This window comes from Oncorhynchus masou, chromosome 33 (genome assembly GCF_036934945.1).
Source record: "Oncorhynchus masou masou isolate Uvic2021 chromosome 33, UVic_Omas_1.1, whole genome shotgun sequence".
In the NCBI taxonomy this organism is placed as follows: Eukaryota; Metazoa; Chordata; class Actinopteri; order Salmoniformes; family Salmonidae; genus Oncorhynchus; species Oncorhynchus masou.
The window spans coordinates 40,284,423-40,356,511 of NC_088244.1; the positions used below are offsets into that span (position 1 = coordinate 40,284,423).

The 72,089-nt window shown below is 42.9% G+C and overlaps 2 protein-coding genes across 3 annotated transcripts in view; one reads left to right on the forward strand and one right to left on the reverse strand.

Moving 5' to 3' along the window:
- Positions 1-3,199, forward strand: part of LOC135528543 (carbohydrate sulfotransferase 11-like) — a 20,356-nt gene extending 17,157 nt beyond the window's left edge. The window contains exons 2-3 of the mRNA XM_064957698.1: positions 25-107; positions 1,195-3,199. Of these exons, the coding sequence (XP_064813770.1) occupies positions 25-107; positions 1,195-2,040 (929 nt within the window). The 3' untranslated portion in view covers positions 2,041-3,199. The remainder of the gene's footprint in view (positions 1-24; positions 108-1,194) is intronic.
- Positions 3,200-8,956: 5,757 nt separating this feature from the next.
- On the reverse strand, positions 8,957-41,107 carry LOC135528541 (solute carrier family 41 member 1-like). Of its 2 annotated transcripts, XM_064957696.1 has the most exons (11): positions 40,880-41,107; positions 37,856-38,175; positions 32,901-33,008; positions 29,770-29,841; positions 29,309-29,453; positions 28,988-29,134; positions 17,894-18,038; positions 17,551-17,630; positions 13,953-14,088; positions 13,517-13,664; positions 8,957-13,334 (listed from the first exon to the last, which is right to left on the reverse strand). In XM_064957696.1, exons 2-11 carry the CDS (start codon positions 38,147-38,149, stop codon positions 13,161-13,163), a joined length of 1,449 nt encoding a protein of 482 aa, XP_064813768.1. In that variant the 5' UTR covers positions 38,150-38,175; positions 40,880-41,107; the 3' UTR covers positions 8,957-13,160. The 2 variants fall into 2 exon arrangements, with proteins under 2 accessions (XP_064813768.1, XP_064813769.1); XM_064957697.1 differs by lacking the exon at positions 8,957-13,334 and having other exon boundaries at positions 13,619-14,088.
- Positions 41,108-72,089: the final 30,982 nt, after the last annotated feature.

The following is a 72,089-nucleotide window of genomic DNA, read 5'->3' on the forward strand; positions in this document are numbered from 1 at the left end:
CCCTCTCTGTCTTTGTGCCTGTAGCTGTGGAGCAGTCTGGGGGGAAGGGCATCGCCCCAGGGAAGACCAGGAGAAGTCCACTACAGACCCTCTACAACGGAGACCAGGTGACTATCTTTAGAATGGCCCCATTCTATCATGCCTTGAATGCGTGTGAACACTCACGGTTATGTACTGTTTATTCACCTGATGTTGATGTGTAATTGTTTCCAGATGTGTCACACACAGGAAATAAAATTTGACAAAGCAATGATCTTGGAGAACCACGTTGACACATTTGATTTCCCAACAAATGGGTAGCCTTTGGTCTCTGAACTGAACTATTGCTGCTATACATTAAATATTGTTACATCATACTACATACCAACCACCTTTTTCTTGAACTTTCCTCAGAGGTAATGGCTCAAGCGTTACTGCAAGACTGAGTTGAGTTCATTTGATTTGACTTAGAAGTTATGACTCAGGTCCTTAGTGGTTACTATAAAAACAGTACCCCCTCTTCCTCCGAGAGACAAAGCTCTCTTTTTCAGCTCCAATATCCAAAGTCTCAGGAATCCAGTGTATGCTGAGTGATACTGCATCTCTCTCTCTCTCTCTCTCTCTCTCTCTCTCTCTCTCTCTCTCTCTCTCTCTCTCTCTCTCTCTCTCTCTCTCTCTCACACTCTCTCCCTCTCTCTCTCTCTCTCTCTCTTTTTTGCTCTCTCTCACACAGAGAGCAGTTAGTTTGGTGCTGCTGATGCAACTAATCTTATCTGTTGTGTTATTTTTCTCTTGGACTCCGTCCACCTGGCAACCCCTCTATCTTCTGTTCATTATTCACAGTGGGTCGGCAACACAAAGCACCATGCCCATCCTTGATCCTTCTATTGCTTCCTCATTGCTCAGATCAAGCCACATCTTTTGCTTCTCTTTATTATAATGTTAAACACTTTGTCTATTGCATGTGACTAGTGCCACAGGCTGTTTACTGGGAAACAAAGGTGGATGGCCTTGATGTTGCAATGCCAATTCCAGTTCATTTTACTAATCCGACAAGATAGATTAAAACGTTGTTGTTTCTCTATTTTAGTCAGAGAATGTAACTACATGAAGATGTTATCACTTGGAGAGATGTAATATTTCATCACTTTTAAGTGTTTAATTCTAAATGTGAGTGTTGACCTTTTATGTCCCCTCCTCTTTCTGTGACCGTAGTTGGATTTGTCTGCAGTGCAGACGTCTCTGCGTGGTCGGCGGGAGCTGCTGGAGCAGGCGTGTCTCACCCACACCAAGAAGCGACGGGTGTTGACCCCAGACGACCTCCGCCACCTCATCGTGGACGATAAGCATGGCCTGCTGTACTGCTACGTCCCCAAGGTGGCCTGTACCAACTGGAAACGTGTCTTCATGGTCCTGACGGGGGACGGACGCTACCACGAGCCCCTAGCCATCCCTGCCAACGAGGCCCACGTGGCTGGCAACCTGCGCACACTGTCAGAGTACTCCACCTCTGAGATCAACCGCCGTCTGCGCAGCTACCTGAAATTCATCTTTGTGCGGGAGCCCTTCGAGAGGCTAGTGTCGGCCTACCGCAACAAGTTCACCCGCAGCTACAACACTGCCTTCCACAAGCGCTACGGCACCAAGATAATCCGCCGGCATCGGCCCCAACCCCAGCCGGATGCGCTGGAGCGGGGCAACGACGTCTCCTTCCAGGAGTTTGTGTACTACCTGGTGGATCCCCGCACACAGAGAGAGGAGCCCTTCAACGAGCACTGGGAGCGGATCCACTCACTGTGCCACCCCTGCCTCGTCCACTACGATGTGGTGGGGAAGTATGAGACTCTGGAGCAGGACTCACGCTCTGTGCTGCGGCTGGCTGGCACTGATGAGGAGGTCCGCTTCCCTACCTCAGGCAAGAGCACCAGGACCAACGGGGACATGGCAGCTCAGTTCTTCCGAAACATCAGCCCCTTTTACCAAAAGAAGCTGTACAACCTTTACCGCATGGACTTCCTGCTCTTCAATTACTCCAACCCAGAGTACTTGAAGACTAGATGAGGGCGACTCTCTACATGTCAGCTAGAGATTTAGTAATCAATCTGTTTGGCTCTGTAATTTGTAATTAATCTGGGTGTGTAGAGCTTGTAATTGATGTTCCAGATGTTATTTATACAGGCCTTGCCAGTAGGGGGAATCACTACATTGTCAGATGTAAGAAGTTTATGGGCATAGGTGGCTGACCTTGGAGTCGCTATATTTGCTTTAATCCTCGTCATGTGGCCGAGATAAGAGAGAAGCAGGTTCTTCTTTTACAATTGAATGTGTCGAGGGTTGTAAAGAACTTGTTGTGTGTATCACAGAATCCCTCGACTATGCCTTCTTTATTTATACAATTGTAAGAGTATTTATTGTGAATATAGACTGAGTCATGGACAGAGCGCATTGGGTGAGGGCATTCTAATTCATGCATTTCTTTCTGCTTGCACATACAGCATGTTTCTTTGGCTCTTGGACATCTTCTGCAGCCAAAAATGTTCCTCTGGGGGACAAGGGGTGTCATAAAACTTACATAAACCACCAAACAAAAGAAAGCATAGTCCACAAATAAAAAGAACAAAAACCCCCCAATAAAAATAAGCAATTTACTCTCTATTGACAGAAGTATGAGGCTTGCACAGACCCAATATGAATTGAACCAGTTGAAATGGTATATCTTACATGGTAGCATCTTTTTTTAAATAAACAGTGAAGTCCTCATTCATACTGTACCATGTCACAATTTTCCCACATTATAAAATGATTGACACCTGTTCATTGATGTTACATAAGCCACAGTTGATAGTAAATATGTTCTGATAAACAATGTATGCTGGTTATATAAAGCCTGGCAGGCAGATTACCTGCAGATAGGGAGTTATTTACAGAAATGGCACATGCTTTGCAGAGTCGCATCTTTATTTAGCTCACGTCAGACTGAGCAAACGGTGCATAGCTGTGGTTTGGGCCAAGGCAGCCCCTCATCAGAGCACTCCTTGTTGAACTGTGGAAAGCCACAGAGGGCTAACTACCTACCTACAGGGGCACTACATGTTAAAACCAGGTAGGCCATCTGGTAAAAAGCAAATATTAAATTACATTTATAGCATGCAGTATTTTTCTTGACTATGAGAGCAGTATAAATAAAATGAGTTTTCATGACTGTTTATGTTATGCCTCATTGCAGCCTTTTGGAACAAAGTTTGTCCATAACAACGGTATACTGTATGGTGCATTCGAAAAGTATTTAGAGCGCTTCACTTTCCCCACATTTTGTTACGTTACAGCCTTATTCTAAAATGGATTCAATTTTTCCTCAACAATCTACACACAATACCCCATAATGACAAAGCAAAAACAAGTTTTTAGAAAATTTAGCAAATGCATAAAACGTTATAACTGAAATATCACATTTATATAAGTATTCAGGCCCTTTACTCAGCACCTTTGGCAGTCTTGAGTCTTCTTGGGTATGAAGCCAACAAACTTGGCATACCTGTATTTGGGGAGTTTCTCCTATTAATCTCTGCAAATCCTCTTAAGCTCTGTCAGGTTGGATGGGGAGCATCGCTGTACAGCTATTTTCAGGTCTCTAGAGATATTAGATCGGGCTCATGTCTGGGCTCTGGCTGGGCCACTCAAGGACATTCAGATACTTGTCCGAAGCATCTCCTGCGTTGTCTTGATTGTGTTCTTAGGGGCATTGGCCTGTTGGAAGATGAGGTCCTGAGCCCTCTGGAGCAGGTTTTCATCAAGGATCTCTCTGTACTTGGCTCCGTTCATCTTTCCCTCGATCCTGACTAGTCTCCCAGTCCCTGCCAGTGAAAAACAGCCCCACAGCATGATGCTGCCACCACCATGTGTTCTTGGGGACCTTCAATGCTGCAGAAATGTGTTGGTAGCCATCCCCAGATCTGTGCTTCAGCACAATCCTGTGCAGATAATTCCTTCGGTCTCATGGCTTGGTTTTTTGCTCTGACATGCATTGTCAACTGTGGGACCTTATATAGACAGGGTGTGTGCATTTCCAAATCATGTCCAATCAATGGAATTTATGTGTATTAGGAAACACCGTTAAACTGAAGACCGAGGTCAGCCTGTAAGCGCCTGGCCCAGCACAAGGAGTCGCTAGAGAGCGACTCCTTGCCCCCCCCCAAACACACGGCCGGTTATGATACAGCTCGGGATCGAACCAGGGTCTGTAGTGACGCCTATAGCACTGCGATGCAGTGCCTTAGACTATTTTTAATACATTTGCACACACAAAAAAATACCTGTTTTTGCTTTGTCATTATCGGGTATTGTGTGTAGATTTGATGAGGTAACATTTTTGTTTTAATCCATTTTAGGGCTGTAACTTAATAACATTTGGAACAAGTCAAGGGGTCTGAATACTTGCACTGTATTTACCTTTATATTGCAAACAGCATTTATTTGCTGACTTGAAATAGAAATAGCCTTTCCTAAGAGTTTCAAGTTTTAAAGTGTATTTGTCACTTGCAATAGGAAAAGGCAGGTGTAAAACAGTACAGTTAAATGCTTACTTGTATGTAAGCTCTTTCCCAACAATGCAGTATTCAGTATGAAGGTGAGTGGAAATAATATAAAGGAATAATATACAGTATAAATATAAAGTAAGAAAACTCATGAGAAGTATGGAAAAACTACATAAAAAAAGAGAATGCAAGTCATATACAGGTTCAGTGCTAGTACCGTAATGACAATGTGCAGGAGTACTCGAGTAATTGAGGTACATGTAAACAGCGGTAAAAAGTGACTGATGGCAGGATAAATAATAATCAATATAGCAGCAGTGTAAGGGGTGAGTGGGTGTGTAAGTGGTGATATGTGTGGCGTCTGTGAGCGTGTGTATGCGTCATGGAGTGCATGTCTATGACTTATAGACAATGACACTGAAACAAAAGACTATTGGAGAAAGACTATTGTATCTTCAAGGTATAGCCAAGAACCCTGAAACAAAAGATAATATGTTGGGTAGAGTTGCGCATTCCGCAAGAGAGTTGTGCATTCCGTTTGACAAAAACTTTGACATAAGGCGCTAAAGTCGAGTGTTTGTTGTGTACGCCAGTTACTAAAACAATGTAACTTGTTAGCTATGTTTCTACTGTGTATAAAGCCCCCCATTTAAACGAACATGCTCTAGAACATGCTCTAGCAATATTTTTAGAATAGCGATCGAAGTGTTGGTAGAGAATAATCATATAATTTCATCTCATTTGTTTGTTTCCTTGTTGAAGTGCTGGTGTGCATTACACATTTCTCAAATTAGTCTACGAGTCTTCACTTTTTTTATTGGTTGACGGGAATAAGCAGTCATGGAACAAGTTATTGAAGTGTGTGTTTATGTAAAACTGTTGTTTACGCTTTTATGGTAGAAATGTGTTTTGGGGCTATCATGATGGAACATTCCTAGCAGGAGGGAGTTCCTGGAAGGAGTACTTAGGTGTTCAGTTGGCCTTTGCCTGGGGGAGAGCAGGCTGGGCAGGTAACAGGTTGGCTAGAGTAGAGCCATACTTGAGTTTGGTTACAAGCAAAGACTTGTTGCCAGAATAGTTTACACTGAGAATATCTTAGATTTATTCAAGTCTTTGTTAACCTCCTGTTTGTTATTTTCTGTACAAAGTTTATTGGCCAATTAGTCCTGCACCTGTTACTATTGTAAATAAAAGCCTCTAAGAGAGGGGAGCACCAGAACATCCTGTCTGTCTCCTCACTGTCCGATCTGGTTTCTGCTTCACATATGGTGGCAGCGGTGGGATCCCATGTCATGGACAGTGAAGAACTGACCACAACACTACCAAACTGGTGCGACAAGAAGGAGGCCAACTACCTGTGGGGGTGGCTACACAATCAACACTACTGGGACGACACCACTCTTCTGGTAGAGTAACTACAAGGCTGTTTCCCTGACGACTGGCAAAGGTGGGCGAAGCTGTATCTAGCAAAGACCCTGGAAGAAGGGTTCTTCAGAGCCCAACGGTTTTTGCTGCCGCTGTTGGAGTTTGACCTTCCAGTTGATGAGCCCTGCAGCTGTCATCTACAGTGCATCACTACTGAAATTACTGCCTGCAGACTGACCACAACTGGGCCAGCTGGCCGAAGGCATGACCTTTCTACATGTGTGTCCATCAGATGTGGGCTGAGACAAAGAGTCCATGATCCAGATGCAGGCCGAGCCCATCACAGAGCTACTGGAGACTGGGGCTGGAGCCCTGGGTGGTCCTGTTCCATCTGAGGGGATGCCGGCTACTGATATTGCTACTGCTGCCGTAGGTACAGAGGAGCTGCCCGTTGGTGAAGTGGCACTGGAGGAATCTGGCCTATCAGGATTGGAGCCTGAGTCACCAGAGCAGTTTTCCAAATCTGAGGTCACAAAGTTTCCTGATGCATATCCTGTGTGTTGGACACCTCTCCAGTGTTTTCTGGCCCTGAGATGGCCTACTACACCGCTGCCTGCTGAGAGCTGTGCTGCTGCAACACATCTGGCCGAACCTTCCATGCCCCATGCTACCCTTACCCCTGAGTACATACAGCAGACTGGGTACATTGTCGTGTATCACCTGCCACTGTGGGTGGTGCCATTTCCCTATGAAGATGGCCAACCTTTTCCCCTGTTCTTGATGCTGGTTCCCTAAGGTTGCTGGTCATTTAAAGGGGGTGGAACTGATTACTACTGTACTTACTGTACCTGCTTAAGACACTTGGTGATGTCCTTTACCCGAATGACGCACCTTGTGAAGATGGAAGGTACGTCATGGAGAGCATGTCTGTGACAATGACACTGAAATAAATGATTGGTTGGAGAAAGACTCTTTGTTGTATCTCTTCAAGGTATAGCCAATAATCCTCATGAGGGAACATTCCTAGTGGAAGGGAGTTCCTGGAAAGAGTGCTCAGTTGTGTGTATGTTTGTGTGTGTGTGCGCGCGCGCGGGCGGGAAAGGGAGGACAGCCGTTGTTTAGCTATTCAATCGTCTTATTGCTTGGGGAAAGAAGCTTTCTTGGACACTGTTGGTCAGAGACCTGATGCTCCGGTACCGCCTGCCGGTGGCAGAGAGATCCGTCCATGGCTGGTGTGACTGATGTCTTTGGCAATTTTTTGTGCCTTCCTCAGTACCACCTGGTTTGAATGTCCTGAATGGCTGGAAGCTCACCCCCAGTGATGTGCTGGGCCGTCTGCACCACCCTTTGTAGGGCCTTGCGGTTGAGGGCGGTGCAGTTGCAATACCAGGCGGTGATGCAACCAGTCAAGATGCGTTCCGATGGTGCACCTGTAAAAGTTCTTCAGGATCTGAAGGGCCATGCCAAATCTCTTCAGCCCACCCCCTTTCCTGTAGTCCATGATCAGCTTCTTAGTCTTGCTGACGTTGAGGGAAGAGATTATTGTGCAGGCACCACATTGCCAGGTCTCTGACGTCCTCTCTGTAGGCTGTCTCATCACCTTCGGGGGTCAGGCCCACCACTGTCGTGTCGTCAGCAAACCTGATGATGGCGTTGGAGTCGTGCGTGGCCATGCAGTCGTGGGTAAACGGAGTACAGGAGTGGGCTAAACACACACCCCTGGGGGGGCCCCATGTTGAGGGTCAGCGTGGCGGAGGTGTTGTTGTCTTCCCTAACCACCTGGGGTCGGCCTGTCAAGAAGTCCAGGATCCAATTACAGAGGAAGGTGTTCAGTCCAAGGGTCCCAATCTTAGGGACGAGCTTGGAGTGGACTATGGTGTTGCACACTGAGCTGTAGTCAATGAACAGCATTCTCACATAGGTATTCCTCTTGTCTAGGTGTGAGAGGGCTGTGTGGAGTGCAATTGAGATTGTGTCATCCGTGGATCTGTCGAGGTGGTATGCACATTTTAGTGGGTCCAGGGTGTCTGGAATGATGGAGTTGATGTGTGCCATGACCAGCCTTTCAAAGCACTTCATGATTACAGATGTGTGTGTGACAGTCATTGAGGCAGGTTACTTTAGAATGAATTTGCGAAGCTCCCTGAGTGTTGAGGAGCCACCATCAAGTTATGTACAGACAGCCTGTTTCAGACAAACACCCGTAGACTGTGAATAATGTCTGGAGAGAACAGAGGTCGCACTCAGTAGAGTTGCATCATTCATGAACTCCTCAGCTGGGAAATGACACAACATTTGACTGTTGTTGACAAGTGGTCTGTAAAACCACTCCACACAGCCTACAGAGAAACGAGCAGGTAGTTACACTATTTATTATACCAGTATTACACAGTTGTCTTGCTGTTTTACTGTACATGTTGTCTAATGTTAGAGCCCTCTATGTTCACTTTGCAAGTGGCAAATTGTATTTTATAGTAACAATATCAACCATTCAATATAAATTATACTTTCACACACTAATTTCTCAACATCCAAGCACACAGTAGTAGAAAGTGATGACATCTTGTAATGTCATTACTGGTTATCAACCATCATAGGATACCCTTTTCCATGTCCTTATTTTCCATTATGAAATACTGTTGTTCTGTTACAGAAATATATTTTGTGGCTATGAAACTATTGTGAAGGAATTGAAAGTTTTCTCCACTTTTGAAAAGTCCAAAAACCCAATCTGCAATTTCGGCATGACTCATTCATTGGAGAATATTTTGCACAGGCTTTAAAAACAACTTTATGTGCTCATTGTGTGTTACCAACAAACTGTGAATTTAATACCAATGTACACTAACTGATACAGACAAGTGGTCAGTTGTGTTACCAACAAACTGTAAATTTAATACCAATGTACACTAACTGATACAGACCAGTGGTTAGTTGTGTTACCAACAAACTGTGAATTTAATACCAATGTACACTAACTGATACAGACCAGTGGTCAGTTGTGTTAAACCAATGGGACTGACTGACTGGAGCACAGGGAGAGCTGAGAGAGAAAGATTACAGGTTTTGCGGTCACATACTGTTCAGTGTTTTTTATTACAATGCGACTGACCAGAGCCACAGACCACAGAAAACATATTGATGCTTGTTGTACATTTATGAAGTATTTGATACCATAATTTCAAATGTCTATGAAAGGTAATTTAAATAATATGATAGTTCTGCAATTGTGTAGAAAAAGGCATGTTAAGGCCAGGCACCACGCCCTATCACAATCAACTTTTTCCAGTTACATGTAGACACAAAATACAACTTTTTTTGTATTACAATATTTCTGAAATATTGTCTAAAACATGCACATTTTGTGTTCTCATTAAATTTACACATATTTTCATAAACCACACAATCAACATTTTTCTGGATGAAGTCAGCCCAAATATTTTGGTACCCATAAGAGCAAAGAATGAAGTAAAAGCAGGAAGTCCAACCATCAGTCTGTGCTGTGATTTGTTGATTCAATACAAATAAAATTTAAAAAGTGAATTCTATTCCATGAGTCAGTTAGCATCATCTGAATTAACATTATACATTACCATGGAAATGACTACATCACAAATGCCAGGGTTAGAGGTTCCAAGCCCGTTCTATTCATTCTCATTTCTATGTGGAAAATGCTGTCTCAAGTGCTGCTCCAGAATCGCCCATAAGTGTGCAAGTGGGTTGAGATCAGAGTGGTATACACTACAAAGTAAGCTAGATCTATTCAGGCATTTTTAAAGCTATCCAGCTTCAGTTAGCTTCACATTCCAGCTCAGGCTTCATCCGTACTATAACTGTGGATATTGCTCATCTGCCTGCCGCTAACTCAAGCAGGCTTGTAACTATGCATGGCTAGTCAAATTGTGTGACTATTCATTGAGCCAATGTTTAAACATCAATCCATGGGCGTGTCAGTGCCACATTTAAATTTTTGCCGAAATCAACACGAAAGAAAAGTTATCTTGCCAATTCAGCAGGCTCTGCTGTGAAATGGGCTATTACAAGTGCCATATTTATGTTATTACGTGCTTATCAATGCACAGGCACCTTTTCCCCCATCTATCGATAAAATCATTTTATAAAGTCCTACAAAAGTTTTACTGTGCATGAACTTTCAAATGCATCCTGTCTTTACTAAATGTGTAATGTGATGGGTATTTTAATATTACAACTTTTAAAACATTTGATTAATACAATATTATCAGGCATCTTCCTCAAATGAAGGGGATGATGATGCAATATTTGCAACAGGGAGGGAAGCAGATTTCGTTGGTTCTCAACTCGTGGCTCAGTCACTTCATTTAGGGTAAGTATGGACCCTGGGCTAAGCTAAGGACCCTGGGACTAAACACCTCTTTCTACAACTGGATCCTGGTAGCCAACAACACATCTGCCACACTGATCCTCAACACGGTGTCCCACAGGGGTGCGTGCTTAGTCTCCTCCTGTACTCCCTGTTCACCCACGACTGCGTGGCCAAGCGCTCCTCCAACACCATCATTAAGTTCGCTGACGACACAACGGTGGTAGGCCTGTTCACCGACAACGATGAGACAGCCTATGTGTGGCAGTGTGGTGCCAGGACAACAACCTCTCCCTCAACGTGAGCAAGACAAAGGAGATGATCGTGGACTACAGGAAAAGGAGGGCCAACATGCCCCCATTCACATCGACGTGGCTGTAGTGGAGTGGGTCAAGAGTTTCTAGTTCCTTGGTGTCCACATCACCAACAAACTATCAAACACACCAAGAAAGTCGTGAAGAGGGCACGACTTTCTCGACGAAAGACTTTCCCCCTCAGGAGACAGAAAAGATTTGGTATGGGTCCCCAGATCCTCATAATGTTCTACAGCTGCACTATTGAGAGCATCCTGACCGGTTGCATCACCGCCTGGTGTGGCAACTGCTCAGCATCCAACCGTAAGGCGCTACAGAGGGTAGTGCGTACAGCCCTGTACATCACTTAGGCAAAGCTTCCTGCCATCCAGGACCTATATACTAGGCGGTGTCAGAGGAAGGCCCAAAAAATTACTCCAGTCACCCAAGTCATAGACTGTTCTCTCTGCTACCACACAAGCGGTACCAAGTCTATGTCCGAAAGGCTCCTCAACAGCTTCTACCCCCAAGCAATAAGACTGCTGAACAATTAATCCAATGGCAACCTGGACTATTCGCTGCTACTCACTGTTTATTATCTATGCATAGTCACTTTACCCCAACCTACATGTACAAATGACCTCGACAAACCGTACCCCCGCACATTGACTCAGTACCGGTACACCCTGTATATAGCCTCATTATTGTTATTTTATTGTTACTTAATTTTTTTACTCTAGTATATTTATAAATATTGTCTTAACTTTAGTTTCTTAAAAATGTATTGTTGGTTAAGGGCTTGTAAGTAAGCATTTCACGGTAAGGTCTACCTACACGTGTTGTATTTGGCCATGGCATATGGTTTTACAGTGTTTTCATGCTCATCAAACCATTCAGGGACCAATCGTGCCCTGTGGATGGGGGCATTGTCATCCTATGGGGGGCATAGCCAAAATAAGGACCCTAAAGCATAAGGACCCACACCTGTGTGGAAGCATCTGCTTTCCATGTACTTTGCATCCCTCATTTACTCGTTTCCAATATTTTGGCAGATACTTTTACATAAAAAGCATTTTTAGAACATTTGTAATGTAGTCTATAATAAATATGTGACAAATCAACCATTTCCTCTGAGTAATTCCGGAGAATATATCTAAAGGATAACCACACACACTTTGGTGAATTTAGATGCTTCTAAAGCTGAGAAAAATGAGTTGGACAGGGAAATCTGTCCAGTCTGACATTCGGGAAATGGCAGTTAAAGACAAGAACACTGAATTTTGCAAATGCCTATTTTGACCCAACGACCATCTCTTCGAAGTAAGTTACTAGATACAGTATAGTCCAGATTGTAATATTCTCTATGAAATGAGCTTTAAAATGTAGTGAAATTATGGATGTATGTACATTTTAAAGTGATTCAAATTCATGAAATGTTGATGAAGGTAGGATAAACAAAATAAAGAATACATTTACATTAGTTTTTTGTTTCATTTTTATGTTCGAGCCCCTTAACCATGTGTGAGGGCACTACAGTTGTAACGTACAGAAGGCATGTGAATGGGGACATTGCAATGTTTTAAATAAAGCTACCTTCTCTTTAAATAGACATTTGTGATTATACAAAACACACCTGACATGTAACATTCATGATACACGGACTTGACAGATACTGTGTACTTTAAGGTTTTGTTTTTGCATTTAAGATTGCTGCTGAACATTAAGATGTGACAAACATTAGTAACACTTTATCAGGCACTTTGCTATGATACCGTTTCCCGTCCTGTCATATGTGATAAGACGCCGAACACCTTGAACCAGATTTGAGAACAGTTTCAATGTTTTGCCCTTACCCCATCTCACATTACTGATGACATGCCAACGGTAACTCTGGTTTAAGTGCCTTCCGTAAAAGTTTCATTTGCAGATATTTAACTTAACACTGTGACAGTAAGCTGCTCATAGGAAAATCACAAAATAATACTGATTGCCTTCAAATATGTTCGATCCTTGATACATTCACAGGTCCAGTTGTCTCCCACACCCTAGTTGCAATTTCAGTGGGTGCAGTAGTTTCAAGCTACGCATTGGTGGTGATGTATGAAGATGATTCTACTTCGATCTACAACAGAATGTTCCTGTAGTTACCAGTCAAGTAAGGTTTTTTGAGTTATGTCTATAATGAAAGGGATGTTGCCAAGCCCCACTCTGCATTCTACATCCAGAAATACTGTAAACAAGTTAAAATTCATTTTCATACACCAACATACAATGCACCCATTATCGATCAATAACCGTTCCCTAATTTCAGAAAAAGTTCAATTTAGTGTGTTGATTTTTCCATTGTCTCACATTCACAAGTGACATGTGGGGTGTGTGAAATAGGACCTGGATGAGTTTGCAGTTTGTCCCATCAACCCATACTTTCTGAGGTTTGAAATGACCCACACCTCCTGATGAACTGTAAGCTGAGTGAGTGAGTGTGCGTGCAGTCAGTCAGTCACACTGCCATCCCCACGCCCAGCAGAGTAACTCCCTCCAGTGGTGAAGGCAGAGGAGAGGCAGGGCAGGGAGATGATACAGACCCCTGGTCTGGGAAGGCACAGCACAGAGAGGCCTGTAGCAGACCGATGACCTCCATCCCTTTCAGAGTCCCAGCCCCTCCATGAGTGAGACTGAGCGGAAGACCAAAGCCAGGAAGCCGGTCCCCAGCAGGTCTCCCAGGGCTGTCAGGTAGGGGATGGAAAAGTTGTCTGGGTCCAGACTCCTCCTCCACATCAGACGGACTATCAGGTCAGCCACATAGAGGAGGATACCCACCTGGAGGAACATCCCATACAGACAGACAATCCATCACACAGCAGATCTGAATGAGAAGTCCATAAGTCCTTATACTTCAATAACTGTATAATGAAAAGTCCTTACAAGTCTGTATGAGACATTACCAAACTCCATCAGTGTACCAGTGACTGAGGGGTAGCAGGCGAGGGGATAGGGCGTACCTGGAGAAGGGCAGCACACAGGTAGCAGATGATGAAAGTGACAGTGAGGGCAGTGTGGCCGCCTTGGAGCAGAGAGATGGTATAGAGGAACACCAGGTGGCCCGGAACCACCAATAGGAACAACACCCTCGCTGACTTGGAGTTCACACCTGGAGAGACAAAGTTAACTAATGAATACTGTAGGTAGTTTTCATATCTTGTTTAGTTACTGTGGAAGCACTGTCTGAAATGTAAATCTGTACAAATACTATGACAAAGAGAGGATAAATATAACAGGAATGGCAAGAGAGGGGTTCCAAATAGTAAAGTTCATATTTGCTAAATCACAAACAGAGAGGAAGTAACTGGCATATATTCTCCTTTTTTGTTTTTTGTTACAGACATATCTACATGCAATCCAGGAACCTCTATAGAAAGACAGAGTGGAGGAGCCTTTCCTGAGGTGAAGAAGGTAGTAAAGGGGCTGGGCCAGTGCTGTCTCATCTTATAGGGCAAGACTCCAGGCATGCTCCAGAAGTGAAGGTAGGTTGAGATCCGACTGGCCTGGATGGCCACCAAGTTTCCTCCGACACCTGAGGGGAAGCACCGAGCATGGAAAGAATATCAACCACACAAGTCTCCTATTATATAGTCACCTGCTTTTCCATTGAAATATGAAATATGACTCTATATGTAAAACACATGTTGCCCACCACATGCTTTTGACTTCAAAATTTCCTGAGTACATGATTTATTTAATTTCTTATTTGATTCATCAATTCCACATTGACAGATCCCTGCTTGTAGGTCTGCACGGGACTGATTTCTTCATCCTGCAGCTTTTCATACCACACCTGCCCGCTCACGTTGGCTTTCTGTCGGACTCTCTTCTGCTCCATGGTCTTGAACCCAACCGCAGTCCTGCAATGTTATTTCAGGCAGCTCGCTTGACAGCCATGGTTCCAGCAAGTGTGCGCCCTATACTATAGGTAATATCAAAATGCTCTAAAATAACCTAAAAAATAGGTTAGGTTAAATGACCAGAGATTTTCACGTAGCTTCAAGTGCAGCAGCGATACCTCTCTTAGTTGGGCGTGCAATATCAGGCGTGCTTGTGGTCTCAATTGAATAGAGTATGAGGCTATAACCTATGCAGAAGCACGGGTAGATATCTTTCCAGGGAAATTAACTTCCTAAATAACGTAGTTTGAAGAGAGCAGAGTTGGAGAGAGAGAGCGGACACTTTCTCTTCAGCTACGTTTAGCATAGGCCTAATAGCCTACCTTTCAGGAGAGGACACATTTCAGACGGACACAAATACGGGTGATCAATCTTTATTTCTAGGCGATGTACTAAACTATAAACTATTATGATTAGGCTATAGTTTACTACATTGCCTAGAAATAAATATTGATTGTGTCCGTCTGAAATTCGCCCCTCTCCTGAAAGGTAGGCTAAACATAGCTGAAGAGAAAGTGCAAGTGTCCGCTCTCTCTCTCTCCAACTCTGCTCTCTTCAAACTACGTTATTTAGGAAGTTAATTTCCCTGGAAAGATATCTACCCGTGCTTCTGCATAGGTTATAGCCTCATACTCTATTCAATTGAGACCACAAGCACGCCTGATATTGCACGCCCAACTAAGAGAGGTATCGCTGCTGCACTTGAAGCTGCAAGAATAATGAGACCGGACACTTGCACTTTCTCACAAGCTATGTTTTGCATATAGGATATAGCCTACCTTTTAAGAGCGGGACGATTTGTAGACCGACTCTTGTTGGTTGAGGGCCCTCCACTTCTTCCATTATCAATATTTATCTACCGACACTGTAAACTATGTAGCCGAATCATATTTCAGTTAATTTCCTTGAAAAGATACTATACATCACCAAAAGTATGTGGAAACCCATTGAAATGAGTGGATTCGGCTATTTCAGCCACATCCGTTGTTGACAGGTGTATAAAATCGGGCATTGGCAGTAGAATGGCCTTGACTTAAACAGGATGCCACCTTTCCAACAAGTCAGTTGTCAAATTCCTGCTCTGCTAGAGCTGCCCCGATCAACTGTAAGTGCTGTTATTTTGAAGTGGAAATGACTGGGAGCAATAAGTGGTAGGCCACACAAGCTCACAGAACGGGACTGCAGAGTACCCAAGCGCGTCTGTCTTTGGTTGCAACACTCACTACAGAGTTCCAAACTGCTTCTGGAAGCAACATCAGCACAAGAACTGTTCGTCGGGAGCTTCATGAAATGAGTTTCCATGGCCGAGCAGCTGCACAAAAGCCTAAGATCACCATGCGCAATGCCAAGCGTCGGCTGGAGTGGTGTAAAGCTGCCATTGGACTCTAGAGCAGTGGAAACGCGTTCTCTGGATAGACAAATCTTGGTTTCGCAGATGCCAGGATAACACTACCTGCCCCAATGCATAGTGCCAACTGTAAAGTTTGGTGGATGAGTAATAATGGTCTGGGGCTGTTTTTCATGGTTCGGGCTAGGCCCCTTAGTTCCAGTGAAGAGAAATCTTAACGTACAGCATACAATGACATTCTGTGCTTCCAACTTTGTGGCAACAGTTTGGGAAAGGCCCTTCCTTGCCTCAGACAATGTCCCTGTGTACAGGTCCATACAGAAATGGTTTATCGAGATCAGTGTGGAATAATTTGACTGGCCTGCACAGAGGCCTTACCTCAACCTTTGGGATGAATTGGAATGCCGACTGCAAGCCAGGCCTAATCGCCCAACATCAGTGCTGCGACCTCACTAATGCTCGTGGCTGAATGGAAGCAAGTCCCCGCAGCAATGATCAAACATCTAGTGGAAAGCCTTCCCAGAAGAGTGGAGGTTGTTATAGCAGCAAAGGGGGACCAACTTCATATTAATGCCCATGATTGAGATGTTCGACGAGCAGGTGTCCACATACTTTGGTCATGCAGTGTAACTGCCACACTATTCTCCGCCCATGCATAGGCAGTCTACTCTATTTTATTGAGACCACACATATTGTAGCAGTCTTTGATATATGATCCACGTTACAATTTCCACCAAGAGGTTTAACCCTATTGGTGCGATGTGTAGGATGTTTGCCTTTCATGCCAGAGACCAGGGTTTGCTTCCTGCCCCCTAAGTTTGCTACACTGGTGTCAGAAGTGGGATAGTGGCTGTGAGGCCATCAGAACGCACGGGCGAAGTGTGAAGGGTCTTGAAAGAACACATAAGTGCTTGTAATATGCCTACAATAGGTAGGCACATGCATACGATGCAGGAAGATGACAGTTTGCAAATAATCTGCGGGACAAAAACCCTCTTCATCCCAAAGTTGTCTGTCTGGATCCAAAGGTGCAGCCCTCTTCCTGCTTGAGGTCTTGCCACTGTTGCCACCAAGTGGAGAAACAAATTGCTATTGATACATTTGCCTTACGTATTTTGATGTAAAAAATATTACCTTTATTTAACCAGGCAAGTCAATTAAGAACAAATGATTATTTACAATGACGGCCTGGCAATCCTGTGTGGACAGGGGCTACTGTTAACAGCACAAATGCAACAGCAAACAAACAGTAGATGTGTGTTTGAGTGCGTACAGGCATGTGTGTGGTGTGTGACGTGATTCTATGGTAACATCTACCAAAATACTGTTTTTGTCATATCCTAATCAAACACCAATACAGATGTGTATCTCAGACTTGACGAGACTTGAGGGGACATTGTGTTTTACCAAAGTGCCGGGTAATAGTCATAGTATCAGGAGAGGGAAATTCTAACCACTGTAAGCGATATTTAACTGAGGTCCAAAGGCTATCCAATGCTCAGCGTCAGGCAGCCAATATCAGCCTGGGACACTGCCATTTGTGGGGAAGAACATCTGACCGTATGCTCTTAAACACTCTCATTTGAACGTATTTCCCAGCATGTGTCATTTATAGACAGTTAACTGACTGAGCCAGGCACATGAATGTCCCATGGTCGTTAATAACTCAACTCTCCCCTTTCCATCCTTGTATAATGTGTTCAGAGACCACTTTCTAGTTTCATTTAACCAAGATGAGTCCACTCACCATTTATGACGGGTGTAAAGACGGCCATCCCCTCAAAGTTAGGGTCGCTAACAGTCTTGTCCAATATGAGTCCCCCAAAACTTAAAAAGGTCATAATGAAAAACATCAGACAAACATCTACTGATCAGATACATGTTTTTAATAACATATAATAAAAAGAATAATAATATATGCCATTTATCAGACACTTTTAACCAAAGCGACATACAGTCATGCGTTTTACGTATGTGTGGCCCCGGGATTCGAACCCACTATCTTGGCATTGCAAGCTCTATCAACGGAGTCATACAGGACCATATGATAAGGTTATGATAAGAATGATAAGGTGTCATGTGTGTCTTACCTGCTTATAGACATGGCTACGAGGACAGGCTGCCAGCCAGAGACGAGGACCTCTTTGATTTGAGGGCTCTTCCGGGCCACCACCACCCACAGAGGGATCAGAGCCAGGAAGAACACACACAACAGGGGAGACAGGTACCAGACGTCTACACAACAGAGAAAACAGTTAGAATAGTGTCCACAATGCACTGTTACCACTCTCCCACACAAATACAACACAATTCATCTGACATAAGAGCACCTCCAAAATTGTTAGAAATGTTCTGATATTTAAACATTAAAGCCATTTTACTTTTAGATGTTTAAATTGGGCTTTGTAAAAGTAGCTAACTGTATAGTTTGTGCAGACCACAGGCAACAGATGAGTGGGAACTTACACTGAACAAAGGAATTAATGCAACAAGGTACAATTTAAATGATTTTACTGAGTTACAGTTCATATAAGGAAATCAGTGAATTAAAATAAATTCACTAGACCCCAATCTATGGATTTCACATGACTGTGAATACAGATATGCATCGGTTGGTCACAGATACTTTTTAGAAAAAAGTAGGGTCGTGGATCAGAAAACCAGTCCGTATCTGGTGTGACCTCCATTCGCCTCATGCAGCGCCACACATCTCCTTTGAATAGAGTTGATCAGCCTGTTGATTGTGGCCTGTGGAATGTTGTCCCACTCTTCTTCAATGGCTGTGCAAAGTTGCTTATTGGCTGTAACTGGAACATGCAGTCGTACACATCGATTCAGAGCATCCCAAACATGCTCAATGGGTGACATGACTGGTGACTATGCAGGCCATGGAAGAACTGGGACATTTTCAGCTTCCAGGAATTGTGTACAGATCCTTGCGACATTATAATGCTGAAACATGAGGTGATGGCAGTGGATGAATGGCACGACAATGGGCCTCAGTATCTCATCACGTTATCTCTGTGCACTCAAATTGCCATCGTAGCTTATGTCTGCCCATACCATAATCCCACCATGGGGCACTCTGTTCCCAACATTGACTGTCTGCCATCTGCCCAGTACAGCTGAAACCGGGATTCATATGTGAAGAGCACACTTCTCCAGCGTGCCAGTGACCATCGAAGGTGAGCATTTGCCCACTGAAGTCATTTACAATGCCGAACTGCAATCAGGTCAAGACCCTGGTGAGTACGACGAGCACGCAGATGAGCTTCCTGAGACGGTTTCTGACAGTTTGTGCAGAAATTTTTTGGTTGTGCAAACCCACCCTGATCAGCTGTTTGGGTGGCTGGTCTCAGATGATCCTGCAGGTGCAGCAGCCGGATGTGGAGGTCCTGGGCTGGAGTGGTCACACGTGGTCTGCGGTTTCGAGGCAGGTTAGACGTACTGCCAAATTCTCTAAAACTACGTTGGAGGCGGCTTTTGGTAGAGAACTTATTAACATTCAATTCTCTGGCCTTCGTCCTCTGTTCTGGCTCCCTTATCAGTGGCTTCTAACTTGGTTTCAGAACTTCAGAACCCCCCCCCCCTCATAAGAGCGTGAGGGTGTCTGAGACTCCATCAGGCCCCTCCATCAGCCACTATGGATTCTACTACAGTTGGCTATGGTCCATCGGGCCTCTCCGCCCATCAATCCTTGGGGGGTCTGCGAGGCCACTCGAGATGAAAGAGCGGCCGCACATCCTCAGCCTTTGCACCAGCTGTGATCCTTGGTTCCCGGGGCAAAACATATTGGTCCCCGGAGGGAAGAAAACCCTGTGCTAACGATTACTGGACATTACAAGACATCTTCCTACCATTCTACAACAGATGTCGGGGGCTGACACTGTCGTAGTCCATGTGCGGGTCAAACGACATTAGGAGGGCTAGCTCGGAACTGCTGAAAATTGATTTTAAAGAACTGATCCTAGCTCGGAAAGCAGACAATTATTTCAGGCCCAGTACCATCGTTGGGCCGCAGCTGTGAGCGATTCAGCAGGTTACTGGCATTACATATCTGGCTAAAATATTATTGTAGCTCTGTTGGCATAACTTTTATCGATAACTTTGACACCTTCTGGAAACAAAAGATGCTCTACAGGAATGACGTGGTCCATCCAAATCATCTTGTCCACGCATTTCAAGGCTGCGTTGAGACAATTACTTATCAATGACACAAGCCCTGCTCAGATAATCCCTACCAGTTGTCATAGTGCTGCAGTAAATGTAAATGGTCCCAGGAGCGTTGAAGTCATAATGTAAGTAACCTAATTTACAGTGTATCCGGAAAATATTCAGACCCCTTCCCCTTTTCCACATTATTACGTTACAGCCTTATTCTAAAATGGATTAAAGAAATAAAAATTCTCAAACTACACACAATACCCCGATAATGACAAAGCAAAAGACAGGTTTTCAGAAGTGGTAAGATTATTAAAAATAAAAAAAATAGAAATATCTTATTTAGATAACAATTCAAACCCTTTGCTATGAGAATCAAAATTGAGCTCAGCTGATTGGACATGATTTGGAAAGGTCCCACAGTTGACAGTGCATGTCAGAGCAAAGCCAAAACCATGAGGTTGAAGGAATTGTCCGTAGAGCTCAGTGACAGGATTGTCTCGACGCACAGATCTGGGGAAGGGTACCAAAAATGTCTGCAGCATTCAAGGTCCCCAAGAACACAGTGGCCTCCATCATTCTTAAAATGGAAGAAGTTTGGAATCAGCAACTCTTCCTAGAGCTAGCTGCCCGGCCAAACTGAGTAATCGGGGAAGAAGGGCCTTGGTCAAGGAGGTGGCCAAGAACCCGATAGCCACTCTGGCAGAGCTCCAGAGTTCCTCTGTGGAGATGGAAGAACCTTCCAGAAGGACAACGATCTCTGCAGCACTCCACCAATCAGGCCTATGGTAGAGTGGCCAGACGGAAGCCACTCCTCAGTAAAAGCGTGGCCAGACGGAAGTCACTCCTCAGTAAAAGCGTGCCCAGACGGAAGCCACTCCTCAGTAAAAGGCACATGACTCCCACTTGGAGTTTGCCAAAAGGCACCTAAAGGACTCTGACCATGAGAAACAAGATTGGAGATGGAAGAACCTTCCAGAAGGACAACGATCTCTGCAGCACTCCACCAATCAGGCCTATGGTAGAGTGGCCAGACGGAAGCCACTCCTCAGTAAAAGCGTGGCCAGATGGAAGTCACTCCTCAGTAAAAGCGTGGCCAGACGGAAGCCACTCCTCAGTAAAAGCGTGGCCAGACGGAAGCCACTCCTCAGTAAAAGGCACATGACTCCCACTTGGAGTTTGCCAAAAGGCACCTAAAGGACTCTGACCATGAGAAACAAGATTCTCTGGTCTGATGAAAAGAAGATTGAACTCTTTGGCCTGAATGCCAAGCGTCATGTCTGGAGGAAACCTGGCACCATCCCTACGGTGAAGCATGGTGGTGGCAGGATCATGCTGTTGGGATGTTTTTCAGCAGCAGGGACTGGGAGACTAGTCAGGATCGAGGGAAAGATGATCGGAGAAAAGTACAGAGAGATCCTTGATGAAAATCTGCTCCAGAGCACTCAGGACCTCAGACTAGGACGAAGATTCACCTTCCAATAGGACCCTAAGCACACTGCCAAGACAATGCAGGTGTGGCTTCGGGACAAGTCTCTGAATGTCCTTGAGTGGCCCAGCCAGAGTCTGGACTTGAACCCAATCGAAAATCTCTGGAGAGACCTGAAAATAGCTGTGCATCATTGCTCCCCATTAAACCTGACAGAGCTTGAGAGGATCTGCAGAGAAGAATGTGAGAAATTTCCAAATACAGGTGTGCCAAGTTTCTAGCATCATACCCAAGAAGACTCAAGGCTGTAATCACTGTCAAAGGTGCTTCAACAAAGTACTGAGAAAAGGGGTCTAAATACTTATGTAAATGTGATATTTCAGTTAATTATAAAATGCACAACAATTTACAAAAAACAGTTTTTGCTTTGTCATTATGGGGTGTAGATTGATGAGGGGGGAAAAACAATTTAAAATGTAGGAAGCTGCTATTGACCACCAAGTGCTAAAAGTCAGAATCTGGATAATATGTGTGAAATGCTTGATAATGTGTGTGATGTCAACAGATAGACATATTTTCTAGGTGACCTAAATATTGACTGGCTTTCATCAAGCTGCCCACTCAAGAAAAAGCTTCAAACTGTAACCAGTACCTGCAACCTGGTTCAGGTTATCAATCAAGCTAACAGGGTATTTACAAACAGCACAGGAATGAAATCCACATGAATTGATCACATATTTACAAATGCTACAGAACTCTCCTGTAAAGCAGCAGCCACATCCATTGGATAGAGTTATCACAATTATGGTAGCCATATCTAGGAAATCCAAAGTTCCAAATTCTGGACCTAATATTGTGTATAAGAGTTCCTACAATTAGGTTTTGTAGTGATTCCTAAATTGATGATGTAAAGAATATTTGCTGGTCTGTAGTGTGTAATGAGGAGCTTTCAGACCCTTCACATGACACATTTATGAAATTGCTTACTCCAGTTACTAATAAGCATGCACCCATTAAGACAATAACTGGAAACACTGTTAAATCCCCATGGATTAATGAGGAATTTAAAAATGTTATGGTTGAGAGGGATGAGGCAAAAGGAATGGCAAATAAGTCTGGCTGCATAACCGATTGGCAAATGTACTGCAAATTGAGAAATCATGGCACTAAACAGAAACAAAAAAGAAGCAGAAACTATACTATACTAACAAAGATATATAAAGGATTATAGTAAAAAGCTTTGGAGCACCTTAATTAAATAAAATGTTGGGCAAAAAGGCAAACTCATTCACTGAATCAGATGGCTCATTCATCACAAAACCCTCTGATACTGCCAACAACTTCAAAACATTTTTCATTGGCAAGATTAGCAAACTTAGGCATGCAGCAACAAACGCCGAACCTACGCATCCAAGTATATTTTTTTTTTACCCCTTTTTCTCCCCAATTTCGTGGTATCCAATTGTTGTAGTAGCTACTATCTTGTCTCATCGCTACAACTCCCGTACGGGCTCGGGAGAGACGAAGGGTGAAAGTCATGCGTCCTCCGATACACAACCCAACCAGCCGCACTGCTTCTTAACACAGCGCACATCCAACCCGGAAGCCAGCCGCACCAATGTGCCGCACCAAACACCGTGTACCTGGCAACCTTGGTTAGCGCGCACTGCGCCCGTCCCGCCACAGGAGTCGCTGGTGCGCGATGAGACAAGGACATCCCTACCGACCAAGCCCTCCCTAACCCGGACAACGCTAGGCCAATTGTTCGTCGCCCCACAGACCTCCCGGTCGTGGCCGGTTACGACAGAGCCTGGGCGCGAACCCAGAGTCTCTGATGGCACAGCTGGCGCTGCAGTACAGTGCCCTTAACCACTGCGCCACCCGGGAGGCCCGCATCCAAGTATAATTGACCAAATTATGAAAGACAAGCACTGTAATTTTAAATTCCATAAAGTAAGTGTGGAAGAGGTGAAAAAAATATTGTTGTCAACCAACAATGACATGCCACTTGGGTCTGACAACTTGGATGGAAAATTACTGAGGATGATATTTCCACTCCTATTTGCCATCTCTTCAATATAAGTTTACAAAAAAGTGTGTGCCCTCAGGCCTGGAGGAAACAAAAGTAATTCCTCTACCCAAGAATAGTAAAGCACCCTTTACTGGCTCCAATAGCCGACCAATCTGTTACCAACCCATAGTAAACTGTTGGAAAACATTTTGTTTGACCAGATACAATGCTATTTCACTGTAAACAAACAAAGTATAGACTTTCAGCACTCTTGTAAGGGAGGACATTCAACAAGCACAGCACTTGACAAATGACTGATGATTGGGTGAGAGAAATTGATGATAAAAATATTGTGGGAGCTGTTTTGTTAGAGTTCAGTGCGGCTTTTGACGTTATTGATCATAGTCTGCTGGTGGAAAAACATGTGTTATGGCTTTACACCCCTAGCTATAATGTGGATAAAGAGTTACCTGTCTTAAAGAACACCCTCAGTGTTCTTTTAAGGTAGCCTCTCCAACATAACTGCGGTAAAATCAGGCATTCCACAGGGAAGCTGTCTAGGCCCCTTACTTTTTTCAATATTTACTAATGCCCTGCCACTGGGTCTGAGTAAAGCCTGTGTGTCTATGTATGCGGATGACTCAACACTATACACGTCAGCTACTACAGTGAGTGAAATCACTGCAACACTTCACAAAGAGTAACAGTCAGTTTCAGAATGGGTGGCAAGAAATCAGTTAGTCCTAGCATTGTATTTGGGACAAATCATTCACTAAACCCTAAACCTCAACTAAATATTGTAATGAATAATGTGGAAATTGAGCAAATTGAGGAGACTAAACTGCTTTGAGTAACGCTGGATTGTAAAACTGTTATGGTCAAAACATATTGATGCAACAGTATGTCACGCCTTGGTCTTAGTATTTTGTGTTTTAGTTAATTAGTTGGTCAGGCCAGGGTGTGACATGGGTTTATGTTATTTTGCTGCCGTATTGGGGTTTTTGTAGGCATTGGGATTGTGGTTGATTAGGGGTGTGTTTAGTTTAGGTTCGGCTGCCTGAGGCGGTTCTCAATCAGAGTCAAGTGATTCTTGTTGTCTCTGATGGGGAACCGTATTTAGGTAGCCTGGGTTTCACTGTGTATTTCGTGGGTGATTGTTCCTGTCTCTGTGTAGTTTCACCAAATAGGCTGTATTTAGGTTTCACGTTCCGTTTTGTTGTTTTTGTATTTGTCTCAGTATTTTTATGTAATCGTCATTTTGTTTCATTAAAAAACATGAGTAACCAACACGCTGCATTTCGGTCCGACTCTCTTGCGACAAACGAAGAACGCCGTTACAGAATCACCCACCACACTCGGACCGAGCAGCGTGTTAACAGACAGCAGCGAAGGGAGGACGTTATGGACAGCAGAGGCTTGGAGTATACGACGTGGGAAGAAATAGACAGGTGGGCGGCCGACCCAGAGAGAGTGCCAGAGCCCGCCTGGGATTCGATGGAGCAGTGCGATGAGGGCTATAGGCGAATGGAGTCGAAAAGAAAGACACGGCGGCGCAGAGCGAAACCCGAAAGTCACCCCCAAATATTTATTGGGGGAGGGCTCAGGGAGAGAGTAGCAGAGTCAGGAGTCAGACCTGAGCCTACTCTTCCTGTTAATTGTGAGGAGCAGCGATCTAAGGACTTCTGGACTTGGGAGGAGATATTAGACGGAAAAGGACCCTGGGCACAGCCTGGAGAATATCGCCGTCCCAAGGAAGAACTAGAGGCGGCGAAAGCGGAGATGCGCTGGTATAAGGAGGCAGCACGGCGACGTGGATGGAAGCCCGAAAAGCAGCCCCCAAAAATTATTGGGGGGGGGCTTAAAGGGAGTATGGCTATGCCAGGTAGGAGACCTGCGCAAACTCCCTGTGCTTACCGGTGGGCTAGAGAGACCGGGCAGACACCGTGTTATGCTATGGAGCGCACGGTGTTTCCAGTGCGGGTGCATAGCCCGGTGCGGTTCATACCAGCCCTTCGTATTGGCCGGGCTAGAGTGGGCATCGAGCCAGGTAAGGTTGGGCAGGCTCGGTGCTCAAGAGCTCCAGTGCGCCTGCACGGTCCGGTCTATCCAGAGCCACCTCCACACACCAGTCCTCCGGTAGCAGCTCCCCGCACCAGGTTTCCTGTGCGTGTCCTCGCTCCAGTATCACCAGTGCCAGCACCACGCATCAGGCCTACAGTGCGCCTCGCTTCTCCTGTGCTGTCGGAGTCTCCCGCCTCTACCGGAGTCTCCTGTCTGTTCAGGGCTATCAGAGCCTTCCTCCTCTACAGCGCTGCCGGAGCCTCCTGCCTGTTCGGAGCAGCCAGAGCTGCCAGTCTGCATGGAGCAGCTAGAGCTGTCAGTCTGCTTGGAGCAGCCAGAGCTGCCAGTCTGCATGGAGCTGCCAGTCTGCAAGGAGCTGCCAGTCTGCAAGGAGCTGCCAGTCTGCAAGGAGCTGCCAGTCTGCAAGGAGCTGTTAGTCGGCAAGGAGCTGCCAAAGCTGTTAGTCTGCATGGAACAGTCAGAGCTGTCAGTCTGCAAGAAGCCGCCAGAGCTGTCAATCTGCATGGAGCAGCCAGAGCCGTCAGTCAGCATGAAGCAGCCAGAGCCGTCAGTCTGCCAGGATCCGCCAGTCAGCCAGACTCTTCCAGATCTGCCAGTCAGCCAGACTCTTCCAGATCTGCCAGTCAGCCAGACTCTTCCAGATCTGCCAGTCAGCCAGACGCTTCCAGATCTGCCAGTCAGCCAGACGCTTCCAGATCTGCCAGTCAGCCAGACGCTTCCAGATCTGCCAGTCAGCCAGACTCTTCCAGATCTGCCAGTCAACCAGACTCTTCCAGATCTGCCAGTCAACCAGACTCTTCCAGATCCGCCAGTCAACCAGACTCTTCCAGATCCGCCAGTCAACCAGACTCTTCCAGATCCGCCAGTCAGCCATGATCTGCCGGATTCAACTGCCTGGCTGGGCTTCCTCTCAGTGCTGGGCTTCCTTTCAGTGCTGGGCTTCCTCTCAGTGCTGGGCTTCCTCTCAGTGCTGGGCTTCCTCTGTTCCAAGCTGCACCTCTGTCCCGAGCTGCCCCTCTGTCCTGAGCTGCCCCTCTGTCCCGAGCTGCCCCTCTGTCCCGAGCTGCCCCTCTGTCCCGAGCTGCCCTTCTGTCTCGAGCTGCCCCTCAGTCCAGTGGGGTTCTGGGTGAGGACTACTAGGCCATGGTCGGCGGCGAGGGTGGATTATCCCAGGACGCGTAGGGGAGGAACTATGACATTAATGGAGTGGGGTCCACGTCCCGAGCCAGAACCGCCACCATGGACGGACGCCCACCCGGACCCTCCCTATGGTTTTGAGGTGCGTCCGGGAGTCCGCAACTTGGGGGGGGGGGGTTCTGTCACGCCTTGGTCTTAGTATTTTGTGTTTTAGTTAATTAGTTGGTCAGGCCAGGGTGTGACATGGGTTTATGTTATTGTGTTGTCGTATTGGGTTTTTTGTAGGCATTGGGATTGTGGTTGATTGGGGGTGTGTTTAGTTTAGGTTTGGCTGCCTGAGGCGGTTCTCAATCAGAGTCAGGTGATTCTTGTTGTCTCTGATGGGGAACCGTATTTAGGTAGCCTGGGTTTCACTGTGTATTTCGTGGGTGATTGTTCCTGTCTCTGTGTAGTTTCACCAGATAGGCTGTATTTAGGTTTCACGTTCCGTTTTGTTGTTTTTGTATTTGTCTCCGTATTTTTATGTAATCGTCATTTTGTTTCATTAAAAAACATGAGTAACCAACACGCTGCATTTCGGTCCGACTTTCTTGCGACAAACGAAGAACGCCGTTACACAGTAGCTAAAAATAGGAGAGGTCTGTCCATAATAAAGTGCTGCTCTGCCTTCTTAACAACAATATCAACAAGGCAAGTCCTACAGGCCCTATGTTTGTCACACCTGTGCTTACTGCCCAGTCTTGTTGTCAGGTGCCAACAAAGAGGGACTTGGGAAAATTACAACTGGCCCAAAACACTGCTGGCCCTTTAATGTACACGTAGAGCTAACATGAATAATATGCATGTCAATCTCTCATGGCTCAAAGTAGAGGAGAGATTGACTTCATCACTACTTGTTTTTGTAAGAAGTATTTGACATGTTGAATGCACCGAGCTGTCTGTTTAGCACACAGCTCGGACACCCATGCATATAACGCCACAAGACATGCCACCAGAGGTCTCTTCACAGTCCCCAAGTTCAGAACAGGCGCATAGTACTACATAGGGCCATGGATATATGGAACTCTATTCTACATCAAGTAACTCAAGCAAGCGGTAAAATCTGATTTAAATAACAGATAAATGGAACAGCGAGGACTATGAAGAGTCACACACAGGTACAAACACACGCATACATAAACACACATAACATGCACAATATACACACACGTACATCTGGATTGTGAGTTCTAGTATTGACTTGTGGCCGGAGGGCACACACTTATTGTACTGTGAAATCTGTTGTAAAAATGTATTTTAATGTTTAAAAATGGTAATATAATGTATATTACTGCCTTCATTTTTGCTGGACTCCAGGAAGAGTAGCTGCTGCCTTGGCAGATCCATAATAAATACAAATACAACTACAAACTGCTCTGGTGGACATTCCCGCACTCAGCATGCCAATTGCACGCTCCCTCAAAACTTGAGACATCTGTGGCATTGTGTTGTGTGACAAAACTGTCCTTCTATTGTCCCCAGCACAAGGTGCACCTGTGTAATGATCATGCTGTTTAATCAGCTTCTTGATATGCCACACCTGTCAGGGGGATGGATTATCTAGGCAAAGGAGAAATGCTCACGAACAGGGATATAAACAAATATGCATAACATTTCAGAGAAATAATATTTTTGAGCATATGAAAAAATGTCTGGGATCTTTTATTTTAGCTTATGAAACATGGAACCAACACTTAACATGTTACATTTATATGTTTGTTCAGTGTAACTTCTGACCTCTGCCGGTTCTGAATAATACTACCACAATGTGGAGGTCTTAATTTGCTTAAATAGTTATTTACCCAGATACATGTACTCTACTGACTCTATTAATTGTTTAATTACTGCCATCTTTTTTTAGTGTATTGTTTTTGTAATTTTTACCCCCATTTTGTGATTACAATCTTCTTTCATCGCTGCAATAACCCAACAGGCTCGGGAGAGGCGAAGGTCGAGTCATGCGCCCTCCGAAACATGACCCGCCAAACCGAGCTTCTTAACACCCACTCGCTTAACCCTGAAGCCAGCTGCACCAGTGTCGGCGGAAACACCGTTCAACTGACGACCTAAGTCAGCCTGCAGGCACTCGGCCCACCACAAGTAGTCACTAGAGTGTGACGAGCCAAGTAAAGCCCCCCTGGCCAAACCCTCCCCTAACCCGGACGACGCTGGGCCAATTGTACCTGGGATCGATCCCCAGGCTGTAGTGACGCCGCAACACTGCGATGCAGTACCTTAGACCGCTGCACCACTCGGGAGGACCTAATTACTGATTTCTAATTAAAAGTTGAATTAAACCCTTCATCCATTATTATAAAGCCATACCTCGGTACTGGTAGAGTATAGTACTGACTCCAGCCAGCAGGGACAGTGTGATTAGATCTCCCAGACTGGCAGCGATGGGTGTGGCCACATTGTCTGGGTTGATGCCCACTTTCCTGGCGCCAATGATCACCCCAATCATTACCAGACCTATGGAGGGAGGGAGAGAGAGGGACGGAGGGAAGGAAGGAGAGAGGGAAGGGAGGTAGAGCGAGGGATGGAGAAGTGAGAGAGGGGGTGACTGTGAGCACAACCGTTAACAGATACTACGGTCAAGACATTTGGAATCTCAATCTAATAAAGACACCTTGAGGGTGAACGCACCTAGAGACAGTGCTGCCACGAATGCAGTGATGATGCTGCTGGCACAGAGCACAGCAGCTTGGTCCAGCTCCACCCCACCTCTAGACATGGCCCCTAGTAATATGGCTGCCACGGCAGCCAGGAAGCCCACCACCGTGGCCTGAACCTGTGGAGAGAATCGATTTTCATATCCCCTGGGTCCATCCATCACATCTAATGTACCTTATGAGCTTAGGCTACCTTCATTATTATGCCTTGGATAATGTGTGACCAAGAGCTATCTTGACCTCTTCCTAACCTTGGACGAGTCTAACACAGCTGTTTTTATAGTGATCCTGTTGATCCTCGAGGTCAAGTTAGGCACTGTAACTGTAGCCCAAGGTTGTCTTTCAGATTTGGATATAAAAGGCCAAGTAGTGCCTAGGAAGACTTATGTTCATCTTCCTGTCTGCCTATCTCCCAATAAATCAATTGGAGATTACCTGAATGAGAGCCAGGTTGCTGCACACCATCGTCCACTGATGCTTGGGGTCATCCATCTGTCCAGTGTTAGCCTAAACAAGAGAGCTCATCATTAGTACAGCATACACCAACATCAAACTTTGGCTTTTCAACAAGAGCGTTGCATTTGACTATGTGTGGGGAAATGTGTGTTTATTTACACTTTGACACTAGCCCCTAGGAGTTAGCAAGAAAGCATAGAGAGACCAGGCCACTTTGCCGTCCTACTTGGGCTAATACTACGTACTATATACAATAGTATGCAGTCCTATGTAGCTCAGTAGCTGGTAGAGCATGGTGCTTTGAACAACAGGATAGTGGGTTCGATTCCGTACATAAAATGTATGCAAGTATGACTATTAGGATTAAAGCATATTCTAAATGGTATACAGTATATTGTTATATTTATCTTAGGATGCTGAAGATGTGGACCTCATCTCGTCAGTAGAGGATGCCTGTTTATTCTTTAAAAGTGCCTTCCTCACCATCTTAAATAAGCATGCTCCATTCCCCCAAAAATTACAACCAGGAATAGATATAGCCCTTGGTTCACTCTAGACCTGTTTGCCCTTGACCAGCACAAAAACATCCTGTGTCGTTCTGCATTAGCATCGAATAGCCCCCGTGATATGCAACGTTTTAGGGAAGTTAGGAAAGCTAAAGGCTAGCTTTTTCAAACAGAAATTTGCATCCTGTAGTACGAACTCAAAAAAGTTCTGGGACACTGTAAAGTCCATGGAGAATAAGAACACCTCCTCCCAGCTGCCCACTGCACTGAGGCTAGGAAACACTGTCAATAGCGATAAATCCACTATAATTGAGAATTTCAATAAGCATTTCTCTACGGCTGGCCATGCTTTCCACCTGGCTACCCCTATCCCGGTCAACTGCCCGGCACCCTCCACAGCAACCCGCCCAAGCCCCCACCATTTCTCCTTCACCCAAATCCAGTCAGCTGATGTTCTGAAAGAGCTGCAAAATCTGGACCCCTACAAATCAGCCGGGCTAGACAATCTGGACCCTCTCTTTCTAAAATGATCTGCCAAAAATTGTTGTAACCCCTATTACTAGCCTGTTCAACATCTCTTTCGTATCGTCTGAGATTCCCAAAGATTGGAAAGCTCCCGCGGTCATCCCCCTCTTCAAAGGGGAGACACTCTAGACCCATACTGCTGTAGACCTATATCTATCCTAACCCGCCTTTCTAAGGTCTTCGAAAGCCAAGTTAACAGATTACCGACCATTTCGAATCCCACTGTACCTTCTCCGCTATGCAATCAAGTTTCAGAGCTGGTCATGGGTGCACCTCAGCCACGCTCAAGGTCCTAAACGATATCATAACTGCCATCGATAAGAGACATTACTGTGCAGCTGTGTTCATCGACCTGGCCAAGGCTTTCGACTCTGTCAATCACCACATTCTTATAGGCAGACTAAACAGCCTTGGTTTCTCAAATGACTGCCTCGCTTCGTTCACCAACTACTTCTCTGACAGAGTTCAGTCTGTCAAATCGGAGGGCCTGTTGTCCGGACCTCTGGCAGTCTCTATGGGGGTGCCACAGGGTTTAATTCTCAGGCCGACTCTCTCTCTCTGTATACATCAATGATGTCGCTCTTGCTGCTGGTGATTCTCTGATCCACCTCTACGCAGATGACACCATTCTGTATACATCTGGCCCTTCTTTGGACATTGTGTTAACTAACCTCCAGACGAGCTTCAATGCCATACAACTCTCCTTCCATGGCCTCCAACTGCTCTTAAATGCAAGTAAAACCAAATGCATGCTCTTCAACCGATCGCTGCCCACACCTGCCCGCCCGCCCAGCAAATCACTACTCTGGACGGTTCTGCCTTAGAATATGTGGACAACTACAAATACCTAGGTGTCTCGTTAGACTGTAAACTCTCCTTCCAGACTCACATTAAGCATCTCCAATCCAAAATTAAATCTAGAAATGTCTTCCTATTTCACAACGAAGCATCCTTCACTCATGCTGCCAAACATACCCTCGTAAAACTGACCATCTTACCAATCCTCGACTTTGGCGATGTCATCTATAAAATAGCCTCCATCACTCAACTCAACAAATTGGATGCAGTCTATCACAGTGCCATCCATTTTGTTACCAAAGCCCCATACACTACTCACCACTGCGACCTGTATGCTCATGTGGTACGCTCTCGTCACCAAACCAACTGGCTACAGGTTATCTACAAGTCTCTGCTAGGTAAATCTCAGCTGACTGGTCACCATAGCAGCACCCACACGAAGCACACGCTCCAGCACGTAGTTGTCACTGGTCACCCCCAAAGCCCCCCCAAAGCCAATTCTCGCCTCTCCTTCCAGTTCTCTGCTGCCAATGACTGGAACGAACTGCAAAAATCACTGATGCTGGAGACTCATATCTCCCTCACTAGCTTTAAGCACCAGCTGTCAGAGCAGCTCACAAATCACTGCACCTGTACATAGCCCATCTGTAAACAGCCCATCTTTCCATCTCAGTTTAATTTAATTGCTATATTGTAATTACTTCGCCACCATGGCCTATTTATTGCCTTAACTCCCTTATTTTCATTTTTTTTTCTACTGTATTATTGACTGAATGTTTTGTTTATTCCATGTGTAACTCTGTGTTGTTGTATGTGTCGAATTGCTATGCTTTATCTTGGCCAGGTCGCAGTTGCAAATGAGAACTTGTTCTCAACTAACCTACCTGGTTAAATAAAGGTGAAATAAAAAAAAAATACTGTATTTATTTATTTTGCTCCTTTGCACCCCTGTATTTCTACTTGCACATACATCTTCTGCACATCAATCACTCTAGTGTCTAATTGGTATATTGTAATTACTTTGCCACCATGGCCTATTTATTGCCTTTCCTCCCTTTTCTTACCTCATTTGCACACACTGTATATAGGTTTTCTTCAACTGTATTATTGACTGTATGTTTTGTTTATTCCATGTGTAACTCTGTGTTGTTGTATGTGTCGAACTGCTTTGCTTTATTCTTGGCCAGGTCACAGTTGTAAATGTGAACTTGTTCTCAACTTGCCTACCTGGCTAAATAAAGGTGAAACATTTTTTTTTTAAATGTTTAAATGTGGACTCACTGCAGTGGAGAGGCGAGCAGCCAGGGTCATCTCCAGGTTGCCCTTCAGTCCCACCAGAGCTGGAACCAGGATGAAAATCTCTGTGATGACCTTAAACACCTCCCAATGCTGAAACACACAGAAATCATCATCAACTGTATCCTTTCAGCCAGACCCCGACAGGGATAAACACTTATATTGTCCTTAAATACAACCATCATCCCAACGCAAAAAAAAAGAATCCAACACCAGCAGCCCTTCTTTCAATTGTAAACTGTGATCTTCAAAATTAAATATTAGTCTCAAATTCTACTTGAGTTTAATCTCAGTGATATATTGGCAACTATTTTGTCAGATAGACTTTGTCAGACAGAAAATTAAAATAGCTTAATTTAGTGTCTAAGAGTTCCTCTTGACAACGTGTCTACAACCCCCCTACTGAAGATCTAAAAATAGAGGCATGTATAAATAAACAGATAAGTCAGCTTTGCCAGGATGGGGGTGGGGTAGGTTATTTTTAAACGCCGCTCTCAAGTTCTTCTCAAATGTCGACTAAAGGCTGTCACATTCGGGCCCTATCTTAATTTTGCTTCCACTGGTCGGCGGTCCAGAGCCCTAGCTCCAGCTCAGAGCTCCGACTCTGTGACCAAAATGGCACCCTAGCCCTTATCTAATGCACTACATAGGGAATAGGGTGCCATTTTTGGATGCAAACCTCTGTCTCTCTCACTCCCAGTCTGATTCTCTTCAGTGGGTCATATGAATGAGTGTAGTCTGGCCCAGGAGTGGGAAGGTGAACGGAAAGGCTCTGGAGCAACGAACCGCCCTTGCTGTCTCTGCCTGGCCGGTTCCCCTCTTTCCACTGGGATTCTCTGCCTCTAACCCTATTACAGGGGCTGAGTCACTGGCTTACTGGTGCTCTTCCATGTCGTCCCTGGGAGGGGTGCGTCACATGAGTGGGTTGAGTCACTGACGTGATCTTCCTGTCTGGGTTGGCGCCCCCCCTTGGGTTGTGCCGTGGCGAAGATCTTTGTGGGCTATACTCGGCCTTGTCTCAGGATGGTAAGTTGGTGGTTGAAGATATCCCTCTAGTGGTGTGGGGGCTGTGCTTTGGCAAAGTGGGTGGGGTTATATCCTTCCTGTTTGGCCCTGTCCGGGGGTGTCCTCGGATGGGGCCACAGTGTCTCCTGACCCCTCCTGTCTCAGCCTCCAGTATTTATGCTGCAGTCTTTATGTGTCGGGGGGCTAGGGTCAGTTTGTTATATCTGGAGTACTTCTCCTGTCCTATTCGGTGTCCTGTGTGAATTTAAGTGTGCTCTCTCTAATTCTCTCTTTCTCTCTCTCTCTCTCTCTCGGAGGACCTGAACCCTAGGACCATGCCTTAGGAATACCTGACATGATGACTCCTTGCTGTCCCCAGTCCACCTGGCCGTGCTGCTGCTCCAGTTTCAACTGTTCTGCCTTATTATTATTTGCCCATGCTGGTCATTTATGAACATTTGAACATCTTGGCCATGTTCTGTTATAATCTCCACCCGGCACAGCCAGAAGAGGACTGGCCACACCACATAGCCTGGTTCCTCTCTAGGTTTCTTCCTAGGTTTTAGCCTTTCTAGGGAGTTTTTCCTAGCCACCGTGCTTCTACACCTGAACTGCTTGCTGTTTGGGGTTTTAGGCTGGGTTTCTGTACAGCACTTTGAGATATCAGCTGATGTATGAAGGGCTATATAAATAAATTTGATTTGATTTTGATTCATCAGTCCTCCCTCTGTCAGCCAACCGCCCACTCTCTCTCTCTCTACACAATGAAAGCCTCCCCAGACCAACCTTTCCCACCTCCAAATATGATTTGTATGGCAATGGAAGGTGGAGAAAGAGTTCAAACTGATATCCAAAATAGAGAGAGGATATAAACAGAAACCCAGTTTGGATTATCATGAAAAACTGATAAGCAAATCATAGGCATGATGACTCCTCTGTTTTAAGTCATTGTCCATCTTTCCAGTGACTAAAATGCAATGCTATTTCCCAGAGAGGTTACAACAGGAGGGAAACCATTCTCAAAACAATTCTCTCAGATGTTCTAAAAGACAGTGCTGTAAGAGGTCCTGTCCCTGCTGGCCTTTAATGATCTGACCATTTTGATTCCTATCAAATTGCATAAAAATAGGACTAGAATCGGTTACGCTCGCTCACACACACACACACACACACACACACACACACACACACACACACACACACACACACACACACACACACACACACACACACACACACACACACACACACACACACACACACACACACACACACACACACAGAGAAGTAGGAGGAGATAGGAAGCCCATCACATAGATCCATACTTGAACAATATCCATGATGATGCCAGCGGAGACCATTCCCAGTCCAGCCACCAGGTATGGCAGCAGCACCTGGGCTGCGATCTGCCAGGAGCTCTCAGGCAGGAAGCCATGGGCAGAGCGGGTCAGCTTACAGGTGAAGCCACGCAACTTCTTCCCCTGGTAGCACAGCTCCAGTTCCAGCCGAGTCACCACCATGATTGTACACACTTACCCCATTACTCAAACGCTTGACTGGTAGGGATAAAGGGCCGGGGGGTGGACAGTGACAGCCTGAGATCCACAGACAAGTACTTGGTTCTTTTGCCAGTAAGCACCACAAGCTAGTGTCTCTGCCGCTTACCTCACAGGTGGGAGCTTGACTTCACTGCAATGTTGCTTTCTGTGATTCATGAAAGGTCATTAGAACAAAACTGCTGACTATGAAGTAATAACAATGGACCCTGAAAACTGGGTGAACTTGATTAAAGTCCTCTTAAAGTTAGACGTTGTTCTTGTTCTGTCCTCGCCATGTCCTTGACCTTAGAATACTCCTTTACCCCAGAAGAAATGAGAGTGAATGGAACAAACTCAGAAAACCCCAACAGTCTAGTCCTTTGATGCGTCAGTCCTGGTGAGGGGTCCAGATGTCACTAGAGTGATCACTCTCTCCATCATATGATACACCAACAGCTTGCAGGCTCCATCTTACTACCTCACAAACAAACAATTAACCTATACCAAGAGGCTTTCACTCAATCCCCGGTCCTTGAGAGAGAAGAGAAAGAGGCAGCAGGTGCAGTTGATCCTTCTGCCCCATTAGATGCTCCTGTTCCATTTGTTTGACTTTTCGATGGTCCTTTGCTGGCTCTCTGACGGGAGAAGTGTTCTCTGTGTCCTCTGAGAAAACGGCAACGCAGTAGGTTCCTGGAGACTCATTCACCATCAAGGGAGGCCTCTGCAGGGGGAGGGCTGTCTGTCTGCGCCACAGTCATTCAGGAGGATGACCGGCTTACAGACTGAGACACACTCTCTCTATTCCTCCCTCTCTCTCTCTAGTGTCGTGACTCACTCACTCCATGCTCCCTCTCCCTCTTAAACGCACAGTTTATCCCCCCTCCGACTTTCCTCTCGTTATTCTAGCACACAGAGTCTCTTTCCTCTTCGGTTGTAGTAACAGGTTCAAGTCCTGTCAGAAACATATGTCAGGGACCTGCTCTTTACTCTAACTGGTGGGCTGGCTTTGCTCCTCTCTGGGTGTAGTGTCACCCCATTTCATGTGACCACTTGGTATCTGCCCCTCTCGTATCCTCCCTCAGTCCTTATTTTCATGCCCCTCTGCTCAGGCTGCCTCTGTCTATCCCTCTGCATGCTGTGACTGTCTCTTTATGTTAGGGCATCCTACCACTTCCCTCTCTGCCGTCAGCAGTATACGTAAAGCTGATCTCACCGCTGTGTTTCCCCCTAAACCACATGCACGATGCGGAGGGACGGAAGGAGAAGGCGAGACAGAGAGGGAGAGAGAGGAAGCGAGAGCCAGCATCTGATTACTCACCGGTGGGTAAGCCGGCTGCCAAATGCCAGGGACGACGGGCAGAGTAGAGGACAAAGCCAGCGCCATGCAGTATCAGAACAGTGATTCAGCGAAAGAGACATGCAATGAGCCATACTTCAGCAGCATACCAACCCTCTCCTGTTGACACTTCTCTTTACTCTTCTAATCCAATAATGTTGAAATCATGGAATGCTGCAATCTAATAAAATATGCATCACATTCACAACCACCCTGAATATTAGATATATTGCCCAGCCCAACTTTAAGGACACAATGCATAACCTAAACCTAAAGTATGCCAACTTCTTGCATACTAACATTATGTTTTGTCTCTGAATCCCATTAATTTCTAAACAACACCTAGCCCATGTTGATTTCTTCTTGATTCACTGCACTGCCACTGACTGTCATTCGCTTTTGAGCACTTTGGAGCTTTAGGGCACTAGATGGTAGCCTCGTACAAACCATCCTGATCTCGCAAGCTTACAGTCTGTTTCGCTAGCGAACATATATGTAAGCTCGCGAGATAAGACGGCTTCGCCAGTCTAACGAGATGACACAATTGGGGTGGACATATTGAACCTTTGAATAAATTAGTTGAAAATGCATTTTCCCAAAGGTAGCAAGGAATTAGAAAAATGATTTGAAACTAAAGCTGTAACCAGCTGGTTGTCATCCAAACACTGTCAAAAACAGTCAAAAACCTAATGCATATTTAGCAAGGTCTTGAAGGGTTAAACACATTTCGAGCTGGATCTACTTTGGACTGATGAAAGCATTATAGCAAAACAAATGACATGTTTTAACCAATCTGAGTGGCATGTTTTTTTAAGGTAATTTATGTTTTAAGAATCAATATTGAAGTGTTAATACACTTTTATTCCTTTGGAAGTATGAATTATGTCCTCAAATACTGATGAGATTAGACACACCAAGATGTTGGCATTATTACTTGACAGATCATCCAACAGAGTAAGCGTAAGTGACTGCCTACTGTATATACTTCATAGTCATGTGATGCATTCACTCGAACATGAGAAGGCTGGATATCGTGGTTCAAGACAACATGGAGCACTCACCTGGACACTGTCCAGCACCATCCCAGCCATCACCATCCCCATCCCAGCCAGCAGGTAGGGAAACATCACCTGGAGACCGATGAAAATGGACGACTCTTCTTCCACCTTGGCCACGGCCACCTTCTCCTCCACAGCCTTCTTGACGGGCTGGATGGGGGGCAATAATGGCAGCTCATCTTGCCCATCTAAGGTTCCCGCCTTGGGGCTGGCACTGCCACCTTGGCCTTTCCCCTTGCCCTTTGACTTGGACTTCTTGGACTTCCCCTTCCTCTGGTGTACCTCCCCTTCTGGCATGGTGGTGGTGGATGTGATGTCTTACACTGAAGAGAGATAACACGTTCCACACAAAGGTAATCAATAGTCTTACATATCATGCACCAAACCTGCTTGCTAGATACAGTGACATAGGGCAAATTGTAATATGTCTTGCATTGGCATGCTCCAGCACGATGGCAACATTGCAGAAACATCCCAGTAAGCAAACTCATGATATTATTTTAGATGTCTTTTCCTGCCATTTACGTCATGTGCATTTTAGTGGCTGAAAGAAAGGTGAAAATAAAGACTTTTCTGGATGTTGAATATATATATTGTCTGAACATCAAAAATATGTATTTTCCGGACTGTAAATAAATATGCATTTTTAGAACATTGAAAAGATGTCCATTTTGGATGTTGAAAAAACGTATTTTCAGGACGTTCAAAATACGTAATTTACAGATGAAAATATGTAATTTCGGTCATTGATATTTATGGCCAAATTTCAATTGCACATAATTAGTAAGCATTATATCACAATAATATTTTTTCAAGCCTCTTAATATAGGAAAGACGAGCCAACTGAAGAATGCACCAAAATATTTATTATTGCTCCCATCTACCACATGCACTTACACTACCGTAAGTTTGGGGTCACTTAGAAATGTCCTTGTTTTTGAAAGAAAAGCTGTTTTTTTGTCCAGTAAAATAACATCAAATTGATCAGAAATATGTAGACATTGTTGTAAATATGTTGTAAATATATACTGTAGCTGGAAACAGCAGATAAAAAAAAATGGAATATAGGCATACAGAGGCCCATTACCAGCAACCATCACTCCTGTGTTCCTATGGCACCTTGTGTTATCTAATCCAAGTTTATCATTTTAAAAGGCTAATTGATCATTAGAAAACCATTTTGCAATTATGTTAGCACAGGTGAAAACTGTTGTCCTAATTAAAGAAGCAATAAAACTGTCCTTCTTTCGATAAGTTGAGTATCTGGAGCATCAGCATTTATGGGTTAGTTTACAGGTTCAAAATGGCCAGAAACAAATAACATTATTCTGAAACTCGTCAGTCTATTCTTGTTCTGAGAAATTAAGGCTATCCCATGCGAGAAATTGCCAAGAAACTGAAGAGCTGGTACAACGCTGTGTACTACTCCCTTCACAGAACAGCGCAAACTGCCTCTAACCAGAATAGAAAGAGGAGTGGGAGGGATGCTGGCCTTCTTGGCAGAGTTCCTTTGTCCAGTGTCTGTGTTCTTTTGCCCATCTTAATCTTTTCTTTTTCCTGGCCAGTCTGAGATATGACTTTTTCTTTGCAATGCTGCCTATTATAAGTCCAAAAATTAACAAGCTATATGTGCCAACCCCACTCTCGTAAAAAAACAAGAGCAGCAGCATTAATTATACAATTTCTCTCCACTGCAGCAATCGTGTTTGGATCTGTACGGGCCCTACCGGACAAGACAATTCAAATTACACATACCCCAGACTCTTTAAGTCTATCAAAAGTGTGCCAGTTTGAGCATGTGTCCATTAGGCTTATGGATTTCTTTTTTAAATCAGCATGAATTAATTTGTGCAAAAAAAAGCTGAACTTTTATTCCATAGGCTGGGATCCACACTATGCAGCTGTTGCAAGAGGCATTTTTCACTTGGTGTGTCATCATAGTGGTCTCTGATTTATGGTCAGACTCGCTTACGTTGAATACATTTAAACTTGCTGCGTTTTTCAATGCTGATTTGAATGTCATTGAGAACACATAAGTATCAAATATTTTTTTTCGCAAACATCCCTTCTGAATTTAAAACTAAACCTCGAAGTATTTATCTAGTTTTTCAAAAGTATCTAATCTGATTACAATATATTTGCCTGTAAAGGACTACAGTTACCGTTTTTGTAATCCTTTACATGTAACGGATTTGACAATGTAGTAGAGGCTCTTTAGTAGAAAGTACGCCAAGACCTTGCCAACGATTACATGTAATCCGTTACTCCCCAACCACGCTCCTAACTTTTGACACACACAGAGGCTCTATGAATGTAGCCTACTCCCGATTTGATGACTCGTGATTGGCCAACAACAAGCTTCACGTGCCACGCTCCACTCTCGTAAAAAACAAGAGCAGCAGCATTAATTATACAATTTCTCTCCACTGCAGCAATCGTGTTCGGATCTGTATGGGCCCTACCGGACAACACAATTCAAATTACACGTACAATCATATCAGATCTGACCCAGACCCATGACATTAGTTGCAATTGTCGGGTATTCAGGTGCTGGTGGATCCGTGAAATTGTCGTCCAGACCGGACAAAATCTGAACGACGACGTTGAAAATAAAAGCCAGTCTGGACTGCACCAAAAAAATACTTAATGGGATAAAACCTGACCCCTTGCCTTTTTGACAATGTAGTAGAAGCTCTTTAGTAGAAAGTACGCCAAGACCTTGCCAACGAATGATACGTGATTTATGTTTGATAGCATGCATAAACAAAAACGGTTGGCTGATGACAACCATAGATTTTAAGGATGACAATGACCCACTACTCCTGCCTTGAACCATTCATTATACTGTCAACAACGTCACCACCTGGGGTGTAAAAGCATTACCCGAAACAGTTGCAAAACGTTCTGTTTTGCTACGAAAACTAGCGTTTCTATTGGACATAATTAGGTAGGTACCGCCCTATCTACTAAAACTGTCCAATAGAAACGCTTGTTTTCGTTGCGAATTTTGGAGTATTGATTACTTACACCCCTGATTCAACAGACAGCTATGTAGCGATCAAATCCGATTTCCCACTGCTCTGACGTTATGTCCAGGTATTCCCGCTGACTCTTTGCCTTCATTTTCCCTTTGATAAAGCAAGTCCCGATTATGAAGACGAAACCTCTGAAAGCTTGTTAAAATAAATTCATAAAGTAGTAAGCTTTAGCCTAGAGAAAATGTTGACGTGTAGTTGTAGGAAATACCATTGTACAGGAAGCTGACGTGAACATCCCATAATGGGGGCGGAAGGTTCCGAGTTCAAACCCCCGAGCTGACAAGGTACAAATCTGTCGTTCTGCCCCTGAACAGGCAGTTAACCCACTGTTCCCAGGCCGTCATTGAAAAGAAGAATGTGTTCTTAACTGACTTGCCTGTTTAAATAAAGGTAAAATTAAAAATAAATAAATAAATGCTTGTGCATTGGTAACCAATGGTTACACCAGCAAAAGAGTCTGATTGGATTGGATCGGAATTGGAGTAGTGGAGTATAGTAATACATAACCCCGCCCATTAGAGAAAGTGAACAGTGGTGTGTGATGGTGTGACGGAAAGTGAAATTAAATTCCATCCATTTGTCGCTCTGGAAGCAACGACGACAGCAGTAGCCTAAGGCATTATATATGTATCCATTAAAAACAAGATAGGCTATATCATTGATGACTGATGAATTAATTGAGGAACATACTATATTCTATTATAGTCTTCAATTTCATTTAATAATAAGCAAAACAATAACTTGTAACATCTGAACTATAATTAATCTATTACATTCCAATGAATGTACTTTGTCATTTGTTCTTTACATTAGCAAGTTTATACATTTTCTCATTATCTGACCTGTTGTTTCAATGCTGTGGATCCTGATGCAGTCATTCTAAACACAACACTCCTATGCAACGATCATATTCAATGTTCTTACCTGTTGTTGCAGAAGCTCTTAAAGAAGAGCATATGAGGCCGAGATAGTGCTCCAGAAAAATATGGTCACAAAGTTCAGTGGACACCAAGAATAACTGATCTATGGAGTGGGGGCTCCAGAACTGGTGGCTTAAAGAGGGGGTCGTCTTAAATTTCAGCCCGGTTGGCAAATTAGGATACCACCCGCCTGCCTGACCTCATCTGCCTTAGAGGATGGCGACAGCAGCAGCCAGCAAGCACTTTCAAACACTCAAATCACTGCATTTGTTTGTGTGTAAACTACAAGTACGTATGTAAGTAACTTGACTGAACAGAAATTAAAATTGCAATGGTTGCACCCACATCAGAGGAATTTGTTTTGAGTTTACCCAGCATCAGTGCCAAGTCATTTACTCAAGTGCTCCTATGGTCAGTGGCAACAAATTTTTTAAAGATCTAGTGCAGTCCAAAATGAGATTTGCTTGTATTTTATATATATTTTTGCCTTATGAGGTTGGAATAATACTGTTAAATTGTGTAAATGCTGATAATGCCCTTTTAGGTTAAGAGCTGTTTGAAATGGCCACCTGAAATTTCAACCTGTTTTCTTGGGATGGAGCTATGGCCTGCCTGGTGATATATTCATTTTATTTAATTGATTTATTTTACCCTTATTTTACCAAGAAGTTGACTGAGAAAACGTTCTTATTTACAGCAATAACCTGGGGAATAGTTAAAAGGGAGGGGGGAATATGAATGAGCCAATTGGAAGCTAGGGATGATTGGGTGGCCATGATGTTATGAAGGCCAGATTGAGAATTTAGCCATGACACCGGCTAGCCAATAAGAAAGAGATTTCCAATCCTCTATGCCAATAACAGCTAGTTTTCAGTTTTCCCCTCCCAACTCAGACCATTCTCAGACAGTCCTAGCAAAATTCTTGCTTGATAAATTGATCTTTGCCAAGAAGCTATTTTTGTTTCTTTCTGACCATTATAATTGAAACAATCATAGTAAGGTACTTAATTGTTACCCAGAAATGATTTGATATTGTGATAAAAACAGCTGCATTGGACCTTTAAAGTTGAGTGATATCCAACCCTCTTTTCATATTTTATTGAGCTTTGGGATTTCAAACACTGTAGCCTGCACTGTACCTATATGCTTAGTGTAAGGAGTGTTGAAACTCAACTACACAGAGGCATATAGTGACATCACATTTAAGACACTTTGAAATGTCACACACTGAACCAGCCCAATCACAAATGGATCAAGGTAAGAAACCAGTGCTGGAGTGGTGCCTGGAGAAGTGGGTATACTTGTCATGTCCTGACCATAGAAAGTCTTTATTTTCTATGGTAGAGTAGGTCAGGGTGTGACTAGGGGTTTTAGTCTAGTTTATATTTTCTATGTGGGGTTCTAGTTAGTTTTTTTCTATGTTGGTGTTTTAGTATGATTCCCAATTAGAGGCAGCTGGCTATCCTTGTCTCTAATTGGGGATCATACTTAAGTAGCATTTTTCCACCTGTGTTTTATGGGATATTATATTGAGTTAGTGCACGTAGCATCTCTGTAGTCACGGTTCGTTGTTAGTTTATTGTTTTTTTGTTTTGTTTTTTGTTGTTGTCTTTGTTAAGTTTCACTTTATCATTAAAATAATGTGTGTCGTGGAAATTTCCTCTATTTACCAAATCATGGGAGCAAACCACACACACAAGTCAGAGTTAATTATCAAAGTCCATCTTTAATTATATGAGCTCTATCACAAACCCTGTGACTCTCAGATCAATTCAGTGTCTATCAATGAATTCTCTGAGAGTCCCTTCCACATTGCAATAGCATTTTGACTTTCAACAGTTCAGTATCTCTAATGAAAAGTTGAGAGTCCCAACATAATGGCATATGGGATTCTTTATTGCAAAGATACACAGGATAAGACAGCATCGGCATAATTCATTGTTCAGCTTTGTCTCCTTTCTCAAACTCAGAACCATAAACCAACCCTCCATATCAACAGGCATATATCAAATTGTCATTTAGATACAACCAATTCTAAATACAACCAATCCTGGACAAACTCACGGAGAGCATAGAATGATTCCAGACACTGCCATCCTCCTTTCCCCGATGGGAAAAGTAGGGAGTGACTAGCACACCGACACAGTGGAGCAAAAGAGCAAAAGATATGTTTACACATGATGACCCCTTGACCTCTCCCCTCTCTGCGGTCCATGCAACTTAGTCTTGACATAGAACAGATAACTGCAACCTCGCCACAGTATTATACAAAAATACCATTCTGATGAGAAGTAACTTACAAACATATGATGAATATAAAACATCTTACCTATGTTACCAACCAATTCTGATTATTCCCCAACATTCCCCTCTCAAGGGACTCAGTCCCTTCTAAAGAATCAGAATAGTAACATACTCAATATTTAAAAATTCAAATCCCCTTAATGTCAAATACCTTAGCTTATACCTTACCTTAGCTTTCTCCCTTCTGAAACTAAGTTTACAACCTTTATTCTACAAGACAAACTTGCACATGTTTAATAACACGGAATAATCCATTTGAGGAAAAAATAAAAACATAACATATTTATGCTCTTTAAGTTACATGAGAACCAGTGTCTAAACACAGGCCTCCTCACAACATATAGGACAGACATCCCTCTAAATCCTCATGCTCAGAAATATACTCAGGAATAGAGAATAGGTCATTGAAATCATTCATATTCCAAATCATAAGCAACAACCCAGCTATTTATCAAACCAATATTTAGAATGGCATTCCTCAGTGATTCAAATGTGTCTTATCACTCACAGTAAAAACCTCAATTTAACACACATCAATATTAGCAGATTTACATACAGTATAATTATCCCATAATTCTACTATTAACTTTTTTAATCATGATTATAATACAGATCAGTATCTCAATGCATTCTTAATCTAAATTACTACAATTTACATGGTGTAGATCACTTCAATCAACCTGATACCACAAAAGTATAAACAATTTTAATGGCACAGTTGACCAAACCCCCCTTACACAGGCACGGCATCTTCTGGCATCTTCGTTTTTCTTCAAATAGCTTTACAGTTCAAAGTGGACGGCCCATGATAATGTCCCAATTTCAATGTCTCATCTTTACCACTCATGTCTTGTCCATTCGTCAACCAGCATCATAAGAAAATGTTAGAACAGATCTTCCTCCATGATCACTCCAAGTGGACTCATCACAGTATGAGAGAACCATGAAAGAAAAGCAGTTGATAGCTTAGATCTGATACTGTACACCAATTTCTGGCTTGGTTCTTTTCTCTCTGTAGAAGTGGTTTGGAAAGCCTCCTTCAACGCCTTTGTCACTCTTCTTCAGCCAGTTAGAGGGGGTTTTGAGGTACACACACCATTCGGTCCAAATGATCTCTCCCATGCATTAAGATACCGTCTGATGTCACTTTTCATGATAACCTTGAAAGAACAGATCAGAACAACAGTTTAGTTCAGTTCATTAACTACGTGATAAATTATTACTTTTACCAATTATTCTTAACACACATATCTAAACATATTTCACAGAGAATATCAAAACAGTCTATTGAAACTATTCTTTCAAATTGGTTTATACTCCCCATCTCACTGTCAACTCCATCGTAGAGCCAAGGATCAAGAAATTAGACCTATACCCCTCGGGAATAGAGCAAAACAAACACAACAATACAATACACTCAACAATACAATACACTTCACAATACAATACACTCCTTCACATATCACTTAAGTTGTATTACTTCAATTCAAACCCTCAAAAAACTGAATCCTCCCCCATGTTTTACACACATCTCTCCGTATGAGAGTAATGTAAAACAAAACTGAAAACAAATGTAAAACAACATTTCAGCTAACCTAATCAAATTAAAATCACTAAACTGAAAAAACTCCACAAAGAAAAATTATTTAACCCCTATGGTCATAGGAAAATAGACTTAAAGCAGTATACCCTTAGTTAAAAGCAATGTCCTTCACAGTGGTCCAAATGACAAATATGGCTAAGAAACATATTTACCAATTACACAAATTATTTTGAAAGCAGTATTACAAATGACCATACATTTATTATCCAAATGGCTTTCCAATGCGGGTGATCAAGCCACAACGGAAAGTCAACGGAAAGTCAAAAACACTGCTTTGAAACACTGCTTTGAAGACCTTCTGGTCATAGGTCATACAAAACCCTTCAAAGCAGTGTTTTTCACTATATAAAACAATTTGCAAACAATAATCAACTAGTTCCAAACATTTTTGTATTTCCATGTTCCCAGAACATTCCTTTATCAAAAGAATTTGCGTGTGTAATGAAAAGTCAGAAAATAAAAACTCAATGTGGTAGTTTATGGCCTCAATTTCACTCACTCTCCTCAAGAGTATAGTCCCTGGAAACATTCCAGATAGAGACAGTGAAATATCAATTTTCCCAGAGAAAACACAAAAACACTTAGTTAGTATTCATTACACTACATCGATTCAGAAACTCAAATGTGAACTATAAACCAAACCTAATGATAATTCCACTGTACCTCAAATCATTAATCATAAGTTTTAATCAAATCAATGTATATGTATGATATACTGTTTAATTAAGTTAAATCAACTCCTAAAAAAACTTTTAATCAGCAATCTAATAATTTCAACCTGTTGATATAAATTTAGTAAAAACCAATCCTCATTTTTTAAAACAAATCTAAAATCTTTCAAAAGTTGGCGCTGTCTCATCAGCATAAAAACAAAAATAAACTTGTTTTTTCCCCCCACTGATATCCACAAAAAGTCAATACTGTTCAGCACATCCATTAATGATCTTCCTTTAGTCTGTACAGGGTCTGAAGTTCCAATGTATGCAGATGATACAGTGATAAATTCATGCAAATAACACTACACAAGAACTCACTACTATAATGATTCAGATGACAAAATTGCTCAGAGACTCATGTTTACATCTCAATAAAATAAAACACAGTCTGCATGTTCCTCAAAAAACAACTACTGATGGAAAAAGCTCCTGGTGGTATCTGATTTTAAGTGCCAAGGCATCATACTTGATTCCAACCTTTCTTTTAAAAAGCAAATAATAAAGGAACTCAAATACCAAATTCAACCTAGCTAATTTCCCAAAGCATATGAAATTGTTTTGACTGTTGCGGTAACAACACTATAATTAAAATCTATGATACTCCCCCACTTAACATATTAGTTTACCAGTTTGGCCCAAGCTTGCTTTTCAACATTCATACCCATTCAGTCTTCTGTCAACAGGTTCTCATACTATTCAATCCAGCAATCACCTTTATTGACCTGACATTGTTCCACATAATGGAAACATACTATAATGTTAGACTACATGAACTTTCCTGCTCAAATTAACTGGTGTTACTTAAACAATCAAACCAAGAATCAATAACCATCCGAATCTATCCTTACGATGTTTTATGATTCAGACATCCAGTCTCCCACAAATCTCTGATGCCCACCTAGCGAATCAGCTGCTAGAAATACAGAAAAATGTACCTGAACAACGGTCAAAACAATTAGAGTAAGGTTATTGTATATTCAAACTAATAACGCAAATTTACGTTATTCTACAACAATCTACCAGCCTCCAGCAACTTTCCCTGACAATGAGTAGCCAACATAGCAACTAACTCTCTTCCATACTTTCTTTTTCCCCCAGTTGGGCAAAAACTCAGAATTCAACCAGCGCAATAGCTGGGAATGGAACCCGGGCCTTCCGCGTTGCAAGCAAGAATTCTACCACTGAACCACCAATGCTATTGTGAAAATTTAAGATTCTCCGCATATAAACCCAATGTACAAGTAAAATCAATTCACGTCACTATCGGCAATTCCCAGAAGAATAATTGCCCAATTTTAATAGTACAAACGTTACTCCAGCTATGATTCTCATACTCCAGCTATGATTCTCAAATTCCAAATGAATATATTAGCAATCAAAGAATAAAATCGACAGTTAATGACTCGGAAACAGATATTGCGCCTCTTCCGGCCCGTCCTTGGACACGTGCTATCTAACCTCCAATTGAGCTTCAATGCCATACAACACTCCTTCCGTGGCCTCCAACTGCTCTTAAACGCTAGTAAAACCAAATGCATGCTTTTCACCCGCATGCCCGACTAGCATCACCACCTTGGATGGTTCCGACCTTGAATATGTGGATATCTATAAGTACCTAGGTGTCTGGCTAGACTGTAAACTCTCCTTCCAGACTCATATCAAACATCTCCAATCGAAAATCAAATCAAGAGTCGGCTTTCTATTCCGCAACAAAGCCTCCTTCACTCACGCCGCCAAACTTACCCTAGTAAAACTGACTATCCTACCGATCCTCGACTTCGGCGATGTCATCTACAAAATTGCCTCCAACACTCTACTCAGCAAACTGGATGCAGTTTATCACAGTGCCATCCGTTTTGTCACTAAAGCACCTTTTACCACCCACCACTGCGACTTGTATGCTCTAGTCGGCTGGCCCTCGCTACATATTCGCCCCCAGACCCACTGGCTCCAGGTCATCTACAAGTCCATGCTAGGTAAAAGCTCCGCCTTATCTCAGTTCACTGGTCACGATGGCAACACCCATCCGTAGCACGCGCTCCAGCAGGTGTATCTCACTGATCATCCCTAAAGCCAACACCTCATTTGGCCACCTTTCGTTCCAATACTCTGCTGCCTGTGACTGGAACGAATTGCAAAAATCCCTGAAGTTGCAGACTTTTATCTCCCTCACCAACTTCAAACATCTGCTATCTGAGCAGCTAACTGATCGCTGCAGCTGTACATAGTCTATTGGTAAATAGCCCACCCATTTTCACCTACCTCATCCCCATACTGTTTTTATTTATTTACTTTTCTGCTCTTTTGCACACCAATATCTCTACCTGTACATGACCATCTGATCATTTATCACCCCAGTGTTAATCTGCAAAATTGTAATTATTCGCCTACCTCCTCATGCCTTTTGCACACAATGTATATAGACTCCCCTTTTTTTCTACTGTGTTATTGACTTGTTAATTGTTTACTCCATGTGTAACTCTGTGTTGTCTGTTCACACTGCTATGCTTTATCTTGGCCAGGTCGCAGTTGCAAATGAGAACTTGTTCTCAACTAGCCTACCTGGTTAAATAAAGGTGAAAAAATAAAAAAATAAAAAAATAAAAATAAAAGTAGATTATGTTTACTTATGCAACGTATTTCAATTACTTTACTACATCACATTAATCACGCAATGATAATTAGTTTGATGGAAAACCTTAGGCTTTGTACGACATTATAAATTACATCGAGCATCCCTCGAATTCTCTTTAACTTTATGGAAAACAGTTTATTCAATAAATCCCGCAACTTCTCTCATACTGGGAAGAAAAATTATAACATGTTCAGACCTTAAGGGCAGTTTAATTTAAAATGTTTCACCCAGACGGAGATAATCCAATATGCGTTTTATAGTTACATCGTTAGGGTAAGATAACCAAAAGTGGACACACTCTAATCAGTTTCTAGAGCTCAATTTCCCAGATTTTGTAGATTATTTTAATAGTGCTTAAAAACGTAATCTTTATCAAATTATCCATTTAAGATACCAACTCAAAACCTACGTACGTCTACGAATGGGTGGTTTAAATTGTATCTAATCATTCTCAGCATTACTTTATCAACTCTCTAGTAATTGATTATACACACATACAATTTATCATAATTTCAAATAATTCACAGAATCCATATAAAACTTAAGAAATCTTAGGTACTCACACAGAACTTTCAGGATCATCCACACAGGATTGGTCAGATGTTCACATAGAACTGGTCAGACGTCCACACAGAACATCAGAAAAAAGGTTTGACAACTATTACCGAGTGATCCCAAAACAAAATACTCACACAGAGTAACCCAGGGCATACCTGGCTAGCACATTTAAAATAATTGGAATTCACCACATCTGAGGGTCACTTAGACAAATCACACAGATACACAGAATGAGGTCCTTCTTCCAATAGGACTTCACCAAGTACCGTGTTTCACCTAGAACACACAGTCCCCCTGGCCCTTCACCCCGACAGACGACCTCACCAAATCCCCACTGTGATCAATTCAGTGTCAGGAGGGCTCTTGGTCACTGGCAACCGGACAGTGCAGAGTATCTTTTGAGTCCACAAAACCCCCAGATTACTCTCCTCTGACTCGGCCCTGCTTACGCCGCCAAGGTGCCTTCCTTACAAAGGAATTCACGCTCAGAGTATACGTAACAGGCATAATTAAAAAACTTGACTTCAAATCTGTGTGTGGTTCGCTCACCTTTTTCTTTAAAAAAAACTCAGTTCGAGATGTGGTATCCACTCGGCTCGCTTCCTCTTAGATCAAAGGGTGGTCCATCTGCTTCGTTCCCGAAGTGTGGTTCTCCCTGAGATCCCAAGTTTAGGGGATCCCTCGTGCACAATTTATTTACCTAGATCGTAGGAACGGTCACCGAGTGAAGATTCACATCCCATCCTCGTCGCCAAATGTCGTGGAAATTTCCTCTATTTACCAAATCATGGGAGCAAACCACACACACAAGTCAGAGTTAGTTATCAAAGTCCATCTTTAATTATATGAGCTCTATCACAAACCCTGTGACTCTCAGATCAATTCAGTGTCTATCAATGAATTCTCTGAGAGTCCCTTCCACATTGCAATAGCATTTTGACTTTCAACAGTTCAGTATCTCTAATGAAAAGTTGAGAGTCCCAACATAATGGCAAATGGGATCCTTTATAGCAAAGATACACAGGATAAGACAGCATCGGCATAATTCATTGTTCAGCTTTGTCTCCTTTCTCAAACTCAGAACCATAAACCAACCCTCCATATCAACAGGCATATATCAAATTGTCATTTAGATACAACCAATTCTAAATACAACCAATCCTGGACAAACTCACGGAGAGCATAGAATGATTCCAGACACTGCCATCCTCCTTTCCCCGATGGGAAAAGTAGGGCGTGACTGGCACACCGACACAGTGGAGCAAAAGAGCAAAAGATATGTTTACACATGATGACCCCTTGACCTCTCCCCTCTCTGCGGTCCATGCAACTTAGTCTTGACATAGAACAGATAACTGCAACCTCGCCACAGTATTATACACAAATACCATTCTGATGAGAAGTAACTTACAAACATATGATGAATATAAAACATCTTACCTATGTTACCAACCAATTCTGATTATTCCCCAACATGTGGAACTCAACATACGCTGCGCCTTGGTCCGATATTCATTCCAGCGAAGGTGACAATACTCTAATATAGCAACAACAACAAAACATCCCAAACGGCCTGCCTGGCGAAGTAAAGCTGCCCTATGAGAAACAGTGACAAGTACTCTGAATGAACTAAAATTATAAATGCCATGTTGGTTTTTCTCAGTCAGGCCAACCCTAGCTGTACTAATACATGAGGCTGTCAACTAAGTCAGAAATTCAACATTTTCAGGTTGTTGCTCTCAAAGGCACACTTTTTAAATAGAAAAACAACCAAATTGGACATTCTAAATCCACAACAATGCCACATCAGGAGATCACTTTCAAGGTCTGGAGAATTTAGTTTTTGTTGTTTATTTACCCTTTAATTCAAGCAAGCAGGCACCTAGCACTGTTTTTTTCTTACGAGATAGAGTTTTCAAATCAAATGGCAACTGGATTGATGCAAATAATCATGATATCATTCTTCTGGGTAGGTAGAGGCTAGCTAACATTTAATAACTTCCTTCTACGCATCCTCATATATTTTTCCACTTCCTTAATTAGTCGTTTTAAACCTGGATGTTTTACTTCATGTTATGAGGCATGTTATGAGGCATTTCAAAATTCGACAAATAGAAATGTTGATGGAAATATTTTATAAACATATGTCCTCTCCTGTTCTATTGGTTTGCAAATCAACTTTTATTGTCTAGCAGCCAAACGCATTATCGTAGTCATATTAGCAACCCATGATAGTTGCATCTTTAGATCTCACCTCTTTCTAAATTTCTAATGGATATTTCCATCTCTTTCCATGAAACTGCTTTCATGTGCAGTGCGCATTTTAGAAAAGTGTTTTCCCACAAAATGCGTTTTGTAACATTCATGCGTAGGCCTACAGTGCACATTGCTGCACTTCAAATGTGAAGATATAGTTTATCAACATTTTAAGCTAAACATTCTGATCTGTTCCATCAGCCATATTAATGTATATGGCGTATACCTCCAGTAAACTACTTTTATACACATCAGTGGGGATTAAAACCTCTTAAACGTAACTAAATCTATTCAAAAATGTAATCTACATAATCCCCAAAAGTAATTATCTTGAGAGGGCCATAAACAATAACTAGTAATGCTGCGTACTCCTATAAAGGCTCAAATATCACCTTTCTGGTAAAAAAATAGTTATACATTGCTGAGGTGTAGTCACTTTTGAGGACACAAGCTCAAGTACACAGTAAAAATATGAAAATATAAATATTTTACAAAAGTAGTGCACTGGGCCTATACTAGTCCTGTATTAGTGGACCGATATAGCCATCTGTAGCGCAGGCTAATGTTTTATTTATTAATTTGTTATTATTTTTTAACAAAAGTAGTGCACTGGGCCATTACATGATTCGTAAAGGCCCAGTGCATTACTTTTGTGAAAAAAATCTAAATAAGAAAACAAATGCCTGCGCGACAGACTGCTATAACAGTCCGTTAATGCAGGACTAGTAATGGCCAAGTGCACTACTTTTGTGATTTTTTTTTTACAAATAAAAAAAAGAAACATTAGCCTGCGCTACAGACGGCTGTATCGGTCCGCTAATAGAGGACTAGTAATCAGTGGCGTGTATTCATGAATGCCAAGAGAAGCCAGGATCTCCCAAAACATTTACCAATAAAAAAAAAATTGAAAGATAAATAATTTTATGTTATGTCTCTCTTTGTTGCATAATTTTCCTTCAATTCGGAAGAGGCTGAATGTATCTCACGGGAGAAAGCTTCCGAGCGAGCAAAACAGCCCCCCTGTGTCTCTCTACATGTAGCCATCTATATGATTCTATCTGATCCAAATGATCACAGTATGACATTGTTCCCGCCCGTAGAGAATGCAAGGGAAGGAAGCCAGCGAGCCTCTGTCCTCCCTTGACAAAAAAAGTATACATTTTTGCCAATCAGCCTTGAGCTAAACTTTGTGTGGAAAGCCAGCTTGGATTTGGCATAACTCCTATGAAATCACATTAAGAGCATACGTCATTGACAGAAAAACTTGCATTGATTTATCTCGTTGTGTTGTTGTCCTCTGGTGGCTAGCTAGCCAGCTAGCTAAAATTACCCCTTTCCTAAATTAGCAATGTATGGGGATAGGGATTTGGACTTGTGGTTTTACTTAATTCTCTGTAATGGCCAATGATTATAACGACGATTCTGATCCAACCATTAATTTACACATTGTTGTGCCGCTGGCCTGAGAGGATGGAAGTTCAAAATGTAGCTAGATGTAGAAGGCTAATGTTAACTAGCTAAGCTAATGTTAACTAGCTGTCCATGAATGGAAGTTAGTCTAGCGAGCAAGCTTTTGAGCCAGGTAGCCTAGGACAACAAATAATAAAAGTGTGTACTATATGACAGTGATAGACTGTTTCGTCAACATGAAAAAGAGGGAGGATGGCATTGGCGTTTCTCTACAAGTAGGGTGAGTTTTTCTACTTGCATAAATGTGCACACACCCACACGCCCGCACGCACAGAAATAAGAACCATGGACAGTCACATCATATTAAGCTTACGTTGATTGGACTAAATTGTTTTTGGTATCTTTTAGTTATCACTGTATTAGACTAAGCAGAGGTGATTTGATGATGTTGAAATGTTGAAGTTGCTGGAATAGTGGAGGCAGCTCCTGTTTTCTTTGCGATTTGAGGTAACTCTGTGGTTCTAAATTAATAGTTGTTTAGTCGGAAACATTAACTTGCTTGATCATGCTGTAGGTAATGTAACTGTCTGTTTCTGTACATGCAATATGATTTGTGGGCTTCACTGGACAAAGGTTGCTGTCCGGTTTTGTGATAAAACAAAGGTGCGGTTGAATGTATTCTGCCATTGTGTCTTCTTGTTATTGTCTCTGCCTTTAGGCCTATATATCACGGTCGCAAGGTATATGAATTAACACGATTTATAGAACAAACAACACAATTATCACAACACAAGGTTCTAATATGGCTTTTTTTAATCAGGGGGGGCTTGGCTTCCCATGCACCGCTACTGATAGTAATGGCCCAGTGCCCCGATACTTTCCGTGGCTATGGGAGGGACATCCCAGCTTCAAGTGGTGTCAGATTTCACATCCTGCTTCAAATAGGCAGAAGAGACATACGGTGCATTCGGAAAGTATTCAGACCCCTTGATTATTTCCACATTTTGTTACGCTACAGCCTTATTCTAAAATGTATTAAATTAAATAAAATTCTCATCAATCTACACACAACACCCCTTAATGCCAAAGCAGGTTTAGGCATTTTTTTATTACAAATAAAAAACCTTATTTACATAAGTATTCAGACCTTTTGCTTTGAGACTCAAAATTGAGCTCACGTTCATCCTGTTTCCATTGATCATCCATTGATTCTCTTCGAATTCTCTTTGATTATAATCACAGCCGCATATATACCCCCCCCCAAGCAGACACATCGATGGCCCTGAACAAACTTTATTCGACTCTATGTAAACTGGAAACCACATATCCTGAGGCTGCATTCATTGTAGCTGGGGATTTAAACAAGGCTAATCTGAAAACAAGACTCCCTAAATTCTATCAGCATATCGATTGTGCTACCAGAGCTGATAAAACCCTGGATCATTGTTATTCTAACTTCTGCGACGCATATAAGGCCCTCCCCGCCCTACTTTCAGAAAAGCTGACCACGACTCCATTTGGTTGCTTCCAGCCTATAGACAGAAACTAAATCAGGAAGCTCCCGCTCTCAGGTCTGTTCAACCCTGGTCCGACCAATCTGATTCCATGCTTCAAGATTGCTTCGATCACGTGGATTGGGATATGTTCCGCATTGCGTCAAACAACATTGACCTATACGCTGATTCGGTGAGCGAGTTCATTAACAAGTGCATTGGCGATGTCGTACCAGAAACCGTGGATTGATGGCAGCATTCGTGCGAAACTGAAAGCGCGAACCACTGCTTTTAACCAGGGCAAGGTGACCGGAAACATGACCGAATACAAACAGTGTAGCTATTCCCTCCGCAATGCAATCAAACAAGCTAAGCGTCAGTATAGAGACTAAGTAGAGTCGCAATTCAATGGCTCAGACACAAGAGGTATGTGGCAGGGTCTACAGTCAATCATGGATTACAAAAAGAAAACCAGCCCCATCGCGGACCAGGATGTCTTGCTCCCAGACAGACTAAACAACTTCTTTGCTCGCTTTGAGGACAATACAGTGCCACTGACACGGCCCGCCACTAAAACCTGTGTACTCTCCTTCACTGCAGCCGACGTGAGTAAAACATTTAAACGAGTTAACCCTCGCAAGGCTGCAGGCCCAGACGGCATCCCCAGCCACGTCCTCAGAGCATGCGCAGACCAGCTGGCTGGTGAGTTTACGGACATATTCAATCAATCCTTATCCCGGTCTGCTTTTCCCAAATGTTTCAAGAGGGCCACCATTGTTCCTGTTCCCAAGAAAGCTAAGGTAACTGAGCTAAACGACTACCGCCCGTCATCATGAAGTGCTTTGAGAGGCTAGTCAAGGATCATATCACCTCCACCCTACCTGACACCCTAGACCCACTCCAATTTGCTTACCACCCCAATAGGTCCACAGACGATGCAATCGCAACCCCACTGCACACTGCCTTAACCCATCTGGACAAGAGGAATACGTATTTGAGAATGCTGTTCATCGACTACAACTCAGCATTTAACACCATAGTACCCTCCAAGCTCGTCATCAAGCTCGAGACCCTGGGTCTCGACCCCGCTCTGTGCAACTGGGTCCTGGACTTCCTGACGGGCCGCCCCCAGGTGGTGAGGGTAGGTAACAACATCTCCACCCCGCTGATCCTCAACACTGGGTCCCCACAAGGGTGTGTTCTGAGCCCTCTCCTGTACTCCCTGTTCACCCATGACTGCGTGGCCATGCACGAATCCAACTCAATCATCAAGTTTTCAGACGACACTACAGTGGTAGGCTTGATTACCAACAATGACGAGATGGCCTACAGGGAGGAGGTGAGGGCCCTCGGAGTGTGGTGTCAGGAAAATAACAAAACAAAGGAGATGATTGTGGACTTCAGGAAACAGCAGAGGGCACCCCCCTATCCATATCGACGGGACAGTAGTGGAGAAGGTAGAAAGTTTTAAGTTCCTCGGTGTACACATCACGGACAAACTGAATTGGTCCACCCACACAGACAGCGTGGTGAAGAAGGCGCAGCAGCGCCTCTTCAAACTCAGGAGACTGAAGAAATCTGGCTTGTCACCAAAAGCACTCAAACATTTTACAGATGCACAATCGAGAGCATCACCGCCTCGTGCGACAACTGCTCTGCACACAACCGTAAGGCTCTCCAGAGGGTAGTGAGGTCTGCACAACACATCACCGGGGGCAAACTACCTGCCCTCCAGAACACCTACACCACCCGATGTCACAGGAAGGCCATAAAGATCATCAAGGACAACAACCACCTGAGCCACTGCCTGTTCACCCCGCTATCATCCAGAAGGCGAGGTCAGTACAGGTGCTTCAAAGCACAGAGAGGCTGAAAAACAGCTTCTATCTCAAGGACATCAGACTGTTAAACAGCCATTGAGTGGCTGCTGCCATACAATGCCACTTTAAACAATGCCACTTAATATAATGTTTACATACCCTACATTACTCATCTCATATGTACAGTGGGGCAAAAAAGTATTTAGTCAGCCAGCAATTGTGCAAGTTCTCCCACTTAAAAATATGAGAGAGGCCTGTAATTTTCATCATAGGTACACTTCCACTATAACAGACAAAATTAGAAAAAAAATCCAGAAAATCACATTGTAGGATTTTTTATGAATTTATTTGCAAATTATGGTGGAAAATAAGTGACTGACTAAATACTTTTTTGCCCCACTGTATATACTGTACTCTATACCACCTATAAGGTAGCTGTTGTGAAATTGTTAGGTTAGATTACTCGTTGGTTATTACTGCATTGTCGGAACTAGAGAAGCACAAGCATTTCGCTACACTCGCATTAACATCTGCAGTCTGTTGCATCTGATTTCTTGTCCGAATCCTGGCTCAACCATAACCCTAGCATCAACCCTACCCTAACCAGAAACCCTACTGTAGCTTTATTTTCCCATCCCAGCTCAACCCTAACCATAGCCTCAAACGTAACCATAACCCTAGCTTCATGTCCACATCTCGACTCAACCTTAACCCTAACCTTAACTTCATGTCCATAGATTAATGCTCAACCCTAACCGTTCCACAGGGCTCTGAGATGTTTTCCTCTGTCACCTTTCACCAAACTTTCCCATTGCAGAGTGGTGTGGTCCTCCACTAGGTGGTGGTATGGAATAAAGAATCAAACAGAACATACTGTAAAGTGAAAACCTAAATGTCCTTATTATTCCTCAGTCAGCCATGCAGGTAAACATGTATTTGTATCACTCACCACATTATAGCGGAATCCTTCGCTGACAGTTGGCTGTGGATTGCAACAGAGTTGCTAATGTCTAACAGCAGACAGCAGTGCTGTTTTACAGGAGCCACATACTGAAATGTACAATGGCATGTGGATCCATTTGAAAGAATGGTTTCTATACATATTTCCATTCCTGTCAAAACAACATGCGAGTAATGGTAGCAAGGACACAATGAATGGTTATATTGTTTGTAGCAGTAGAAGTAGTAGTAGCTGTCGTATTGTTCTCCTAAACTTTGTTGTAGTTATGGAGTTGAGTGTAAGCCCCCTCAAATGTATTTGGTATTTTATTAGGATCCACATTAGCTGCTATTCTTTCTGGGGTCCGCACGAAACATAATGACATAATATCATCAATAGACAAGAACAGCTCAAGGACAGAACTACATTAAAAAAAATGTAAAGGCTCACTTTAGCCTACATATCAATGTATACACACAAACTATCTAGGAGATGAATGGGAACTGGTTGACGGTCCACTGATATTTATTTTAACGTCATATTAAATCCAAACCAGTCATACTACCTTTATGTCTGTTTTCCCTTTATTCATTTTTTACAACTTTTTTTTGCCTTAGGATTTTTGGCAGTGAATCCACCGTCAGCATTAACTGTGATGTTTTCATCACTTCATTAACACCTCCATGCCGAAATCATACATACAGTTCAATATGGACTCCACACGTGCACTCCACAGGAGGACCTAAGGGGCATCACTGTGGACTCTGGAGCTGTCTAAAAGGCATGCGGATGCCTTAAAGGCATCCCACCCAAAACAGTTTGGAACAGTTTGTGCATATATTATATGGACATTTTGGGATGTTTTTGTTCATTTTGGTCTTCGGCAAGTGTTTTCTTTCAGCTGTTCATGCACAATAAATGTTTCCGCAAGACAAGCCGAAGTTGGTAGCTGTCTACGCTCTTTCATCTGCGATTGGCCAATAAAGTGTTTGCTGTCATTCCACAAGAGATGAATTGCTTTCATGTACATTTTTTCACTTGAGAATACTGCACCAATCTTAGTTAGATGCAAAATTGTGCGACAAAGATTTCTTGAGATATCTTGGATTAATTCGGTAAATTTTTTCAGACTACAGCGTCTCAAGATAGACAAACAATACTATTTCTGCTTTAATCACGTTTTTGAAGAGGGGTTTTAAGGGAGTATGCGAGCACACTTGTTCTCCTTGCCGAGTTCAACTAGGCGCCAGCTGAACCGAAGCATGCTGATGCCTTAATAAGGAGAAACAGTCCCCTCTAGCGAAAGCTGCTAAATCTGTGGCTTGAGAATCAAACAGTTCTGCTGTTCACTGGTGAAGTTTTATTGCAATTTCCTGTCTTATAAATGTTTGGTATTTGTCATTTGGAGTATGAGACGGTTATATGGTGTTGTGGATCATTGAATTTAGTATTTTGAGTTAGTGCCTAAACTCAACAGAGGGGACTGTCCTAGCTTCTCTGAACCTGAGGATAGGTATTTCCAGACCCTCTGGCCAGCATGGCGGAAACTCAGGGCTAAAAATACATGTCCCTGGGCCTGGGCTGTCTGTCTCTGGACACCTGTTGCCAGCCCAACAACCAACAGCTGTTGGCCTCAATGCTACTTTCACTTTTCTCTTCTCCAACACTCCTGCAGCACCTCTGTGTGTGATCTCTGACACTGTCACCATAGGCACAACCCATGAGAAGAGAAAATGGGCTGACTGGTTGTATGCCAATGAAATCATGTGGGTGTCGTGTTACTCAAAGACTTCCATTGAAACAGAAGTGTGATTTATGATATTGTTGCAGGCATTTATTTATTGTTCATTCTCCCACACCATTCTCATACACTCTCTATCCTACACTTTTAGCATGACTTGTAATTGCGTTACTCCTACTGTTTTAGCATGACTTGCATTCCTTTTACTCTGTCAAGTGTAAATTTGATATATTTACACAATGACATGTGGTGAAAATTCATTGCCTCCGGAAGTATATCTACAGTGCATTCGGAAAGTCTTCAGACCCCTTCCCTTTCCCCACATTTTCTTATGATACAGCCTTATTCGAAAATGTATTCAATAAAAAAAAATGTTCTCATTAATCTACACACAATACTCCACAATGACAAAGCCAAAATAGATTTTTGTCATTTTTGCAAATTAATAAAAAATATAAAACACATATCTTATTTACATAAGTATTCAGACCCTTTGCTATGAGACTTGAAATTGAGCTCAGGTGCATCCTGTTTCCATTGATCATCCTTGAGATGTTTCTACAACTACACCTGTGGTAAATCCAATTGATTGGCCATGATTTGGAAAGGCACACACCTGTCTATATAAGGTCCCACTGTTGACAGTGCATGTCCGAGGAAAAACCAAGCCATGAGGTTGAAGGAATTGCCCTTAGAGCTCCGAGACAGGATTGTGTCGAGGCACAGATCTGGGGAAGGGTATCAAAAAATGTCTGTAGAATTGAAGGTCCCCAAGAACACAGTGGCCTCCATCATATCATTCTTAAATGGAAGAAGTTTGGAACCACCAAGACTCTTCCTAGAGCTTGCCTCCCGGCCAAAGTGAGCAATCGAGGTAGAAGAGCCTTGGTCAGGGAGGTGACCAAGAAACCTATGGTCACTCTGATAGAGCTCCAGAGTTCCTCTGTGGATATGGGAGAACCTTCCAGAAGCACAACCATCTCGGCAACACTCCACCAACCAGGCCTTTACGTTAGCGGGCAGACAGAAGTCACTTCTCAGTAAAAGGCACATGACAGCCCGCTTGGAGTTTGTCAAAAGGCACCTAAAGGACTCTCAGACCATGAGAAACACGATTCTCTGGTCTGATGAAACCAAGATTGAACTCTTTGGCCTGAATGCCAAGCGTCACATCTGTAGGAAACCTGGCACCATCTCTACGGTGAAGAATCGAACATCTCTGGAGAAACCTGAAAATAGCTATGCAGCAACCTGACAGAGCTTGAGAGGATCTGCAGAGAAGAATGGGAAACACTCCCTAAATACAGGAGTGCCAAGCTTGTAGAGTCATACCTAAGAAGACTCAAGGCTGTAATCGCTGCCAAAGGTGCTTCAACAATGTACTGAGTAAAGGGTCTGAATACTTATGTAAATGTAGTATTACATTTGCAAAAAGTTCTTAAAACCTGTTTTTGCTTTGTCATTGTGGGGTATTGTGTGTAGATTGATTAGGGAAACAACTATTTAATCAATTTTAGAATAAGGCTGTAATTTAACATTATATGGAAAAAGTCAAGGGGTCTGAATACTTTCCAAATGCACTGTATGCCAACAAAAAAAATGTTGCTTGACAAACTGAATGCAGGTCTATTTATGGTAGTTTACTTAATGTACAGATGTAGGATCTTGATCTTATCTTGATCAAACTTTTGTTGCTGAGAATTTTCTGCACAGTTGGAAATTCAAACTTGTAGTGTATTCAAGGTTTAAAAATGCTTCTGAAGTTAGTAATTTCTACTTTAAAATGTCAGACTTGATTTGCCCTAATAAAAAATGTATCAACCCCTACAAAAAAATGCCATTATGTTATAATCCACATAATAATTCACATTTCCTGTTTCTGCAGGACTGCTGTAGCAAATTGACTCAAATTAAAATCCTACATCTATTTGTATCTATTAAATCTAGTCGTAGGAACCAAATTCACTGTGAACACTTGTCATCACGTTTACATGCTGAGCCCAGATAAATTGTCACTTCCCCTGATAAGATCCTCAAAGCCTAATCTCACAAGGGTGCTAGTGTTCATTCACACCACTATCACTAAAGCTCCAGGGGAAGGTTGCTTTCAACCTTCCCCAGGATGCGTCTTGAGCACTGTCTGCCCTTCAGCTGCTTGGGATACCTGTAGTAATAAAACCAAATTAAATAGTATCCTAAAATGCAGTGGAGGCTGCTGAGCGGAGGACGGCTCATAATTAATGGCTGAAAAGATGCGAATCGAATGGCATCAAAGACATGGGAAACCATATGTTTGACTTATTTGATACCATTCCACTTCTTCTGCTCCAGCCATTACCACGAGCCTGTCCTCCTCAATTAAGGTGCCGCCAACCTCCTGTGCTTAGATGTGGCCCTCAGTGCTGCCACCTGGGAGCCGTATGTGGAAGCTGATCTTGTTAAGCAGATGGTGGGTATAGTATCCATCAAGCTCTCACATGTATGGGCACACTCCAACCGTTGAGGAGTTTCCTATGTGTTCCTGTAAAGCAGTGGCAGTCATTCAAAGGGCTTGTTTGATATGAAGGACTTCCTCTCGTGCATTAGTTCATGACTCCTCCAGCCTGGTCCAAACAAAGTCTCCATCTGTTTCCCCGTGCTGAGCTGTGGATGAAGTCCCGACCAACCTAAATAGCATAGATGTGAAGTAGATCTTAGTCCAGAGGGAGTAAACTGCACACCTAATAATTATTTAGTACATGGCATGAGAGATACAAGGAAATGGGGCTTATTTCACCCTTTGTCTGATGGCAATAACATTTACTGCTGAAGCCAGCCTTTGCGCGACCCTATCAGAAGAAAACACGTGTGGGTGCAATGCATGTGTGTGTGTTTGAGCAGACACATATCCGCACCATGACTGAATGTGTTCAGATCCACCATCTGTTATTACGCTGCCTTCTGACCCTTTCATAAAAAAATATATTACATAATCGTACTGAACTTGATTGATGATGGCTTCGGCTTACAGTTGCGCTGTGCCAATACTTTCTTCTCTGCTTGTATTCTCAACCTTCCTTTTCTTCCCAGTCTTATCAAATTATAACACATAGGGAACCCGATATGTTGATTTTTAGAGAGGAAGGGCAAAATATATTACATTTTTTCCCCTACCTTTATTTAACTAGTCAGTTAAGAACAAATTCTTATTTACAATGACGGCCTACACCGGCCAAACCCAGACGACGCTGGCCCAATTGTGTGCTGCCCTATGGGACTCCCAATAACGGCCGGTTGTGATACAGCCTGGAATCGAACCAGGCTGTATCAAATGAAACCCTGAACCGTTTTCTTTTTTTGTTCAAATTGACATTCGATAAGATTAGAGTGGGTCCGCAGTGGTCAGGTTAGGGTCTAATACTGGGCGGAGCAGTGTCAGCATGTTGGTTTGAGGCAGACTTTCTGACAGATGCTACCAGCAGGAAATCAACCCTACTGTCCATTTGCATTCCTCAAGCCTCCTCAGTTTCACACCGTCCTCTGCTTTTGCACATGCTCTCCCCAGAATAACAGCAGGTGTTAACAACCCTTCCCCCTTTCACACACACTCACTTAGGCACACTTTCACACACATGTACATGTACTCCTGAGCCCTGATACCCCTGACCCTTACGGGAAAGGGGAATAGATACCTATGATCAAACTTGAATTACAGTAGGTGATTGAAGTTGTAGTGATTGAAGGCAGATTCATTTTCATTGATGGTGATTTAATATCTGCCTTACTAATTGCTGATAAATGTCCTTGATGAAAATTAGGCTAGTTTGTTCTATGTGTTTGTTCTGCAGGGTTTATTTGATTAATCTCACAGCACAGTGGCAAGCTGTGAGCTGAAGAGATCAAAAGAACCTGGAAAGTAGCATGCTGGCAAGCATAATATATTTTCAAGATTGACCCTGGAAGCTGAGGGATTGCTTCATGTATTGCTGACATGTTCAAATCAAATAACAAGGCTGGATCTCTCTGGATTCCTGGCTCTCTCATTCCCCTCTCGCACTATGTAGACTAGTGTTTGACTATGTTCATGTCAAATTGGCAGATATTTCTCAGGACTATGTTCTGATCTCCAAAATAGTTCTATTTATTTTGGGGGAATGGAGTGTTACATAACAACAAGTTATTTACAATCTAAACATGTAATGACATAATAATGTATAATATATTTAATCAGCTAGCTCAGTGTTCCTCCCTGCACAATGGACTAGCGTTCCTCCACAGACATACATACATGCATAATGATGTGTTCAATGATGACAATCTTTCTATAAATATAACTCTGACTAATTAAAGATCAGTTTGGGAAGCTGAGATAGGAAACTATTAAACACTGCCTTACAATCTCAACTCTGATTTCCTTACCCTTTTAAAGTATTGGGTGAAAAGATAATACCATTGGCCTTTTCCGTATTGTGAAGAGAACTAGCCATTAGAGCTTTGCAGTTGATTACACTAAATCATATACATTAGCATGATTATGAGTACAGGCTATGCACTATAAATATAAATTAATTCAATTATTCACACCCAAGGGAATTTCAGAAAAAGATAGGCCCCTACTTTACTTATTCTCAGTGGTTAGAATGGTTGCAGGGCTGTGGTGGAGAAGCATTTACCCTGAACAAAATGTTTTTTGTCCAGTCTACCGTGCACCTGGCAGGCTACACACCAGGAAACATGATGTTTTGGTGGAAAAACGGGCCCAAGGGTGCTGCGACCTACGTGTGTTGGCTTTGACTGGGCTACTGTAGACAAGTACTGTGGAAAGATGTGGGTGGATGTCTGGATAGCCTGGGTATTGAGAGAAACCAGTGGTGTGTGTGCGTGCACCTGTGGGCATGTGCGTGTACGTGCATGTTTGTCAATTTTACTTTTGTCTTGTGTCTTTCAGCTCCCAAATCTTCCAATAGAAAGTAGCAGAGGAGGCTGGTAGGAGTAGCTATAGGAGGATTGCCTCATTGTAGTGGCTAAATGGAATGGTATTAAACACATGAACCAAATGGAAACCACATGATCCATTTATTCAATCCTAGCCATTAAATTGAGCCCGACCTCCTATAGCTCCTCCCACCAGCCTCCTCTGGTAAGCAGTTTGTTTTTAGATCTGTATTTGTGCTTTGGACATTTGTTTGATCACAACTTAGTGTAAGTGCACAGAATAAGATCACAATGACACCACAGCATGTCTAAATTATCTGGCCATTCTTAGTTACATATTAGACAACGTTCAAAGTGAGAGAGCCGAGGAAACGGGGACCTGGTCCTCATTTACAGGCAAAACAACACTGAGCTCCAGGACCTTGGGCTATGTTATTCAATATAATCAATGCTGATGAATCAAAGATTAAAACAATATTAGGAGGAGATTAAAAAGGGAAACAAAGTCAACATCACAATCACAATTGAATGTTTTCCACACTTAGCATTTAATTAATCGTGTGACCCATTGGCCCACAAGTTTTACTCGGACACACACCAAATGCATGACACCCTGAGTCAAATTGTTGGCAAGTCCTGCATCTACTATCACTATGATGTGTGTGTGTGTCCGTGTGTGTGCATATGCACGTATGTGTGTGTGTGTGTGTGTGTGCATGACATAATCTTCTGGGTTTGGCCCTTTCTGTCGGTACTTCTGGAATCCTCCACATTTTATGCTGCTCTTCAAAGGAATATCTTAATATCTTACATATGACTCTAAAATCCCCCCCCCTCCCCATCTTACAAACACAAACACAAAGATATCCCTCTCTAGGCCTACAAGGAAGTCAAGGAAAGTCTCCCCGAGAAATCTCCTGAATCTGATTTTATCAGCTCATTAAGGCATTTAAGCATGATGTCGTGTTGGTTACTGGCTCTCTTGGAAATATACAGGGCTGTGCTGACAATCATAAAATGGAAAGAAAAAAACGGAGAAAATATTCAGAGCATGGACCGGGAACGTTATCCTGGATCTAGTGGATGATGACAGTCTCTATAAAACACATTTCTGGCATCATCTTTAACACATTGCATAAATTGGTTTGAAAGACATTGTGCATTGTATTATGCACCGATGGTGTGCATTCATGTACATTTCCCTTTGCATGCATGCGTGCGGGTTTGTATGTTTATGAACCACTATCTAAGACTGTCTTTGGCATTGGTACTTGTTGACTCAAAGCACTCAAGGCCTTTCAGTCCATTGCCAAACTTACTCTAATCAGTCTTATAATTAGTCTAAACCATCAACACAACACTGGACAATACAATTGCAATCTGGTCTGGACTGTTGTGGCCACAGTCCAAATGGAGCTAGCTCCTTCTCTCGCACACATCTGGGATCCATCACCATGTGCTTCCTTGCATGTGGTAGTGTTTAAAATAACTCTTGACGCAGTGAGCAGAGGCAGCAAGGTCTTTCTCACTTTCCACTGCCAGCCATTTATCAAAGGTGGTCTATCTCTGCTTGTGCCGACCTGCAGCAGTGGAGTGGCAAGGTCTGTCTTTGTAAAGTCCCCCTTTACAGGAAAAGCAGACTTCCTAGGAGCCATAGCACATTATTAATGTACACATAGTAAAAGTGTGAGTTGTGAGTCATGTCATCGTGATGCGCTGTGCTTGGCCACCTCAAAAAAAAAAAAAAAAAAAGACACTTCGGTATTTTGCCAATAACGTATTTGATCTACTTCCCCAGAGTCATATGAACTTGTGAATGCAATTTGTATGTCTCTGTGTCCAGTATGAAGGAAGTTAGAGGTAGTTTAGCAAGCCAATGCTAAATGCTAACAGATACTCATAGACTTCCAGTCATTGCGCTAATGCTAGCTCGCAACTTCCTTCAAACTGCATGCAGAGATATAAAAATGGTATACATGAGTTTATCTGACTCTGGGGAAGTATATAAAGGGCCTCATTGACAAAATCTCGAAGTATCCCTTTAAGATCTGTCTGCTCCATTCACCTGTTCTGATCCAAGGACCCAGATTAACTGGCTGCATTGGCCTACATTGATGACAGGGGGAGGCATTCATCCCAGCTCCAGCTCTAGCTCCAGTCTTAAATCAAGCTGCTTGCCGGAACCTACCATACCGGGGGAAACAGATATTTCACTGTCTGGCACTCTGAGTTCACAGTTTGAGGGGGCAGGGAGAGAACATGTGTGATGCAGTATCAGTAAAGTGAATGCACCGAAGGCCCTTGTAATTACATATTTGGCAGAACACAGCACAATTACATGAAGAGCTCAAATTCTATCTTGTGACTAGGGTGAGTGTGTCCATGCGTCTGTGTGCATGTGCTAGATAGATAGATAATGAATGAGAGAAGTTGAAGAGAGAGATTGTTTTCACATACGCATTTGTCTGTTGTTTACTTGTTTGCGACTTTCATCCATGTACCGTATATCCGGTATTTCTGATTACTTCAGAGAGTACACAGTCTGAAATAAAAAGCAAAAGGCCAATAACCCAGATTGATACAGACTTGCAGAAAATCAACTTACAGCCAAATATTCAGGACACATAGGTTTAACAGTGACATAAAGCTGATACCCGATCAGCATCGGTGTCAGTCAGCAAGGGTGTGTGTGTGTTTATTAATGTGCATATCTGCTTTGGGAAACTTTATGTCACAGTGTGCTCAGCTGTCCAAACAATCCAATAATTTCACCTGTGCTTCATTCATGCATCATATGCATGCAAAAGCTCAATCGTGTGAGGTGTGTTGGAAAGAAATAAAATCATTGCTTCCCCATCACACCTCTCAGCATTCAGAATGTGCTGAACAAAGATCTCTAACATTCAGAATGTGCTGAACAAAGATCTCTAGCATTCAGAATGTGCTGAGCAAAGACCTCTTAACATTCAGAATGTGCTGAACAAAGACCTCTTAGCATTCAGAATGTGCTGAACAAAGATCTCTTAGCATCCAGAATGTGCTGAACAAAGACCTCTTAGCATTCAGAATGTGCTGAACAAAGACCTCTTAGCATTCAGGGTGTGCCGAACAAAGATCTCTTAGCATTCAGAATGTGCTGAACAAAGACCTCTTATAGCATTCAGAATGTGCTGAACAAAGACGTCTTAGCATTCAGGGTGTGCTGAACAAAGACCTCTTAGCGTTCAGGGTGTGCTGAACAAAGTCCTCTTAGCGTTCAGGGTGTGCTGAACAAAAACCTCTTAGCATTCAGGGTGTGCTGAACAAAGACCTCTTAGCGTTCAGGGTGTGCTGAACAAAAACCTCTTAGCATTCAGGGTGTGCTGAACAAAGACCTCTTAGCATCCAGGGTGTGCTGAACAAAGACATCTTAGCATTCAGAATGTTCTGAACAACAACCTCTTACTGTAGCATTCAGAGTGTGCTGTTTCAAAGACATCTTAGCATTCAGTGTGCTGAACAAAGACCTCTTAGTGAACAAAGAACTCATAAGGAAAATGATCTGCTACAGTAGCTATATTTACTTAATTATAGTGTAAATGCTGCTGTATGTGAAACAGCCAGAGATTGAAAGTGCTTGTTTCCACATCCAAAGTGGCAAAGAGTTGAGTAATGAAGAGAAGGTTCATTTCATTAGTGAGAAACATGCTGGGTGGACTCACTGGACTGCCACAGGGAGCTGGGCGCGTGACTGATGGGTCATAGGGTTAACCAAGGTTCATGTAAAACACATTAGATGACCCAGGTATTATGCACAAAATGATCAAGCTACTACATTATGCCAAGTATTTTACTCTTACTTAGAAAGAGAATGAGAGAGAGAAAGAGAGAGAGAGAGAGAGAGAGAGAGAGAGGGGGTAGGTTTAGTAGTGTTGAGATGACAATGTATTAAATGTAGGTATTTTCAGTCATAAAGGGAGGTGATATCAGAGTTGGACAGAGGCTGCCTGCCACACTCAAGCCACATACCAAACCCAAAGCACTGGTGATAAAACTCCATGCGGTGCTATGGTCAGATGACTGTACATGAAAATAGAGCTCCTTGGCCAAGAAACACCAGTTGTGGATTTGGCGTAAAAAAAAACCTGAAGCATATGCAGAAAAGTATCTCATACTTTACCTACAGTAAAATATGGTGGTGCAGCTTTGATGTCATGGGGCTTAACTCCAAGCACACATCAAAATTGTTAATTGAGTCTGCAGACTTTGACCTCATTGAAAACCTGTGGTTTGAATTGAAGAGAGCAGTCCAGCACGGATGATGCATATCAAGGATCTGTATGGAGTATTCCCAAAGTATTCTCCAGTCTCATAAAACATTTTAGAAAAGCTTTAGTGTCATCCTTGCAAAGGTAGTACTGAAAACAGGGGTGCCAATAATTTTTTTAGATTTAGTTCTATTACTTGTTTTAATTTTATTTATTTTATTTCACCTTTATTTAACCAGGTAGGCTAGTTGAGAACAAGTTCTCATTTGAAACTGCGACCTGGCCAATATAAAGCAAAGCAGTGTGACACAGACAACAACACGAAGTTACACATGGAGTAAACAATAAACAAGCCAATAACACAAACAAGTCAATGACACAGTAGAGAAAAGAAAGTCTGTATACAGTGTATGCAAAAGGCATTAGGAGGTAGGCAATAAATAGGCCATAGGAGCAAATAATTACAATTTAGCAGATTAACACTGGAGTGATAAATGAGCAGATGATGTGATGTGCAAGTAGAGATACTGGTGTGCAAAAGAGCATAAAAGTAAATAAAATAAAAACAGTATGGGGATTAGGTAGGTAGATTGGGTGGGCTATTTACAGATGGACTATGTACAGCTGCAGTGATCGGTTAGCTGCTCAGATAGTTGATGTTTAAAGTTGGTGAGGGAAATAAAAGTCTCCAATATTAGCGATTTTTGCAATTCGTTTCCAGTCACTGGCAGCAGAGAACTGGAAGGAAAGGCGGCCAAATAAGGTGTTGGTTAAACAAAAGCTCTTTCTCTGAGCAATTGTATTAGTACAAAATAATATAACTTTCACATTTTTTGGAGCATGTAATGTAGCTCAGTTGTTCCGGTTTTCAGGGGAAATGTGAAGCGAGCCTGTGATGTGACTTCCGCTTTTGGACGTTAACAAGGCAACACATCTTAACTCATCCTCCATATTTACTGGATTGGTTGAACAGTGCAGAAGAGAACCTCCCCCCGACTGTTTTTTCCATTTCTCGTCAAGACCAGTACGTAGGGCAGGGATCATCAACTAGATTCAGTCGTGGCCAATTTTTTCTTTCTTCATTTTCAAAAATGTATAGACTGCAAATTGACTGAAACATCCTCATTTCAAATCGAGCTTACATTTGTATACAATCACATATATTTCTCTATTATCCGTGGGAATACTTTGGAACAGATTTCCAAAATGAAAATCAATTGGAGCTGATTTGCTGGTGTTTTTAAAGTACTTCATGTTCAACCATAATAAAAAATACATTATTATTTTTTGCTCAGAAAAATTGGAGGGCCTAATGCGGGGCACCAGTTGGGGAACCCTGTTGTAGGCTATCTAGTTTATCTAGTTGTAGCTACTAAAGAATACATTTTAAAGATTGCAGCCCTGGGGAATTGTGACTTCTAAAACTGAGCCAACATGCTGGAGGGACTGGAATATGGTGGCTGTTTTAGGATCCCAAACTGCACAATTCCTTGGCATGGGTCTCTTGTGGTGAAGCAAATATTTTCAGACACCCTGAGACATGCCCTCAGTGCTTTTTCCACCTGAAGTCACCTAGTGGAATCGATCAAACACTCTGTCAGCATAAAGTTAAGGGAATACAAATGCAAAAAAATGTACTGAATTTACTGTGAAATGTTGAAACAGATCCATTGAATCAGTGCCCTGTCTCAACTGATCAACACATCTCTTTTATAACCAGGTGCCCACAATGGAAGAAGAAATTCTTGAATCGGCATCCTGAACATACCATACCTCCCCAAGCATTTCAACCAAAGGATTCTCTAATAAACGAGTGCAACAAAAAGAAGGAAAAGAAAAACAGAAGCCTGTCTTATGAATGTGTTCCCTCAGCATTCTCTTTATTTAGAGTGCTTTTTCTTTTACGACCGTTAGATCTGAGGACATTATTTTCTCCTTTCTTTGTTACTTGAAACCCTCCTCTGTCCTCCCTCTTCCCTCCTCACTCCCTCCCTCCATTCCATTCTTGCAACAATATAAGTCTGTTTACCATCCCGCCAGAGCCTGAGTTGTTCAGAGGCCCAATTTTGAGATTCCACCACAAATTATATGGTGCCAGTGAGCAAACCCATGTGTGTGTGTGTTTCTGTGTTTACTTTCACATCCAGAGGCTCTTGTGGGGCAGTCAATTCTGGCACAGAGTCCTTTCACTGTCATCAGTTGGGTTTCTTTCCTCCCTTTTTCGACTGCATATAATGTTCTTTCTTCTTTCCCTCTGTCCCTGCTGTGTCCCTTAATATCTCCATTACAAAGACAAAGCGAGAGAGAGAGAAGAAAGTATGCTGCTTGATACAACAGCAACAGTATTCTTGCAGGGAAGAACTGATGTGCAAATGCAACCCAAATGTGAATGTACTGTAACTAGAGAACTATGGAGTGTATTTTATACACTGAGCGTACAAAACATTAGGAACCCCTTCCTACTATTGAGTTGCAGCCCATTTTGCCCTCAGAACAGCCTAAATTCGTTGGGGCATGGACTCTATAAGTTGTCGAAAGCGTTCCACAGGGATGCTGACCCAAGTTCATTCCAATGCTTCCCACAGTTGTGTCAAGTTGGCTTGTTGTCATTTGGGTGGTGGACCATTCTTGATTCAAACGGGAAACTGTTGAGCGTGAAAATCCCAGCAGCTTTGCAGTTCTTGACACACACAAACCGGTGCGCCTGGCACCAACTACCATATCCCATTCAAAGGCACTTAAATATTTTGTCTGCTGATTCACAAAGAACAGATGTTCCCAATGTTTTGTACACTCAGTTGCACATGAGGTGTAACAATATTGCGTTCATATTGTGTCTTGACCTGTATGAAGCGATCTATCATGTTGGAATATGTAACCAAACAGTAATAAACTCATACTGCCAAGTTTTCTCCTATCTCCCATCTGTTTGCATTGTGGAGAGACCAGACCAGTCTGTTAAATTGTAACAGATACTATGGACTGTTGAAATGGGTCAGACTTTCCACATAGTCTTGCAAAGGGGGGTGGTATAAAGGATCTGGTTTACAGTGTGATATTCTCTGCTCCTCTTTGCACAATGATATTAAATAGACAGTGTTGACCACATCATGGTTAGGTAAACATTGAGAGAAGTTGTACATTTATATAAAACAGTAACAGGTGTGTGTGTGTGTGTGTGTGTGTGTGTGTGTGTGTGTGTGTGTGTGTGTGTGCGCGTGCGCGTGCGTGCGTGTGTGCGTGAGCAAGTGCGGGTGCATGCATCCCTGTGTGTGTGGATTTCGTAGAGAGAATCTGTGTTTGTGAAAGCAAAAGCCTAGCCATATGGAGCTGCAGATGGTAATGTGATTTTCTAAACTCAAGGAAGAGAGTCTCTTTGTTTTTATTGGATGAATGAAAACATTGAACGGTGCACAGGAATGTGGAGTAACCAGAAGACGCTGAAAACTCAAAAGCGGTCTGAGAAGAAAAACACAATGAAACACAGCTCGAAGTAAAAACGTTAAATTGACTGAGAAACAGCTTAGTGACGGGATTTCATTTCTGTTGGAAATGTATGTTATAGTTATGGTACTCACTCTGTGGGTTTTTTTCTGCACTCATTCCTTTAAACAAAGTGTTTGTCAGCCCATTGAGCACAGA

What these genes read in the sequence shown, in the direction of transcription:
- LOC135528541 (XM_064957696.1), bottom strand. Translation starts at nt 38,149, where the DNA reads ATGCCAGAAGGGGAGGTACACCAGAGGAAGGGGAAGTCCAAGAAGTCC. An exon ending in CTGCTCGCCTCTCCACTGCA is followed by an intron (nt 29,842 to 32,900) that starts GTGAGTCCACAT and finishes TCTCTTGTTTAG; the next exon opens with GCTAACACTGGACAGATGGA. An exon ending in TGTGTGCTGCCCTTCTCCAG is followed by an intron (nt 13,335 to 13,516) that starts GTACGCCCTATC and finishes ATGTTCCTCCAG; the next exon opens with GTGGGTATCCTCCTCTATGT.